The sequence below is a fragment of the Diospyros lotus genome, chromosome 1 (assembly GCF_014633365.1).
Source record: "Diospyros lotus cultivar Yz01 chromosome 1, ASM1463336v1, whole genome shotgun sequence".
Classification (NCBI taxonomy): domain Eukaryota; kingdom Viridiplantae; phylum Streptophyta; class Magnoliopsida; order Ericales; family Ebenaceae; genus Diospyros; species Diospyros lotus.
The window spans coordinates 40,093,849-40,160,501 of record NC_068338.1 but is presented as its reverse complement, the minus strand read 5'-3'; the positions used below and the strand labels follow the sequence as shown (position 1 = coordinate 40,160,501).

The following is a 66,653-nucleotide window of genomic DNA, read 5'->3' as shown; positions in this document are numbered from 1 at the left end:
ACAACCACTATCGGCCTCCTATCGCTGCTCGCATAGCACCACGGTCACCCTCCTCCCCCGCTGTCGCCCCCAGTCAATCACCCCCACCTAGTGGGTCCCCTAACCATTTTGCCCGTCGTCACCCCCATCCACAGTCACCTCCACCCGTCAGCCCCACTGTCGTCGTTCCCCCTCCCCCCACCAATTCGCCCCCCCCCCCCCCGAGCGAGTCGCACATACATTTATATATTTTTCTTTTTTCAACTTTAGTTTTTCTATTTTCTTTTTTTGTTTTTTATGTGATGGTGATGATGATGATTTGGTTGTGAAAATGGAAAATTTGTTACTTGAATGTTAATTTAGTCCATGAAAAATTAGTGATTTGGAGGAAAAAATCTACATGATTCAACCAGAAGAATTTGAAAAGAAAGGGAAAGAACACATGGTTTGTAAATTGAAGAAAAGCTTGTATGAATTGAATCAAGCTCTGAGAGAGTGGTATAAGAAATTTGACTCTTTCATGATGAGTCACAGATATACCAGAACTGACACAGATCATTGTGTGTATTTTAAAAGTTTTTCAGGGGGCAAATTCATTATTCTTCTACTATATGTAGATGATATGTTATTAGTAGGGCAGGACAAGAAGATGATTGGCAATTTGAAAAATAAGTTGTAAAAGTGCTTAACATGAAAGATTTAACAAGACAAATTCTAAGAATGCAAATTTTACAAGACCGAAAAGCTAAAAAGTTATGGTTGTCACAGGAAAAATTATGTGGAGCAGGTTCTAGAAAGATTCAACATGTAAAGTACTGAACCAATTAGCACACCATTAGCCAATCACTTTAAACTCAATAGAAAGAGTTGTCCCACCAGTTAAGAAGAAAATGAAGACATGACTAGGATTCTTTATTCCTCTATAGTTGGAAGTTTGATGTACACTATGGTTAGTACCTGTCCAGATATCGCTCACACTGTAGGAGTAGTTAGTAGTTTTCATTCCAACCTAGGTAGAGACCATTGAAAAGTTGTGAAGTGGATCTTGAGATATTCAGAGATAGTACAAAAATGTGCTTGTATTTTGGAGGGTCTGAACCAATTTTGAAGGGATATATAGATGCAGACATGGCAAATGACCTAGACAGTAGAAAATTTAATTCGAAATTCTTATTCACTTTTGTCGGAAGAGCTATATCATGGCAGTATAAATTGCAAAAGTGTGTTTCTTTATCTAAAACAGAGGCGAAATGTGTTCTCATGACTGAAGCAAGAAAATAAATGTTTTAGTTGACAAGATTCCTTCAACAATTGAGAATGAAACTGAAAAATACTATAATTTATTAACAGCCAGAGTGCTCTAAATTTGAGCAAGAACGTAATGTATTACTTGTGCGCAAAGCACATTGATGTAAGACACCATTGGCGACAATTAGTAGTGGAGGAACATTAATTCATAGTAGAAAAGATCCACACTAATAAAAACCCTACTGACATGATGACAAATGTTATAACTCAGGAGTAAGTGCCGGGCTGGTCGACATCGACTTCGTTTAATTGTTTCTATTACTATTCTCCTTACTCATAGGCTAAAGGGGAAGAATTATTAGAATCCAACATAAAGTAGGCAACCACCAAAATTATAGTAAGGGGTTTTTCACACTAAAGTGTTGGGATCTAACCTAATTGTGCCTAAATTTTCAAAATGTTAGGTAGCCACCAACTTAAACTTCAAGTATAAATATCTTTCATCTCTATAAGGTTTATGCATCTAAATTTGAGGATCTAAGAAGCAAGAACAAGTTTCAAAATAGAAGAGAGGCAAAAAAGCCAAAGATTTCAAAGTGAAGGTTTTTTAGAGCATGTCACTATATTTTTGTATCACTTGAAAGAGAGTAGAGTGTATGAGAATATTTATACTTATCCTTATTATAGTGGAATATTTTTTTAAGCTTGCTCCATAATTTTTTCCTCAATATTGTGATAGTTTTTCCATGTTAAAATTGTCTCTTACATTTTTGCTTGTATTTTATTACATGGTGAGAAAATATGATTTTAAGAAACTTCCACGATTTATCAAATCTCTGTCCAATTTTTCAAACAATTATGTCCGTGTGACATGCTAAGTGGCTTCCTCAATATTATTAGTAATTAGTTTTAAAAAAATTATCATTTTGCTAATATTATTTAAAAATTATAGACTTAATATACACGATGTCTCTTCAATAATTAAAAAATACAACGTTTAGTCTTTAATGTATAAAACTTGAAGATTTGATACATTAATTATTAAAAATTAATATTTTAACTTCTCATCGTGATAAAATGTTAATATGTATTAAGTTAAAATAATATTATATAAGTAAAAGCTCTTTAATATCTTAGCAACCTTAAGAGATATCTTCACATTATCCAAGAGAGTAATTGGCAATTAACATTCACTTGGATGTTTTCAAGACGAATTTGTGATGATTATTTATAGTAACAAGCTGGTGATGCCAGCGCAACGCTGTGCGCCAAATGTTGTGGCAAACAAAGATTGACATTGATTCATGACCCACCCGCCAATTGGTTGTGTTTAACGTGAGTGTGTATTATTATAATATTATTATTTATAGGTTAAGTAAATGAAAGTTACAAAGCAACATAAGCTAACAGTAAGGCCATCTCCAAAGCAGTTGAAATTGTTGGCCAAGTGAAAATATGGAGTCAACTATTGGAAATTCACTTTTAATGGTACTTCCAATACATTTTATTTTTTTGTTAAATATTTGTTGAGTTCTAAATCACTCTTGGAGAGCAAAAATCAAACTATTCGGCTTGTCATCTCTCTCCTCCACCCAATGACGGTAAATGTAAATTGAAATTTGTGAGAAAATGGCCGATGACAAAGACAAACACCTCCAGCAACGACGACAATGATGTCTTCTTCTTACACAAAATTAGTCGGGTTTGTGATTCAATATTTATTTTGTTTTTATTTTTGTATTGAATGATTGATATTTTGTGTATGATTATTGATTATGTATATGTATGTATGATTATTTTTCTTGTACCAAGAAAAATTGGTAGAAAAAATGAGAGATTTTTTTAAAATAAATAAAATAAAAAGTTTTAGCCGTGAAGGCTAGCCTCGCGACAAGGAGGGGCGCGAGACGATGCTGCCCGCAAGGGCCAGCTCGCGACAGCCGGCCGCAAGAATCAGCTTAGCGGCCAGCCTAGTCGCAAGCTGGCCACAAGGGCAACCTCGCAGCCAGGTTGGTCGCGAGGGCAGGCTCGCGACAGTCTGTCGCGAGCTGGCCAACCTTGCGGCCAGGCTAGCCACAAGGCAGGCTCGTTGTAGCCTGCCGCAAGCCAAGGCTGGCCGCAAGGGCTAGCCTCGCGGCCAAGCTGGCCGCGAGGGCTAGCTCGCAGCGATTTTGGTGGCAACCTCCCCTTTTTTTTATTTTTAACCCATTTAGCAACTGCCACGTGTCGACACCAGACACCCTTGAGAATCATGTCCCATAAATACCCAACAACAAGACATTAATGGGGACGACCAACTTCGGTAAAACTCTAGACACTTTAAATGCACTTTTATTATTTTTGTGAAGAGTCATTGGGATTCAGAATTGACTTTGGCATCGGAGGGTCTTCGCGGGGAAGATTCTCGCGAGTCTTTTAACCCATTTTCTCAGCATTAACAGGGTCAAATACTTGCGGCAAGCCTAGCGACGAAGGTAAAGTCTTGCGGCGAACCTAACGACCAAAGCCAAGTCTTATGGCGAACCTAGCGGCAAAGCTAGTGGCAAAACCTTGTGGCGAATCTTGTGGCAAAACTAGTGGCGAAACCTTGTGATGAAGTCTTGTAGCAAAAGCTAATGGCGAGAGCTGGCAAGAGCTAATGGCCAGAGATAGTGGCGAAGGCTTGCAGCAAAGGCTTGTGGCGAGAACTAGTGGCTAATCCTTGCGGCGAGCATCCTAGCAGCAATTCCCTTGAGGCGACATCTTTTACGGCAACCTAACTTCACCCGATACCAAGCTCGAGTGGACCCCACATCACAAATTTTAATTGTTGTATTTTGATAACAACAATTTTGTATATGTGTATTTAATTATTTTGTATATTAAGTATTCAAAAATAATCTAATGTTTTAATTAAATGAATTCGCAATCTAAAATATGACAAGTTATATAAATTAGAGATAAATGTGTTAAATATATTTATAATTTTTTTATACAAAATTATACATTAGTGAATTATCTCATTGTAGAGTCAAATCACATAAAATATGTAACATATTATAAAAATCTAATACCATTATATTTATTATTAAATTATCAAATAAATAATATATTTTTATAGTAATGAAAATTATAAGTAAAGTAAAATATATAGAATTAAAGTTTATTAATAAAAAAATAAAATAAAAAGTGAAATAAAAAAAGAATAAGGAGTAATTAGAGCACGCATGATTTTTGAAGTAAAATTAAAATATAAAATAAATTATTTATAATATAATAAAAAGTAAAATAAAAAAATAAATTAAAGATGGCCTAACATAACTGCTACAACACGTGAACGTGTGAAAGGGCATAATCATTTAGATTCATCCAAGTCGTAAAGAAGGACATAAATTTTAAGAGTGTTACCAATTCTTTATTTGATATATTATATGATGTTTGTTCACAAGTAGTAACAATAATATATTATTAGTAAATAGTTTGTTCACAAGGACAATAAATTTTAAGAGTGTTACCAATTCTTTATTTATTTCATCAAATATGTAATTTGTTTTGCATAATAATATAATATGCCTTGGTTGGAAAAATTGGGTAGATATTTGATAAATTGCATAAACTTCTCAAAATTATCTTTTCATACCACATAATAGAATACAAATAAAAATATAAGATTTAAAATGTTAACGTCAAAAAACCCTTATAATATTGAAAAAAAAATTACGAAGTGATCTCTAAAAAATATTATACTATAATAAGGATAATTACAAATATTCTTACACATTTTAGTCTCTTGAAAGTGATACAAAATATAGTGACACATTCTCAAAGACCCTCACTTTAAAATTTTTGACTTTTTTGCCTTTTCTCTACCTTGAAACTTGTTTTTACTTCTTGAATTCTTAAATTTGGATGCATAAACTTTATGAAGAAGGGGTATTTATACTTAGAATAATCGCCTTTGCGCTACTATCAATCATCGTGCTCTCGATTACGTTTAGAAAAATAAATCGTAGGTTGGATTTTTGGCCTTTACGCAAGATGATGATCAAATTCATAACGTACTGGATTGATACTGACATATTATTCATCTAATCGATTGACGTATGCTTTGAGGGTGCGGGGGAGGGAGTATTTATACTTGAAGGTTAAGTTGATGGTTACCTAACATTTTGACACAATTACGTTAAATCCCAACACTTCAATGTGGAAAAACTCTTTGGTGGCGGCCTAATTTAGACTAGATCCCAACAAGAGTCCCTTGCATGGCAAGTGACGAGAATAAAATGCATGCTCTTGTAGTAGAGCTTAAATACTACATTTTTAGTGTAGGTGTTTTTTTGATAAAACCTTTCTAAATCTGAGAAATAATATCTGTAAATTTATGAACCCACCCTGTTACAAGTTAGATGTCGTGCTTGCTTGCTTGCTTAGTGGCTCCCTCTGTGGGATTGTAAAAGTGGTCCATACAGATTGGGATTCGTAAAAAGTAATTTGGGATTTCGGTGTTAAATTAAAGCACGCACGGATTGAAAAACTGTTTATAAATTTTATGATTGACGATCATATGGGTATGGAAGTGAGTGGTTGGATAGCAACAAACACTTTATTTAAGCTGTCTTTTTAAAATCAACTTTTTAAATCTTTTTGGTTATAAAAAATTTAAATTAATAAAGAGTTAAAATAAAATATATTTAAAATTGTTAGTTTATATGTTTAGTGAAATGAAACTTATAAATGATCAGAAATTACGAAATGATCAAAACAGACTTATTGTTTATTTTAACAAATAAAATTATGTAAATGTAATATTGAGATCAAAAAATTTAACTACTTGTATTTTCTAACAAATTATAGCATTTATTATTTACTAATTGTCTAATAAACTTGATCATAAAAATGTTATATTTAAATTCCATTAATAGATATACATAAAGTTAAACATATATAACTATAAAAAATAAATAAATAAAAATAGCAAAACCCATTGGGTTTCGCCTGGACGAGCCCATTGACTTATGCAGGCAAACGGTGCGAGGGAAGAAGCTACGACGGCGAATCAACAGGAAGTGGTGGGGCAAAGGGCTGTTTCTCGACAGTGATGTGGCTTATCGTATTGATGGGCATTGGTTAAAAATACACAATCGATCACTTCCTTAGTCAATATCAATATTTTAGAACTAGTTCAAATGCAAAATTTTAAACAGCTCCGTGACAGCTTTTTAAAAATGCTGATGCAATAACACTCAAAGTTAGGCAGTGTAATCATAAATACCCAGTAGTGTTGAGGGTGTTTTGCTTACCGTTTGGACCGCTTATAAATTTTACTTTTAGCTTATAAGTTACACAATTTATTTAATTATGCGTTTAAACGTTGTTAAGCTTATAAATTGTTAATTATAAATTGTGTACATAACTTATAAATATAAAAACTTATAAGCCCTTAAAAAAAAGAGTGAGCCAAACAGCCTCTAAAAAATCTCAAAAGGCTCTGAGGCTCACTAAAAACACTATTATGGCACGCATAAAGTTCTGGGCTCATTGATATTTTTCATGAGCAAAAAGACGCTGAAAAAAAAACCACGACATAAAATAAACTAAATGGATCACAGAAAGAAAGGCCGAGCACGCAATTAAGAGAACAATCAGAATTTCCTATATATTTACATGCACTTAGGGGTCTTAACCACAATTCAGAAAAGCTTCTTCAAGATCATTAACTATTCAAGATTCAGCTGTATGACCTAACCACTAAATGTATGCATATATAAAATCTAACCACAAATGCAGCAGCAGCAACCTATCAGAGCAAGGTGCTGTTATTTCATCATTCATTAACTAAAAGCTACCTCTAAAACACCATTTTCTCCCAATTTAAAAACCCAACAAAAAAATTCTAAAGAAAAATGAACTCAAAATCTCTTCCAGAAAAATATACACAAATTGATTGGTTAGCTTTGGAAACCCTATGACAAGTCAAAAGATCCTTGTCCCTCACTTATTGCATAGAGTAGTTTCTTGTACATAATTTCCTGTTCAGAAAAAGACAAAGCAAATGTCAGCACATCAAAGGCTTCTTCATCAAAAGATGGCAAACAAAAAAAAAAAAAGCTAATTCCACTTTGTAGCAGTTTGCTGTCTCTTCTTTGTTTACCAAGTAGCAGGCAACAAAAACGCACTAGGGGAAAACAGAAAAAACACTTCATAAGCATCATAATTCATGAAGAAACTCAAGTGAGAACCTAGGGGCTGTGCAATTGTAGAAACTAGCCTCCTTTTTTACAAAATTATTCCACAAAACAAGGAAAAATTATAAAACCTGTTCAAATATATAAATCTTTCCCAAATAAGAAATGGAGATTTGGAAAACTGTTCTCTCAAAAGTTGAACTGAAATTGAAAACTCCTAAAATAAGTTTTCTATTTCTCCTTATTAATTTGGAGATTTGGGAAAAGTGATTTTCCATAAAAATTTCCCCAACTCTACTTCTCTAATACAAGTAACACAAAAGAAAAAACATCTCTCTCTCTTCTTTGAACATATGTTCTAATTTTGTACATTGGAAATTAGTTTTTTGTATTTTAAACATTTGAACGTGTTTTTTGAATTCTCTATGGAAAATGAAAACTAGAGATTTTATAGATAACTGGAATTCATTTTCCACAGTAAACCAGCCCCTTAGTTTTCCAAATACATTACCTTAGTAGAATATGGTGGAAGCTTGAGGTAATTGGCACATGTCATCACACTCGGCAAGTCTTCATCCACAGATTCTGGCAACCCAGTCATGTTGGCGGCAGTACTACCAGCTGAAGAAGAATGCTGCATCGAGACATGCCACGTGTAAAAGCCATTGGACTACAAGAATGACAACAAAACCAAGCAGAATCATTAATGCCCTAGATGAGCATATTACAGTTCCATACCTTTCTCACAATTGTCAATTTTGGATTCAGGACTGCTAGACCACCAGGTGGGAGCCTTGGTGCACCAGTAACAAACTGACAGAAAGCCCTCTGCTGCTCTGGGGTGAATTCTCCCATGATCTCAAGCAACTAAAAACACCACCACCACAAACCACATGCATAGTTTCAGAATCTGAATAAAGTAAATAAAGTTAACTTTCTAAGCCTGGATTAAGGATTCAAAACAGATATAAGTACATTAATGATTGCAGGGCTCTTGGCAGTGTATCCATGATCAAACTTTATATGATCCACAAGTGTCTCAGCCTGCAAAAATGCAATTTAACATCAATCTAGCAAGTTCAAGAAACACAGATCATAATTCTGATCACTTACAAGAAATCACACAAGAAATTTACCTTCCACAGCTCTCTACGACCACAAAGAAGGTGGTCCAATTCATGTGGAGAGAATATTTGTAGAGTTGAGATGTCAAAGACCTGGAAATTATAGAAAAGAAGTCTAAGTTTAAATGCCAACTAGATAAAAAGCATGCATATAACCAAAAAAGCGCACAAAGAAAAGGCCAAGGAATTCCACTGAAGGGGTGGGGGTTATAATTCTAACTCAAATATTCGAAGCCATCAATAAAAGTGGTGAAAGCCATTAGCTTAACTAGTTTATGATTTCAGTACTGCACAATAATAGTAAGATTATTGTATACACATTGACATTACAACAAGTACTGAGGAAGTTGCTAACTTGATTAAAGCCAGCTCTAAAAGCTTCCATTTGCCTGACAATTCCAGTCCTGACTGTAGCGTCGACCGCTAAGGATATATACTCCTCCAAGTTACTGATATCAACCTGAAAAGTTTAGCAACTTATAAATTGATTCATGAAATAGTAACACAACCCCAAAAAGAAAAGAGGACCCCTGACCATAAACACACACAAACACAATATATGCAAGGGGGAATTTGATGTACATTCTCTATGCCTGGTTTCAGAACATAATCTGGATAGCCAGGAAGGGTGAAATCCAAACAGAGATCTTCAATTGGATCCCCACGGAAATGTAAATTGGCAATTTCTTCACAGATGTGATTGCCCATTGATTGAAGATGCTGTCTCCGGTAAACAATGGCTTGGAACTCTAGCAATATCCTCCCAAGTTCAGCATCAATGGAAAGAATGTCATGCAAATCCAGCTCCTGCAATGAAAAGAGAAGGCAGAATTTATGCATCGAAAAATAGACTCAATTCGGAATTTTTGCATAGGAAAATGTGACAAATTTCAATATAAACAGAAACTAGTATATGATCAGCACACCTGACCAAGCACAAGCTTATAAAATGCGGTTGACATTGCAAGATCCAAAAGTCGCCCATCTTGAAGAGCTTTGGCCATCACACGACCAAGTAGCCGGAAATATTCAATAACTTTCAAAATTTTGCCACCATCAGAGGCGTCAGTATTAGGAGGCCAAGGACGAGGGAACAATCCAAGAGGAGCTTGGACAAGATCACTATCACAAGCAGACCCAAAAGCAGTGGAGTTACTGGGGTTCCTACTATTTTGTTCATCTCCGTCTACTTCCATAGAGGGTCTATCAAAGGAAGAGTTTGATCTCCACATTCCAAGTCCAACTTTTTGTAGATCATGACTTAGTAGGGTGTAGAACTCCAAAGTAGGGCCCAATCCAGTGCCAACTTCACCAAAATATTCTACTTCAAGCACAGCCTTTTGGCTCGAATACATCTCCATAACTTTTACAGCAGAATCCAGAATTCGATTTCGGGACACACGGACTTTCTGGCGCTGCAACCTCCCTACCCTAAGTTCTCTTTCACTGGTTGATCCTTGACCATCTGCACCTTGCTGCTGCTGAAGCCTGTATAAAGCACGTGACCACCCAAAAGCAGTAGAATAGAAGTACTGGCGCCGAGTCTCAAAAGGAAATAAGAATGAACATGCCTTTGTCAACTGGTAACACCATGATGGAAGACTCCCACTGCAAAGTGCAAGTGCATCCTGGATTTGCCGAGCCAACTTTGGAGTGAGCTTACTATTAACGAATTCCTCAGGAGAGACCCTGACAGCAGTGGCATTAAGCTCATCCATGTCTGAAATCTTCCCTTCAGCGTAACTGTCAGTCACTGCCTGGGCTCTCAATCGGGGTGCAAGTTGATTCAAACCCTCCAATACACGCAACAGAGCTAGTATGTTGTAAGTAGAATTACTTTTCTCAAGATCACAGGGAAGCTCACCTTGCAAAATACCATCAAGAAGTGGCGTTCGCTGCACAGGAGAATCACCATTGCAATTTGATATGGACCCCACCTTGGTAGATTTAAATGTAGTACTAGGATTAGCTGCTCCAGCCAAAGCCCTAACAGTCTGGCTATCTGCCTTTTGGTACATTATAACATAAATATCACCCCACAACCTACTCCCATCACTAGATACAAAGTCATGCCCAGTATACTTGTCCTCATCCTCCTCATCCAGCACAAGCTGGCGTTGGATAGCCTGGTAGATAGTCAACTGCCTATTAAGTTGCTTCCCACCAACAGAAAATATTAGTCTAGGAGGATCATTAGAGCCAAATAGAGGGCGCCCATGCCGATCTCTGCCTCCCCTGATACCTCTACCATTTGCAGATGCTAGGCCAGCCATGGCAGCAGCAGCAAAAGACATTGCACCCCTTGAACTAAAATAACTCCCACTCCTGAACTCTGAAGAATCCGATCCCCTAACTGTAGCAGCTCTGCTACTAGAACCAGAAGCTGGGTTTGTCTGGCTATCACTTGTTGCAGGGGCACCTTGACTATCCTCAGTAGGATCTCCTAATGTAACATCATGAACTCTCTCAGTCATACAAATGGGAAGAGAATCGTCTCTCAGTACCTGCAAATTGACAAGTAAGAATTTCTTCAGGAAATAGCCCTACGAATTCCCAGGAGAACTAATTTAGAATGTATAATTCATGTAGAAAGAATACATCTTCCAGATCACAACAGTTCAACATTTGAGACTCAAAAGTAGGTATTAATCCATATTACCAAGCATGAACCAAGTAATTCCAAGTTCCCCTTGTAATATAAACTACACTACTCCCGCACACCATTTCTCTCCTTCCCTATCATTCTATAGACTGCAAGGTCTGACAGGAACAACAATCATCTCAGTACCTGCAAATTGACAATCAAGAAATTTCTCCAGAAAATAGCCTAACTATTCCTAGGAGAACCGGCATACTGCCCAATTCATCTAGAAAGTACTCATCTTCCAGATCACAATGGTTCAACATTCGACCTTCAAGAGTACGTATTAATCCCTATTGCCAAACATGAAACAAGCAACTCCAGGTTCCCCTTGTAATATAAAGTACGTCATTCATATACACCATACCTCTTTCCTTATCATTCTATAGATTCCATGGTATGATACACCCAATGAATTGACACTACAATTTTTGGTCTCTTAATTTCACGTATCACTTCCATTCACACACTCATTAGTAACATATATGATTACCAGAAGATGATATTAACTGCCCATTATCCTCTAAAAGAGCAAGAACTAACAAAACATTATCTAAACTAAACCAACCAGTGATACAGTAAATAAAACTGTTCCAGCATCCCTCAAAATTCAGAGAGGTTGGAGAGGAAGATGACAAACCAAACATTTTGAGAAACATACATCATCATGGTCTTCTTCTTCTTCATCAGAAATATCATCATCTTCAATCACCAAGGCATCATCAATCTCAACAGGGGGTGTGTCCAGCTCTTCATCCTACACAATATGACATGGTAAGTTTATACAACAACACTAAGATAACAATAACAGTAGATAAAAAGTAAGATCTTTTGATAGTCATGAGTCTGCACAAGCTGTGCCTAACTGCAGCAAGAAGTCGGGACTGGCAATCAAACAGTGCAAATACTTCATTAAGTCTCATTTTATATGCTCAGTTAGTCTCATTTTATTCTCATTTTCAAAAACATAATTTTATGAGTAAGTCCATGCTATTAGCTTCAGAATAACAATATACAGCTGTTAAAACAATTAAAACAAAATTAATGGATATAATCTCTCTTAAAATGCATGGCTGGAAATGTCACACGTATAGATTTACTTTCAGCTCAACTCAACCCAATTAAACCTGTTCCCAGTCACTAAGGGCCAATTACATGTATCTTCTGCTCCATTCTGCTATATTGTGAGATTCAATATCAGTTAAACCAGAATGTCATATTTGCCTTTATTATAATAATCCAGTTAACTTTGGTCTATTCCCTCACTTCCCCTAACATTAGGTAGTTGACAACTATCATAAAATTTGTTGGATTAAATATCATGAATTCTAGACAAATGAAAGGCTAGAGGTCTAGAATTCATATAGCCGACCCCATCTAATGGGATTAAGGGTTTGTTTCATGCTACATCTATCATCTAGCAGACCCGTTTGTTCCTAAATTTCGCCTTCTCAGTTTTTCCACACATCCACCTGAGCAGCACCATCCCAAATATTTTTCATTTTACTAACACGTGATTTCTATAATTTGTCATACAAAATACCCTGAATCATTCCTTAATTTGGGTTATGATGCCTCAATTATGTTGGCCAGGCTATGCCCATGTAGTTCTTGCAATAAGCAAGTCATACAAAGCATTTGGGTAAAGAGTTCCTTTGACCAAGCTGTGCATGTGCTGCAAACCTGCAAGTGTCTAAAACTCCAATAAAGGGTTCCACTGAGGCAGCTGAATAGGTGCCATATCAATCCATAACATTTAGCCAATGGATAGGGCAACACGTACCACCTTTCTCAAATGAAGTTTGATCCTCAAGGAAGAGACTTTGGACATGTAGAAGCATGTTGGGCATAACAACAGCATGTGTTTTTACATACCTCCATGTGTGTGTGTGTGTTCCATCAATCAATAAATTATGATGTAATTATAATGCATCACATGTCAAGAAGCGTCCAATAAGTATGTGTCCTTTTTAAGTGTCCCATATGAGCATGACATCTAGCAGCATCCATGCTCCTTTGTGTAAGGATACATTTTGCCGCACTAGAAATTCATGTGCAATCCCCATCATCCAACATTACACAATTACACAATAGTCTCAGTAGGAAACTTCTCAAATCTTAAGAACACCCTCTGCAAAACAAGAAGTCTTAACTTTCAAATGATGATATTTCTTTCATCATATATTAACTCTACCTACTCCATGCCAAGCAACTTAATGAGTGGCATTCAACTATTCCAGCAAACAAAAAGAATCTGGAAATTGAATTGTTACTTCAGAGGAAGTTAACCACCAAAATCACTGTAAATATGTTCCTTTATACTCTCACTTTTTTCCACTTTATGTCTAATCTTGCAAATATAGTGATGCAGAAATGATTAAGCTATTTTTGGAAGCATCAACAACCAAAGTAGAAGAAAGAGGAATTCTGAGCTTAATTGTCAACTGGACAGAGTTTCACAAGGTGAATTACACTGACACGATTGAATCAACACTTCTCACCACCATTGAAACCATGTATAACACATTTTGTATTGAAGGACATTGGCACTGTACCTCAGAACTTGAGTCCCCATCCAGAGACTTCATTTGTGCATCTTTGTCCATGGTTGCTTTTCTACGTGCAGCACTTCTTGTTTGAGGTCCCCTTGCCTCTTGAGCAGGCTTCAAAACTGCCTTACCCTTCCCCTTTGATGAGCTAGCACTTTTATCATGTGGTAATTCCTTCTTGGCTGGATCTCCAATATTAACAGATGATCTGGATCTAGTAGAATGACGACGTGTAGTCAAAGCAGGAGTATAAGATGATGGTGATGGAGCAACAGCTGCAGTAGGCGTAGTGCCAGACTCAGAGTTCCCTGCAGATGCTGAAGGCTTCTGCCCAGACTCACTTCTTTGTATCCGGGGCCAAAGGAAATCTTCTACAGCTGCTAAACTTGCTAATGGATCAATTAATACAACATTGGAAGAGTAATCACGGAGTGACTTTTCTCCTTGGGCTCTGCAAAGACGCAACTTAAATGGCTGGGACAATGCACTCAGACCAGAAGAGAGACGTGCATTTCCCCCAGATGACCGGGAAGTCTGCCTTAAGACCACGGGAAAGCGCTCTAAGGAGGACAAAGCATTTTGAAGCTTCTGAACCAAGATACTCATGGGAGTTGCAGTAATTCCATTAGTACTGGAAGGGAGAGCAACAGTGATGAAAGCTTTGTACCTCCTGATTGCTTGCTGTCGAAGCTTGGGAAGGTTAGCTTCTGAAATTCTCTCCTTGGAGAAGTGACCACAAGAAAAGTAGTTCAGCAAAGCATCCACAACTCCACTTCCAATGAACTCAAAAGTGGACACACCATCTCCCTTGCTCAGTTCATCAAGCATCTCAGATATCACCATAACCAAGTTCTCCTCTTTACCCATAGAAATATCAGCAAAGCGAGACCCAGAAGCTTTAGACTTCCCCTTTGATTTAGTCTTCTGATCATCAATACCAGCATTCAACTTCTTGCAGAGGTTTTTTAAATGTAGAATATCATCTGTAACTCCAGCTTCAGTGCCCCCAGGATCTGGAGCAAAGTATTTATCTTTGAAAACTTTGGCGCGTGCACTGACAGCCACAAAAACATTTGAGTTGCCAGTGGGATTTTCAATGGAGTTTGGAGGTGAACCAAAAAGTGGGACTGCATTTTTTGAATCTTCAGCAGAGTATAAATCAGCATTCAGATTTCCACCTCGTCGCTGACATCGTCTACGTGAGCTTCCCGATACAGAATCATTATCCTTCTCACTTGAGGATGGCTGCGAAGGGGCAGCATCAGAAGGCCCTCCCAAAATAAGTGCATCTATTGCATGAACCACACCTTCCCTCACAAACATCTTGGAGAAAGTCTCAGGAAGCTTTTCCATTAGAATCTCAGCTATTTGTAGAGCTGGAATCAAGACTCGCGGATCTTTCCATGCGAAAACTCCAGCTAAGAAACTTCATACCAAAAAAAAAAACAAGAATCAGTATCTAAAGATTTAAGCATGTTAATAAACACATATAGATATACATATTGCACAAAGAATATATAAAAAATGTAGTACCTCGATATGTTTGTCACACTTATTAAACTCTGGATCATGTTTGCACTGCTGAAGTACATCAATTTTCCAATAACTGTGAGACATTTACGCCGGACAGGCCCATTCACACTGGATCCATATATCTGTTTGACAAAATTGCCACTTAATACAGGGACTCAGAATGTAACAAACCAAATTCTTAAGAAAACCAACCTGAATTAGAACTGGAAGAAGGTTCATTGCAAATTGCTGCAGAAGTTCAGGCTGGTCAGTTAATAACTTCTCCCGAGCTGATACATCACTTATGCTTACATTTGCATCATCTTGGTCATCAGAACTGCTGACAGGATACTTTCCCAGAGGAGACCCATTAATAAATTGAATATTATTGCTGTCCAGAAGAGATATGGTTCCTTGGGGCAGTGGAGGAAGCAGCTCATTTGCAAGGTTCACAATCTCGAAAATCTAAACAATAGAATGACATGACTCAAATTTTTAATTAGGTGCAACTAGGTTCGGAATATCACAAGAGAATTTATTAAAATCTAAGTGAGGAACCAAAAAAAGGATAGGGATGTGTAGATAATTCAAAAAATCAGAAAGTTGGATTGTAAATCCAAAAAGTACAATAAATATATTACAAAGACCTAGAATTACAAGTAGCTCCATATTCTGATTGGAATATACGTCAATGGTTAACTAACATTTTGTCCTTTTAGTAATATAGATGTGCCAAACTAAATTGTTAGCCCCAAGATTTTATAATTGATTTTGGTGATGGAAAAAATGTATAAATGTTTTACTGGAGGATTTTCAAAAGATTTCAGGCATCTGCTCTAGGTTCATGTCATCAGATGAAGACTTATGATGGGGAGTTATTCAAGTTTTGCATTGAGTGGCTGGAAAGATTAGAAGGACTCAGACTTCCTATTGAGGATTATATGAGGCAGTGGCAATTAGGAAATATAGTCTAGTTGTATGTTTAATTAGTGAGAGGTAGATATGGAATTGTCCCGTGTTTTTAATCCCTTGTAACTCATGCCCTTGTGTCTATAAATAAGAGGCGTGGGGTAAACTGCCGGAGACCCATATGATTGATCATTTCATTGCTGTGCCCGAGGCTATATTGTGAGAGAAAGCTAGAGAAGATAGACTTGTAATCTCATAGTGAGAGTTGTCGTGCATCAAGTGGGAAGGGCTTGTGTGAGTGTCAAAGTCTTGTACTGATTTCATCAAGAATCTTAGTGGATTGCTCTCTGACCGAAGGCTGGATGTAGGGTCACATTTGTGATCTGAACCAGGATAATCGCTGGTGTTCTTGTGGTTTGCATGTTCTGTCTCTATTTCAATTTTGTTTCTATCTTATTTTCTGTTTGTGGTGTGAATCAAGAAGTGTGTGTGTGTGTGTGTTATATTGGGCCTAAAATTAGTGTTCCAGTGTTCCCAGTTTTAACAAATTGGTATCAGAGCCAGTTCATTGTTTCAAGAAAAGACCAAGATCCTTAGAAATCAATAGATATACCTGCAGGAATGGCTTCTACAGCCTCTGCCACATGGTATGATATTGAGAAATTCGATGGCCAAAACAATTTTGGACTTTGGAAAATAAAGATGAGGGCACTATTAGGAAATCTGAGACTGGAAGAGGCTCTCGAAGGAGAGTCCAAAATGCCAAAGGCCTATTCAGAAGATAAGAAGAAGGAAATAGGAAAGAAAGCCTTCAATACCCTAATCCTAAGTCTAGGAGACAAGGTCCTGCAAGAGGTTTCTAAGATGCAAATTGCTGCAGAATTTTGGTTGAAATTAGAGTCTATATATGACTAAGTCCCTCTCTAGTAGATTGTATTTGAAGGCTAAATTCTCTACTTTCAAGATGCAAGAAAGGCAGAAACTTCAAGATCATATTGACAATTTTAATAAGCTATGTCTTGATTTAGAAAACATAGATGTGAAATATGATGATGAAGACAACGCTCTAGTTCTATTGCATTCATTACCTAGATCCTATGAAACCTTCATGGACATTTTAAAACATGCTAGGGACACATTGACTCTTGATGATGTTATTGGAGCATTGAATTCCAAAGAATTGCAACAGAAGATAGATGAAAAGAATTCAGTAAGTGAGGTACTTGCTGTGAAAATCAAATCAGATAGAAGAGACCCTAGAAATAGAGGTAGGTCTCGCTTAAAATCTAGAAATGGTAGGAAATCCATCAAATGCTACCATTGTCATGAAGAAAAGCATATTAAGAAGCATTGCCCTAAGAGAAAGAAAGAATTTGTAGACAAATCAAACTCTGAAATCTCATCCTCCATTTGTGAGTTTGACTATGATAGTGCTGATGCACTAGTGGTATCTAGCAAGGATGATAGGGAAGTTTGGGTGCTTGACTCGGGTTGTTCATTCCATATGACACCCCATAAAGAATGGTTGCAAAACTACAAAGACATTGGGGGTGGTAGGGTCCTTTTAGGAAATAACCATGCATGATGGAATAGTTAAAACCCTAACTGCTGTAAGATATGTTCCTGAATTAAAAAGGAACCTAATTTCCCTTGGAGAATTGGACAAGAATGGCTATCCTATAGGGGGGATGGTGGAGTTCTAAAGGTGTCAAGAGGTTTACTTGTTTGCATGAAGGCTGTTCTTCAGAATGGCATATATGTGCTGCAGGCTTCCACATTGTGTGGTGATGCAGCCACAGGAGAAGCTAAGACATATGAGCAGTCTAAGTTGTGGCACTTTAGGATGGCCCATATCAGTGAACAGGGCCTTAAAGAACTATCCAATCAAGGAATTTTAGGTGCTGAAAAATTTAAAGCATCAGATAAGTGTGAAACTTGTATTTTAGGAAAGTCTATAAAAGTCAAATTCCCTAAGAAAGCCACCCATTCATCGAAAGCCCCAATAGATTATGTACATTCAAACCTATGGGGCCCTAGTCAGTCCTAAACTCATGGAGGGGCAAGATATTTCTTATCCATTATAGATGATTACTCTAGGATGGTTTGGGTTTATCTTTTGAAATCAAAAGACCAAACTTTTGAGGCTTTTTAGAACATGGAAAATCATGATAGAGAATCAGATGGGTAGGAAAATTAAGATCATTAGAACAGATAATGGTCTAGAGTTTTGCAATAAAGATTTCTCCCTAATGTGTAGTGAAAGTGGCATCCTTAGGCACCTTTCAGCCCCTGGAAACCCTAGACAGAATGGCTTAGCCAAGAGGATGAATAGAACCCTGCTTGAGAGGGTGAGATGCATGTTGATACATGCTATGTTGCCCAAGTCTTTTTGGGGATAAGCTGTAAATACAGCTGCATATGTAATAAATAGGTCTCCATCGGCAGCTATAGGGTTTAAAACACCCTATGAAATGTGGAATGGCCATAAGCCAAGCCTTGACCATATAAAGGTGTTTGGTTGTATAGCCTATGTCCATGCCCATGTAAAGCAAGGCAAATTAGAGCCTAGGGCCAAACGATGCCTATTTATTGGCTATCCATCAGGGGTTAAGGGATACAATCTATGGAGTTTGAAAGAAGGTATGCCAAGAACTATAGTGAGTAGGGATGTATCATTCAATGAGAATTCTTTCTTGAAAGAAGATAAGATAGAGGATGGGAAAGAAAAGGCAAAAGCAGCTGTTGAAATTAATCAGAAACAGCAAGATCATGATGCTGCCAGTGGCAGTCATGATGCCCATGATGCTGCAAGTGGCAGTCATGATACCTATGATGCTGCTTATGACAGTCCTATGGACTTGGCAGCACACCAGCATAGTGCTGGTGCAAGATCCTCTAGCTTAGATAGCTTCCAGCAATCAGATGATGCTGATACCTCAAGCTATGATGGAGACCAGCACATTGACAGTGCTGGTTCATCAAGTTCAGGAAGTAACCCTAGTATAGATAGGTATAATGTGGCTAGAGATAGGCAAAGGAGTGTGGTAAGACCTCCATTGAGGTATGGGTTCTCCGATTTAGTGGCATATGCACTGTATAGTGTATTAGAAGTAGCTGGAGAAGAGCCTCTCACTTATGAAGAGGCTGTAAGATCTAAGGATTCAAAGAAATGGCTAGCTGCCATGGAATCCGATATGGAATCACTTAGAAAGAATAAAATTTGGACCTTGGTTGATAGACCCTTAGGCAAAAGGGTGGTAGGCTGTAAATGGTTGTTTAAAATTAAGGAAGGGGCAGGAATTGAGTCAAAACCTAAGTATAAGGCTAGGATAGTAGCAAGGGGTTTCACCCAAATAGAAGGGGTGGACTTTAATGAAGTGTTCTCACAAGTTGTGAGACACACTTCGATTAGGATTTTACTTGCTATGTCTGCCCACTTAGACCTAAGCCTAGAGCAAATAGATGTGACCACTACTTTCCTCCATGGCCAACTAGAAGAGGATATTCTAATAGGGCAGCCTAGAGGGTTTGAGATTAGGGGAAAGGAGGAGCAAGTATGCTTGCTGAAAAAATTCTTATTTGGATTTAAACTGTAACACCCCGTCTTGTCGGGCGTGCCACTATAAGGGATTCACCGGGATTTTTGTTTTTCGTACATAAGCTCAACACACGCAATGTTTCAAAGAACAATCTTCACATGCTCACAAAAGTCCCAGAACACCAGTCTTGCCTATTTAACCATCAAGATCAATAGACCTAAGTTAAACAAGACATAACATTACGCAGCGGAAATAACAGAACTTAATAGCATAGATTACTACAACCGTTCATACAATTGTCTTCAAATCAAATAAAGATTACGTGACTTTAAAAACGAATTTAGCATCTATCATGCTTGTACTCCATCAACTCTAACTGACCACGTCTTCGCCCCTACTGCAACCCTCGTCTGGAACGTTTGAAAGTTCAAGGGGCATAACCTAGATTAGATGCCAAATCATCTAAGTAATGGCACAAAAACAATTTATAGAATGTATGTATGATCATGAGTATGGCATATACTAAACAACACATACGTCAACCTTGAGAAATCTCTCTAGCATACTCAATCTCCTGAGTGCATATCGGCGATCACCCATGGAAAATCCATTCCACATCATTCGATTGAGATTGACCTTGCCGCGGCATACTTAATCTCCGGGGTGCACACTAACGTCACCCGAGGAAAACCCCTTCCTCATCACGGTTGAGATTAACATTGCCCCATTCTCAAGGAGACCCCATTCCATCCCAATGGACAATTACAATGACATGAATCAAATATATCAATGCCACGAAAACCACTTGCCATGCATTTTCATAAACATACCCAGTTAATGCATCATGTAATAAACTCAATATGCACATTATGCTTGGAAAATTGAAACAATTTGGCAAAACAGTTCCATGGAATGTCTCCGGGTTTGGTGGGTAAAACCACACACTAACCAATCCCGTTCACATGGAATAACCTAAGGTTTGGAGGGTAAAACCACTTACTAACCAATCATAAGCCAAAACATTTATAATAAACTAAAACCAAGTGCAGGATCAAATCACTCACCTTAACTTAGCCTCACAGGCTTCCTCGAAACGCATGCTTTTGACCTCGAAATGAATGTTCAAATAATTTCCTGGCTTCAGCATGCTCTTCTAGCCCAAATTAATTCTTAGAATTTTCTAAAATTTTTTGGAAGTTTTTCCCTATTTTTCTCCATTTTTCCTTCATTTTCTTCTTTTTTTTCATTCTTCTTCCTTCTCTGCTTCTCTAGCGCACGAATAGCCTCGCGGCCACCCCCGCACGCGCCAGCTGCTGTCGCCCTTGCTGGCCTCACCGACCTCCCCCAACCTTATCGATCGCCATCACACGCCCCTACAACCATCATCGTGGCTACTCTGGCCGCCGCTGTTGCTGTCCAGCCACAACAGCTTGCGGCTATGGGTACCGCTTGCTGTTGTGGCCCATTCCGGCTGCATCCAACCACCAGTATCGGCTCCTAGCTCCCTCTCAATCTCTTAGCCATTTGCTTGCTACCTTCAGTTCCTTCTGCTGCCATGGTTGCGCCTAGTTTGCTGCCATTTCCATTTCCTCCTTTCTTCTTTCATTTGCTCCCAAATGCTCCCCTATTTATAGGAAACCCACCGCCTCAAACCTGCCATGGCCACCACTCTTTGAAGCAAACTTAGCCACTAAGCTTGCAGAATCTCAATATGGAAGTTTACAAAAGCTGGCCACCTTGCACACACGTGTACACACACACACACATATATATATATAATACATTATGGTGAGAGAAATCACACATTTAAACCCCTAATTTCATCTTGGCTAATTCTCTAATTACAATTATACCCTCAAATATCAAATTAATTTGCATTACGATATTGAAAATGCAAAATTAATAACTCACGGCTTACTTGATAACAGTGTTCGAAAATTCGGCCTAGGCGACTGCTTAGGCGTTGGGCGGCCACTGGTCGCGGCGATTTAGGGCTGCTCGGCAGCACTATGCGCCAGGCTCGACTAATCGGGCTGCGGCGACGCCTAACCGCCTGGGCGGCCGCCTGGGTCGCGTGCGACCTGGGCCACCTAGGTCGTGTGCATCCTGAGCCAACCTTATTTCCCCCTCCCTTTCTCTATTTCCCCTTTCCCTTTCTCTCTCTGGTCGTTCATCGCGGCTCCTCTCTCCCTCTCTCGCCTTCGATCTCTCTTGGTCATTCGTCGCCGCCATCGATCTCTTCTCTTGGTCTTGCTCTCTCGTTGCCGCCGACCTCACCTGTTGGTCGTTCTCTCTCGTCGCCACCAATCTCATCTGTTGGCTGTCATCTCTCATCGTCGATCTCGTCTTGCTGCGGTATGTACCCATCATTCCATCTTCCTCCACCAACGCAAGCTTGCGTTGCTGCTTGTTGCAGCAGCAAGCAGCAACGCAAAGCCGCCCGCTGCAGCAAGCTTGCGTTGCTACTTGCTGCTTGTTGAAGCAAGCAGCAGCAGTTGATCTATTTCATTAGATGTCTTTGACTCTTTTTAATTAAATTTCAATGTCAATTATTCAATACTCAGGGAAAAAAAAGAAAACAGGAAGTGAAATGAATGATTCGGATAGGACTGGAAGTACGGGAGCATCGTCCGAGGCCTCCTCAATTCTTAAAAGGAAGTCAAATGATGTTGGATGGGAGTATGAAATGTTAATTGATCCGAAAAATATGGATAAAATTAAATGTAAGTTGTGGTAAAATTATGTTTGGAGGTGTTTACAGAGTAAAAGAACACATTGGCCACATTTCTGGAAATGTTTGTGCATGTCCAAAATCTTTTCCGACTGATCACGCAAAATGTAAGAATGCTATTGACGAGGCAAAGAATAAGAGGAAAAATAAGGAGGAGGAGGAAGATTTGATGAGATCAACTGTTAATATCTCTGAAAGAGTGGAAGGGGATGATGAAGATGAATTGCAAGAGTTAGGTAGCAGAAAAACATCCCATACTCTTGGCCCTATGGATAAGTTTGCTAGCTCCATCAGCTCTAAAACTTGTTTGAGTGCGAGAATGACCCAAAGGCAACAAACTATTAGTGAAGCACTATTTAAAGAGAGAACACAGTCTGTTTGTGAATATTGTGCTAGATGGGTGTATGAAGCTGGTATACCTTTCAATGCTATTGACAATGATAGCTTCAAATTGTTTGTTGAGGTGGTTGGTCAATTTGGGCCGGGCTTCAAACCTCCCAGTCAATACCAATTGAAGGAACCGCTATTAAAGGGGGAAGTTAACAGAACAAAAGAGTTATTGAAGAAGCATGAAGAAGAGTGGGCACGAAATGGGTGCTCCATCATGACAGATGCTTGGACAGATAGAAAAAGGAGGAGCATCATGAACACATGTGTTAATTCTAATGCAGGTACTGCTTTCCTTTCTTCCAGAGAGTCTTCAGATGAAGCACATACAAGTGAACTTATCTTTTGAGTATGTAGATAAGTGCATTGAGCAAGTTGGGCCACAAAATGTCATCCAAGTAGTAACCAACAATGCTGCCAACAATATGGGAGCGGCAAAATTATTGAAGGTGAAGAGGTCAAATATCTTTTGGACCTCATGTGCTACTCACACCATCAATTTGATGCTTGAAAGTATTGGAAAACTGCCGAAGTAAAAGAAAGTCATTGATCAGGCCAAGAGTTTCACAATCTTCATTTATGCACACCATAAGACCTTGTCCTTAATGAGGTTATTTACGAAGAAGAGGGATATAGTGAGACCAGGAGTCACTAGATTCGCTTCTGCTTTCTTGACTTTGCAGAGTTTGATGGAGAAAAAGGCCCAACTTAGGGCGATGTTTACCAACTCTGAATGGGCAAATGGTCAAAGATTGTTAAAGGGAAAGCAACCTATGCTACTGTGATGAGCATTGCTTTTTGGAATGGTGTGACTATATGCCTTAAGGTTTTTGCACCTTTGGTGAAGGTGCTTCGAATTGTTGATGGGGATAGAAAGCTTTCTATGGGCTTTTTATGTGGAGAGATTAAGCAAGCAAAGGAAGATATTAAAGAGGCCTTAAATAATCTTGAAAAGAACTATAAGTTTATTATGGAGATTATTGAAGCAAGGTGAAAGATAGGCTAGATAGTCCACTACATTTTGCAGCTTACCTTTTGAATCCCTACTATTTTTTCAAGGATATGGATATACAACTTGATAATGAAGTGATGGATGGGCTTTTTAACTGTGTGGAGATGTTTTTTCATTATGATTGTGAATTGCAAGGCCATGTTATAAATGTTGAGTTGCCAAAATATACTCGTAAAGATGGAGCTTTTGGAAAATCGTGGGCAACTCAAGGGTGTGCAAAAAATGATGACAATTATAATCCAGGTATAAAATTCCTTTAATCCTTTCTATTGTGTATTAGTGTATAAATTAAATTTGTTTACTTTATACTTGTTTGACCTATGTAATTACATGGTGGATGACTTATGGAAATCAAACTCCAAACTTGCAACGAATGGTGAGAAAGATTCTCTCATTAACCACTAGTTCATTCGGTTGTGAAAGAAATTGGAGCACTTTTGAAGGGGTTAGTGTATATATGAATTATATTTATTTACTATCAATTAGTTATCCTTATTCAGTTATCATTTATATTGATATTGCTTTTATTTTATTTATGTAGATACATACGAAGAAAAGAAATAGACTAGACGTGAATCGATTGAACAATCTAATCTATGTTCAATTTAATGCGAAATTGATGAACAAGCACAAAAGGGAGAAGGAAAGGAATGTTGATGTGCTACTTGCTAGTGATGCTAATAATGCACAAGGATGGATCGTTGATGGAGAAGATGACGAAGAAGTTGAGCCTGGTACGGGGCTCACTTGGGAAGTGGTTGGTGAAGCATCGGGAGCAAACGAGATGCTTCAAGCTCGAAGAAGTTCTAGGATGAGAGAGCTTCATGAAGATGATTTTCAATCAAAAGAAGAAGATGAGCAAGAAATCAATGAATTTGATTTTGAGTCCGATGAAGATTGTGTATTGGAAGAATATGGAGAGGAAGAAGACCAATTAGATAGTTAGACTTAGATTCTTCGGATATGGTTTATGTTGTATTATTGATGCTTCTACCTTCTTGAACTTATAACTAATATAATAGTTTATTTTCTGAGTCTTAATTCCATTATTTCACTTGTCTTTTCAACTTTATTTACCTAAAAATAATATCAAATTACATCAAAAGGTTTTTAGAAAAAAAAAATATCATTTTTCCTAGTCGCCGCCTAGGCTCGACCAGCGCCTAGCGCGTTTTTAAACACTACTCGATAAGGACGATTTTGCCCCCGTGTCCTTACCAGGCTATTGTCTCATCCCGAAACCACCTCAGGGTTGATTCTTACGTAAAATCAAAGTCCTCTCAAGGTTCCGTTGACTTCCCGGAGGTCCCCTACAACAATTCGATTTTTCAGCCTGAATCACAACTGTACCGAAAACTGTCTCTGATCTAACTGTTTTCAGTGTCATAAATCACGTCTCGGAACACTAGTTAATATACCTTATCATTTTTCTTAGATATTTATGCTCCAGGGCACTCCCTGCAGTTGATTCGGTACTGATAACTGTAAAAGATTATACGTAAGTCCCAAATCTTTTGAAAATTTCACCTATGACCCAAGTTAAAATTACTCTTGAGTCCTTTGAAAATTTTTGGGTATTACATAAACAGTCTCCTAGGTAGTGGTACAAGAAATTTGATACATTCATGATTAGCCAATGGTTCAAGAGGAGTGATTTCAATTGTTGTGTTTATTTTAGACATCTCTCATCTAAGATCTCCATATATCTCCTCCTTTATGTGAATGGCATATTGATTGCAAGTCAATCACATGTGGAAGTTCAAAGTTTAAAGCTGAAGTTAAAATCAGCCTTTGAAATGAAGGAGTTAGGAGAGGCTAGGAAAATTTTAGGGATTGAAATCTCTAGGAATAGGCAGCAAAGGAAGATCCAGCTATCTCAAAAGTCCTATCTTGAGAAGCTGATTAGAAAGTTTCACATGCTTGAAGCAAAGGAAGTAAATGTTCCTTTGCTAAGCATTTTAAATTGTCCCACATGCAATCACCTAGTGATGAAGAGAGCATAAGAGAGATGAATAAGATTCCTTATTCAAGTGTTGTAGGCAGTCTTATGTATTGTACGGAGTGTACAAGGCCGGAATTAGCCCATGTCATGAGTGTTACAAGTAGGTTCATGGCTGATCCGGGAAAAGACCATTGGACAGCCGTTAAGTGGATATTTAGGCACCTAAAAGGATCAATCAATATGACATTAGTTTATGGTGGAACTAGTATAGATGAAGAACCTAACATTCTAGGGTTCACTAATACTGATTATGCAGCAGATATAGATAAAAAAAATATCCTCTATAGGATATGTGTTTTGAGTTATGGAACTCAATCATTAGCTGGAAAACAAATTTACAATTTGTGGTGACTCTTTCTACCATAGAAGCTGAGTATATAGCTGTTACATAAGCTATAAAAGAGATCTTATGGTTGAGAGGTATAGTAGGTGAACTCCTAGGGAAGGATCTCAAGGCTACCCTAATGTGTGATAGCCAAAGTGCTATACAATTAGCTAAAAATCAAGCTCACCATGAGAGAACAAAGCATATTGATGTGAGGTACCATTTTATTAGAGAGATACTTGAAAGAAATGAAGTAAGTCTAATTAAGGTGGTTGGGGTGAAGAAAATGCAGCCAATATATTCACAAAGGCAGTTCCTATGTCTAAGTTACACCATTGTTTAAGACTCTTGCAGGTTATATTATGTAAATGATCAGTTTTATGCAGGTCCAAATGATGAGCAGCTTGATGAGATCGGGTTCCAAGCAGCAACTCAAGCAAAATGGTGGAGAATTGTTATTCAAGTTTTGCATTGAGTGGCTGGAAAGATTAGAAGGACTCAGACTTCCTATTGAGGATTATATGCGGCAGTGGCAATTAGGAAATATAGTCTAGTTGTATGTTTAATTAGTGAGGGGTAGATATGGGATTGTCCCGTGTTTTTAATCCCTTGTAACTCACACCCTTGTGTCTATAAATAAGAGGCCAGGTAAACTACCAGAGACCCATATGATTGATCATTTTATTGTTGTGCACGAGGTTGTATTGTGAGAGAAAGCTAGAGAAGATAGACTTGTAGTCTCATGGTGAGAGTTCTCGTGCATCAAGTGGGAAGGGCTTGTGCAAGTGTCAAAGTCTTGTACTGATTTCATCAAGAATCTTAGTGGATTGCTCTTTGACCGAAGGCTGGATGTAGGGTCACATTTGTGATCTAAAGTAGGATAATCGCTAGTGTTCTTGTGGTTTGCATGTTCTGTCTCTATTTCAATTCTGTTTCTATCTTGGCGTGAATCAAGAAGTGTGTGTGTGTTATATTGGGCCTAAAATTAGTGTTCCAGTGCTCCCAGTTTTAACATGAGGGAAACATCATTAGTTTAATTGGCTCTATCCAACTTATTTAAGGGATACTGTACTTAACTGTTAACAAATTTTCATCTATAAACATTTGCATTAGAGTTGATAAACTTTTATTTCTTATTATGACTGACTTATGAAAATCAATTGGGGAACATAGTAAGCAAGAAGTTTTAACTGATTTTTGGGTCAAATTAAAAGCTAGAGAAGTTAGTGATGGTAGGGCTATTTGGAAGAATAGTTGAGGTGCTTGGCAAATAAAATATCCATGGAACTCGTGCGCACTGTTCTTTACTCATTACCCCTTTCCATTCCCTCAGATTGTTGCACAAGAAAGTACAATTCACCGAATTGCACACTTGCATTACACTTGATTTGAGTAGGCAAATCTATATATTAAATCTGAGATGTCCTTACTCTTCACAGCATATACATTCTCTCAATGCTTTTCATATAAATTATTTTTGAGTTAATTTTTTTAGAATCATCCAAATTCAGCACCCTCTTGGGTTGCCACTAGGTGGGCCAACATTATTAACTTAAAAGTTACATGAACTATCTATGCAACTAAACATAAAAAATGTACAGAAGCCATGTCTCCTAATACACTCCAATTACATGCAGCCAACAGAGGGTTAATGCTCCAGCCAGAATATTCTCTTTACCTTGTCAAAATATAGTAACCACCGATTGGCTGAAACTCCAAATACATGTTACACCTATCAAAAAACCTATGCTACCTTTATTCAGTTTCCTGGGTTAAAGTGCCAATATGCACAAGTACTGGATTGTCTAGTTCTCATCTACAAGGACATGAGGTTATGGCCCTTATGGGTAGTTCTAGTTCCACATTTTTAGATAGGGTAAATTACATCAAAAAAAGGGGAAAATTTTTGCCTTTGTTTCAATTTTATAACAAGCTTTCAATTTTTGAAGTGAACCGAACTTTGTGTTCAGTTTCAATGTTATAATACTGTAATTACATTTTTATGTATATATATATATATGCACCAGACAAATATATTAATCCTCTCCAAGTCAGGCATTAATCCCCTCCATGTTATCATCCATTTCAGCATTTAATGACAACCAAATGGAGGGTCAATGTTCAATATATTATTGAAAAATTAGAGACTTCATTATAAAATTGGAACTAAACAAAAAGTTTGGTATACTAATGAAAATTTTTAAAGTTTGTTATAAAACTGAAAGTTTGAAACAAAGCAAAAAAAAAAAAAAAAACAGCATTTTTTGTACAATTTACTCTTTTAAATACTATTTATTATTAAATATGAAACCTAATAGCATACAACTTGCTGTACAAAAAATAGAAGAGAGAGAGTTATGCAGGTACCTTCATAACCAATTATTTTACCTTAAACACATTTATTGAATAGATCATATCAAACACAGATCCCATATTTTAACTCAAAACTAACATAATGTGCAACACAGGTACTTCAAAAGTACATTACAGTAAATGTAATACAGCAAACAAGATAATTCATATAAATGCATCTATTACCTAAATTGACACAATTCAAAGAATCTCAGTTTCAAATTTTACTTACCCAAAAAAAGAATCTCAGTTTCCAGAAAAGAATAAAACAGATGTAGTGAGTACCTGGTCCGGTGGTCTATTTAATGCAGCAGAAGCAGAAGCGCTAGCAACAAGGCCAGAACCTGATAGTATGTCCTTCAGAATACCACTGATCCCTAGTAGTAGTAAAGTTTTGGCTCCCAGAGGAGACCCACTTGCACAAGTGGAAAGCAGTCGTATTAATCCCTGCATGGTTTTTAGTCAAAATTGGAGCCTCACATATGTGGGTATGTTAAGCAGTTGTTTGGCCACCAAATGGGTGAGTAACTCAGCATATTATAAGGCCAAGCTACAGCTTGGTCGAGTTATGACCATGCAGTGGCTTGGTCAGATGGGAAGTATCTAAAAAATTAATGAACCGCTAAAGCAAGACGTGGGGTATTTAAAAAAATTAACGAACCGCTGGAGCAAGACGCGGGTTTCTCCAGCATGGAAGTGGCAATTAATGCCATGTGAGTATGTGTTTGTGCACATTTGTATAAGTAGAAACATTTAACTTGAAGATGGAAACAAGAATTGAACTACCGTGTAGGTAGGTGTGCTAAGGGATGCCTGACCACCTCCTGAATTGCTTGCGGAAATGAGTGTGGCTGCTTGTGTAACAAGCCCATGATTGCATAATTCATCCAGCTTATCTGGAGATGATGCGAATGCCTCAGCAATTCTAGTCAAGCAGACAGAAGCATGTTCTAACACCTACAAACAACAAAAGCAGGCAGAGAACAGATGAACAACATCACAGGAGAAGATAAATCTTCGACAAACCAACCCATGCAGTTTCCTTTGATTGTGAAGATGACCAGACCTTTGCATCATGATATTGAAGAAGGTTTGTCAACAAAGGAACAGCTTCCATCACAAAGTCAGCTGCATCTGAAGGAAGTTTCTTACAAATATTTGCAGCAGTAGCCAATGCTACCCGCTGAAAAAGAGTTAAAAGGCTATGATTCAGAAAAGCTTAAAATTGAGTAACTCGGAATACATCACTTAATTAACTGAAAGGTTAAAAAGACTCAACAAGGGAGCTACCTGGACTCCTGTGGAGAAGAAGTCAAGATATGAAAGCACTGCCATTAATGCACCAGCCCTTAGACAAGCAGTCGGGTGCTCCTGAGAGATCTTCTTTAGTGCTTGAAGGGACTGTTGAGATTAAAACACACACACAAAAAGAAAACATAATTATCATAAGGCACACCGTTGAAAGAGTTAGCTTTGCCAGTTTCTACAAACTTCCACATGAATTATACAGGGTATATGAGAAATGCTATCTAAAATTTTGCATTTGTATCATTGCTAAAGTGAATTACTGCAACTCTCCACTATGGGATCACTCAATTTTCCTATTAATCCTCTCCCTTACCTTCCTTTCCAGTCATTATCTTACCTGTTCAGCCAAGTCCATGTACTCAATTGTCAGTAGTCTAGCAACCAAGCATGAAACTGCACCATAATGGACAACCGCAGCACAAGAAGACGGAAGCACATCGCATAAAAAGGTCAGCGCTCTGGCCGCAAGAAGCATGATATCGGGATTGCTCTCATGGTTAAGCAGCCCAACAAGAATGGGCACAAAAGAATCCACAGAAAAGGAACTCAGAGACTCCTCAGTCCCAATGCACAACATATCACAGAGCTGCGTCAAAGCCTCAACTTGTCGCCCCTCTTCTCCATCGGCGCGCAAGCCCGATAAAATCTTCTTGAGCCGCCCACTCTGGTGCGAAGACGAAGCACCCATTGCTGAAGACGGTAGTAAATCATCCAACCCTGCTCCCAGTTTCCGAAGAAGCCCTTGAAGTGCACTGCTCGCAGAAGTCAAATTCTGGTGCAACATTCCAACACCATCTTCACTGTCATTATCATCATCGTCATCTTCTCCTCCGCCGCCGCCGCCAGCACTGTCTATGTTCAACCCGAAACTCCTCTCGGTGTCCCTGTCTCTATCCCTAACCCTAACTTCATGCTCTTTCTCCTTGCCCTTGTCGGAGTTATCCTTATCCGAAACCTGATTTTGATGCTTTCCGCGCCGGCCACCGGACTCGCGGCGAGCGGCCGACCCGGACGATTCATTCGTCGAGTCCATCGGAGTTGAGGAGTCTTGAGACCGAGTAACGCGTCGGGAACGGGTGGAGATCGAGGATGCAGCAGCGGTGCTAGTAGCCCGCACTGAAGATGAAGACCCGGCGGCCGCAGCGGTGGACGCGGATAGACGACGTCGCTTGGTGGAACGGGTGGTGGGACCGGAGGATGAAGAAGAAGGGGCTGATGAGTTGGCCTCCGCCCGTTTCCGGCTCCGAGTTTCCATACAAATGCTCAAAACCACGAACCGACTCGCCGACAGACGGCGATCAAGCGATTCCCGATTGGGAATTCCTTATCATCGTCTACGCCAACCCTAATTCCCAAATTCAATCAGCTCGCAATCCCCCAAAATCGCAAACCCTAACAGAAAACCAAATTAAGCCCCAAGTTTTAACCTAGTAATAGAGAATTGTGACGAATTGGTTCAGGAAATCTGGTCTTTATGGGTCTATGAATAACTATAGATATATGTACCGAAAGAGCGAGCGAGGGCGCACGCGCGTGCGAGACACACACACACACACACAGAGAGAGAGAGAGAGAGAGATGTGCAGGGGTTGGGGAAATGAAAACCCTAATTTGGGTCGGGAGAGACAATGGAGAAATGGTGTGTGCTGAAGGTGTGTTTTGCTTATATATGTATCGATCTGATCGAGCAGAGGGGGAGGGGTGCGAATTGGATCATCGCGGTGGGGTGAATTTTCTCTTATTTTGATCTCTATTAATAAATTGCAATTTGCAACGTGAAAGAAAAAGGACAAATCTTTCTCTCTGCGCTTTTGCCGTTTGGGCCGGGCCTGGGCTTGGGTTGGCACCTGGCTCTCGCTGCTTTCACACCCCTTTTGCTTTTTCATGGCATCGAACTACTTTTCTTTTCTTTTTTTAAGATTCTATTATTTAAAATTTAATAAAAATTACTAAAATTCAAGAAACTGGAATTTGAGATCTTGGCTCAACAATATTATTATCTATCTATCACTAAACTATAATAATTTCATTATTACAAAAGCACATCTTCGCTCTCCTCCATTCCTACTCTTTTATGTAATTTTTATCTTAAATAATAACTTAAGTGTTCAAAAAGGTAGCAGATTCATAAGTAAAAATAAGATTCAATCATAACGTTACAAAATAATTAAGAATATTTTTATGGCTAAACAGTCTTAATTATAAAGTATTTTTTTATAATAATTTAATTGTTAACAATACTTTTTCATGAGTCTGAAAATATTAAATAAAAAAAACATTAAACTATTCCATTGAAGTTTAATAATCCTCAAGCAATAAATTAGTATATAAAAAATGAAATATATTCACGATGACGGGCTTAGAGAGCCCTTTAATGATCCCACCCAGCATCAGCCCGAAAAAGATCCAGCCCATGTTCGGCCCAATGGACGGTCCAGGCCTTCCCAAGCCCATAAATCAGATGTAAATTCCTGAGCGGGTTTCGTCTGGTAATGGAAGCTTCTGTCGTCTCAATGAGTTGGGTCATGTTTGGAAGAAATCAAGTGATGGAAGTGAGTGGAAACAAAACAAGTGAAATAGAATGAAAATCGTTTTTGCTCCTTTGTTTGGGAGAGAAATGAATAAATAATAGTGAAAAATATTTTTTATTATTTAAAAGAGCAATGAAAAAAGATAAAATAAAAATTATACCCTAAAATTAAATAGACTGAATTTGTCATAAATTCATCAAATGGGGTAAAAATTATCATTTCTTGTTTCATTTCATTCTATCAATTTCACTCCACAACCCTCTCCCCAAAGTAACGCACCTTCAGAGAAAAATTGTCACTTCAAAATTCAATGAAGTTTTAAAAGGTTTGATTTAAAGTGAAAATGAACTTCCAAAGCAATGAAATTTTTATTTTTTAATTTTTTTTTTGTTTGCTCAATTTTGGTTAGTTAGAGACAGAAGACACCAAAAGCTTAATTAGCATGGAATTGGCCACCAAAAAGATGGGGTCTAATAAGGAGGGCTAAATCACATGGCCGGGGTGGGGGGACAGCCAAACAGGTAGGTGAAAGCGTACCTAATGAGCACGTGATGTCCACAAGCCGCTGACTCGGATGTCTCTCTCTGTTGGCCTTTTCGGCTTTTCCAACCCTGTCCTTCTTTTTAGTTACCAACCCAACCCCTGCGGCGTTGCTTACCCACCCATTCATTTTTTTTTATTTTACAAAAACAAGTTCCGTGACCCTAACTCGATTTTTCTAAAATTATTTCCGGAAAAAAAAAAACATTTTCACAAATTAAATCCTTCATTCCGTACAAGTAAGGCACCTCAGTAACCCAAAAAAAAAAAAGTAAAAATTAAAAGTCGTATTAAGTGATGTAAGTCTTCAATAGTGGAGCGTGAATCGAGGCGGATCTGCATTGATTATTGGTAAATCTGACGCAGTATCAGTAAGATTAATGGAAGGATACCAAAGCAAAGTTGGAAATGAAGATGGGGCCAGTGTCGGAAAAGGACAGGGAGAAAAGGTGGGGAGGTAGGTAAAATAGACGCATGAACTTGGGCACAAGTGGGCTTCCTCATCTCCCTCCTATGTATGCATATTTCTCCCTAAAAATCATCAAAAACAAGTTGCTGCTAGAAGTAATGAACCGTGATTCATGGGCATGGGCACAAGTTGCTTTCCAACTTGTTATCAGCCAGAGAGAGAGAGAGAGAGAGATACGTGTGGTGGCGGGCAAGAAGTAGTCTGCAATTTGGGAGGGATATTAAAGGCGAAGAAAAAAACTAAAGTTATTTTTTGTACCTAATTTTTGAATTAAAAAATACTTTTTATTATATTTATTAAATTTTTCTGATAATTCTTAAAAAAAATCATATAACTTTTTATCTTAAATCTCACAAATTAAAAAAAATAACTCATATGTTTTTCAATTCATTTCAAAATGTTTAACAAATAGTCTAATAAAAATTTTAGAATACTTCTCATTTTTTTTAATAATTCTATATTTTGATCCTAAAAGTATTTTTAATTTTATTTTGATATAAACCTATTTTGATCGTTTTAACAAAAAGCTACCTAAGAAGATTAATAAACATAATTGTAAGGTATGTGAATGAAACAAAAAAAATAAAATAAAAGAAGATTAAAATATACTCCTTGTGTGTGTTTTCTAAAATTTAGCTTTGATATCTAATGTCAAATTGAAAATTTTTAATTATTTTTTGGTAATTAAGATTAAATAGCTCGTAATTGAGGGTGAAGAGACTCAAATTCAAAATTCCAAAGTCATTACCACTTAATTTTAGGTTACAAGAAATTTGAAATCCTAAAACTTATCAACATTTATCTTTAGGTTACAATTCCAGAGATACTTAAAATTATATAGACCATCTCTTGGCAGTCTTTTTCTTTGGGTTACATTGTTTGCATGTATTGTTTCATCATGTCCAATTTGCAAACAGCGCTCATAACCATTATGTATGTATGATATAATTAATAATTTTATTTAAAATTCATATAATCGGACAATACTATGGTTGAACACTCTAGTAAAGCTTAGCTTGCACCTACCTGATGGTTACCCATGGCCATGGATGCCCTCTATCTTCAACTTATTTTACTTTATGTGACGATGCCAATGTCATCAAACAGAGGTTACCGTCCCGTCCCTCAAACTGTCTCACCAACTCTCATCTAGAAGCTCACTGTCCTTTCTCTCCCCCCCCCCCCCCCCCTCACTCTCTATCAGAGCCAAAAGCGTATAAAGCTCCATACCAGGGACTCTCAGGGGCCGGGCTTGATGCTCAATTAAGCAAAAGCACACCCGAAACTGTGCTTCAATGGGAAGGTCTCCTTGCTGCGAGAAAGCTCACACTAACAAAGGAGCATGGACCAAAGAAGAAGACGATCGCCTCATCGCTTACATCCGAGCTCACGGCGAGGGCTGCTGGCGCTCCCTCCCCAAGGCCGCGGGCCTTCTCCGCTGCGGCAAGAGCTGCCGCCTCCGCTGGATCAATTACCTCCGACCTGATCTCAAGCGCGGTAACTTCACCGACGAAGAAGACGAGCTCATCATCAAACTCCACAGCCTCCTTGGTAACAAGTAACTCCTCAACTTATATATAATTCATATATCCCTGTATATCTTCGAGTCCAAACACAAATTTCATATGGAATCATTAATCTGTGATGTCATTATTGTTGCAGATGGTCTCTGATAGCCGGAAGATTACCAGGAAGAACGGATAACGAGATCAAGAATTACTGGAACACGCATATAAGAAGAAAGCTGCTGAACCGCGGCATCGATCCGGTAACCCACAGACCGATGAACGAGCCGGCGGCAATGGAAGTGAAAGCCATATCGTTTGCAACTGCGGATGCTAGGGAAGAACAGAAAGTCTCAGCTGCGGACTTGAACCTGGAGCTGAGAATTAGCGCTCCACACGAACAGAAAACTGAGCCAGGAACTGGGAATAACGCTTCTCTTTGTTTCTCGTGCCGTTTGGGGATTCAAAACAGCAAGGATTGCAGCTGTAGCAGAGGTACTGGTGGAATCAACATTGGTTATGATTTCTTAGAGTTGAAAACTGGTGTACTGGATTTCAGAAGCTTGGAGAGGGATGAAATGAATTGTTGAAATGCTGTGATCAATTATATGTAGCAACAAGGAGAGAGACAGAGTAAAATTGATGTAGGTTATTTTATCTCTCCACAATCTCTCTCTTCTTTGTATGATTATCGGGATCGATCGAATATCATAATTAGATCCAATTCCGGTCCATGGTTACAGCTTAATTGATCATTTGGATATTCAATTTCATCCCGGACCATATATTTCTCGTTGCTTCTCCTGGTATGATTACTGTTGCTTCAATTGATAGCATGAAAACACTAACAGAATAACTCCATTTCTTCTTATTCTGTTTCTGTTTTCTTCATTACTTCATCATTTGGAATTTGGGGATTCTTTTTAAGAGGGTTGGTCCATCCATGGGTTCACATGTCTGTGTATGATTTGTGTGTGTATAATTTGTAAATTATTATACTTATTCAACGAGTTTATAAATGATAATAGACTATTACATGTCTTGTATGAATTTTATAATTGCAGGTCGATTAACAAAATCAATGGTATTGTTTGGAAGGATATTGGATTGTGTGCTATAAAGTAGGGGTGGTTAGTGGATAAGCAGCGAGAGGATGAGAAGAAAGGGAGAAGAATAGGTGGGTAAGACATCGATTCCGCCATAAAAGGCATTAAAAGCTACATGGAATGCGTGATGGAACTAACAACCGTCCAGCCTACCCACCCTCCTCTCCACCAAACTAAGCCATTATTGCCTCATCCATGAACCAACCAAACAGAACCAACCCTGTCCAACCCAACTCATTGCAAATTAATGCAAGCCTAACCTACAGGAGGACGGAGGACCCATAAAAATACTACCCCCCAAAAAAAAAAAAAATTGATTATTTATAAAAATGTTGTAAACACGTAATTCTTGATAATAATAATAATAATAATAATAGAGAGATGTAAAATAATATTATTCTAAAAACCTAGACATGGGTTTGGTTGGTGATATTGAAAGGGATGGATGCATCATGCAGGAGGGAGAAAGCAACCCCTCATCCAGGTCAACCCACCTGTCTTTTTCCTTATGCCCAACTTTGCATCACTTTATCTCCTATTAACAACTAAAATAAAGTTCCTTTTTCTTCTAGGATACGAAGTCTTCACTCTAATTTTAAGAAAGGCAATTAACCAAATTCAGACGAAATACACCTATTTGATATTTCTAATTGTATTCTTTCTTCTTTTTTTTTATGTTCGTTTTCATTAAGAATATATTCAGTCTCTTATCTTTGATTCTATCATATAATAAATATTCAATAGGGTTTCATCTGGATATGATGATTTTTATCAAAAATTTGAAATTCCTAATATTTATTGTTTGTATATACATTGGTTTAGTTAAAAATATTTAGATTTAGAATTATATTTACCCTAAACTCAAAAAATATAAGAATTCAAAATGACATGGCTGTAAAAAAAAAAAAAGAATTTAAAATGACATATTGGTGAATAACATATCTCTTTCAGGAGTTTCAAATTCTTCTTTATTTTCTTGATCTAAATTCAAATAATTTTCAAAAAGAATAATGGTCAAATGACCCTAATCAAACTGGACATGCAATAGAGATATCATTCAATCTATTTAACTAGGTCTAATATTAAACATATTTGAACTTAAATTTGATTACATGTAAATATGTTAATTTTGACCCATTAAGACTCTAAACTATTTAAAATTATACACAATATATACTCATTTATTTTATCGTTTATGCCCATCATGTCAAAGAAAATTTTAAATATACACCTACTACTTGATCTGCACTTAATTTTTTTCTAATTAAGTTAAGAAGAATATGATATGAGCTTGATTGATCCATAGGTCATAAACATCATGAATGAATGAATGAATGAATTTTTAGTCATGATCGGTTCATTTTAGAATAATTGTAGATATACATAGACAATTCTGGTTGAATTGATTAGGGTAGGTGACACATGAACTAAAATGCAACCAAGGCACGTGAAATTAAGGGCATGCCATATCACTTCATGTTGGTACTTTTCTTTTTAGAAAAAAAAAAAAAAAAGTTTCAAAGGATTAAGTATAATCCAAGAGGATTGAGTTATAAATGGAGTACAACAATAATTAAACATTATTGGACTTTGAAGTTCTTAATCAGAGAAGATTTTAAGAAAAAATCTTTCACATGACAGGAATTAAACATTGTAATTGAAGTTCCTAAAATCTTTTAAGTTGCTAGTTACCGCTAAATCAGAATTTTATTAATAAATTAAAATTGACATTAACAAATCACCTGAAATTATACTCTTCCATTCCATTGCCAATCTTTCCACATTATTCAATCAAATTTTAAGAGAAAGTTTGGGAAATCTCCCAAACTAATCATAATGCGACACATGACATGGGCGTATTAATTAGTTGCATCATTGTCCCGAAATAATGCTCACCCCTACCTAATAAATAATAATAATAATAATATAATTACACAAGATCAGTAGCAAGCCCATTTTGACGCTTATATTTGAAACTTCTAATGGGCACCAGCATACGGTCAATGTTCAGTTCAGGACTGGGTTTAGTTGAGATTCTTGAGAACAAACACTGACCAAATTTTCCATTGGCTAAATAAAGCTAGAATCCGTTTGAAACCTGACTGAGATCGAAAAATCAAGTCATATTGATTCCTTCTTTTATGTCCATCCAACACCCTTTTCATATCAATCGAAACTATGAGTCCATCTCTTGTCTCTTACGCCATTGTTTACAAACCAAGAATCTTGGAGTTGGAGCATTGAAGAAACTTCACGCACGCCTACTGAGAACCGGCTTCCTCTTCCTCTCCCATGGCCTCCACACCGACCTCATCTTCATGTATACTACATGCCTTGAGAGAAACCAGCTTCAAACTCTCACCAAGTTTCTGGCCTGCATCAACCCCACGAGCCCATTACCATTTAACGCATTGATCTCAGATTTTCGTCGAAAAGGGTGGCCTTTTCTTGCTCTCCACACCTTCGCCTTCATGCACGCAAGCGGCGTTCCGGTTGACACGTACGCGTTGTGCAGCTCGTTAACGGCTTCCTCTGCCGCGAAAGCCGCCGGGTTTGGCAAACAGTTGCATGCCCTTGTGATGAGATTAGGCTGGGCGTCCAGCGTGTTTGTGGGGAGCGCTCTGCTTGATCTACACTCGAAATTGTTGCTCATCAAGGATGCAGCAGCACTGTTCGACGAAATGCCTGTAAGAAATACAGTTTGTGCCAATGTTCTTTTGTCAGGCTACGCCGAGGCCAAATTGTGGGTTAAGGTACTTGAATTTGTTCGGAAGATGCCCGGGCTACACTTGGGCTGTGATAACTTCACGTTATTGGCTACTCTGCGGGCGTGTGCCGGATTGCCTGCTATCAAAATGGGGGAGCAAGTGCACGCCAAAATCATTAGAACAGTTCCTAATGTGGGAGATGATGTATTTCTGCAGAGTTCATTGATTGAAATGTATGGAAACTGTGGTCTAGTACAGAAAGCTGGGCAGGTCTTTGGCATGGCTGGCTTCAGACAAGAGGGAGAAAGGAAGAGGGATGTTGTTCTATGGACTTCAATGCTCAGTGTCCATGGAAGAAATGGGCATTTTAAAGAAGTGATTCGATTATACAAAGAGATGCTCATGGAGGGGATTGCCCCAGATGGGGTGGCATTTGTGGCCGTCATCTCAGCTTGTGGCCATACTGGCCAAGTGAATCTTGGGATCCAGTATTTTGAATCTATGGTCTGTGATTTTGGATTGAATCCCAGCCCAGAACACTATGGCTGCCTCATTCATTTGCTTTGTAGAGCTGGTGAGATGGACAAGGCATGGAGGCTTGTGAATGAGATGTCACAGAAAGCACATGGCAGTTGCTCTGTTTCCATGTGGGGAGCCCTGCTTGGTGCCTGCAGTGAATGTGGGAATGTTGATTTGGCCAAACTGGCTGCTCACAGGGCTCTGGATTTGGATCCTCATAATGTGGGGATTTATGTTTTGCTATCAAATGTGTACGCAAAATATGGCATGTGGGATGAGATTGGGCAGTTGAGGAAGCTCATGAAAGAAAGAGGGCTGGAGAAAGATGTTGGGCTGAGTTGGATAGAGCTTACAAGGTGAATTGGAGGTCAAGCCTGTAGGGTTGCTAGCCGTAATAAACTTGAGAACTAACTTATGCAAAAATCTACTGGGAAGAACTATGCTCCTGCCATAGAAATAAGTTGATGAAATATTACAAGAGCCTTGAAGCCACATTCACCACATGAGTCATAACAACAACTTTAAAACTATAGTGGAATCGTCAATCAAGCAAGAACATAGAATAAATGGTAAGTTTCATTTTGACCTTTGCGGGCTTTAGTCATTTTATCGATATTCATGTGATTTTTTTTATTTTTTTTTTTGCTTTTTTGGTGGCTATTGTTGGAAAATCTGGTATATTTATATGTCTAAAGTGATAAATGGATGAATGAGAAATTGATTGAAAAATTATTTTTGGGATATGTATAATATAATATATAATTTGTATTATTATAAAAATAAAATAAAAAAGAGAAGAAAAAACAAAGGAGTGCACTATACGCATGTGAGAAATGGTGGTTGCTGATTGCGTCCTGTGCAAGGACACTGTGCGCATGTGAAGGCGTGGGGCGGCTAAATTTCAATTATGAGAGATACTATGCAAGGTACTATTTTAATATAATATAATATAAAATATATTATATTATATTATATTATATTTATATACAAGGAGATAGAAGCACCGACTTATGTAACATTCCATTTTTTTAGATCTGTTATAATTTAGGATAATTTTAGGAAAAAAATTTTATTTAAAACTACGATTAAATTATATAATTATTTTTATCTATCTCAAAATTTTTATACATTTATTTTGAAAAAGAATTATCATAAACATTAAATGCAGAACCTAGAATTTAATCTAATATTTTAACATTATTCACAAATAAGGTTGTACATAATCATTAACCATAAATGAGATTATACATTATCATTTTTCAAAATATTCAGAATTCAAAATAACATAATTTAAATACATGAACTATATAACATACATTTAATTCATTGTGCATTTTGTTATGTATCATTTCATGCCTTATTCATCCTAGTTTCTACTACAATCTCCATATGAAACGTTTGAATATTTTTGAGGCAAAACCTAAGTTAAATGATGAATTATCTAAGTAAGGGAACAAAATATTTAATGCACGTGTATAAATGCAATGCACATAACATTATTACTCCCATGTTTAGGTCGACCGCACCTAAGTGTTGCCCGTTATTTTTACAGTCTCCTTACTAGATTGAGGTGTATGGGTGCACCCTTAGAAAAGCAATGGTGCCAGTCCCTAATCTCAAACCCATGCAACGTATAACCGTAAATTTCATCGTGAATGTATGTACATTTCATCATAGTATGTAAATGCAAATCTACATGGCGTATTCACAACAAAGCATGACAATATAATAAGACTATTTACATAAAATCGGGTTTTGAATTGAACCACTTACCTTCTCAAACTTATCAGGATACCTCGATATTCGCATCTTGCTTCGAAATAGATACATCGTCTTGATTTACGTGCTAATCTCAAAATTTGCACAAGTCACTTCAACTTAAGTCTCAAAGCACCCTAATCGTCATATTTATTTAAATAAGTATTAAAACCTATTTTTTCATAATTTCTTGCATTTTCTTTATTTTTCTCTCTATTTCTTTCTATTTTCCCTCAATAAATCCAAACTAAATATTTTCTCAAATATTTCACTATAATAATTCATAAAATAACATTCATGAATTTCTATAATCTTATAGGAAATATTACTCACCTTGAAGGTTTATCTCTGGAAGTTACGGTTTCACAGCAAACGGCCTAAGTTTTTATAAAAAAAAACACGAGTTTCAATAAACCTAACCTCCAAAAATTTTACATAGGGTTGAAGGGAATTAAATATGGGTCATAACTAAAAAATTTCGATGAAAATAGGCCCCACATATGCCTTCACGCGTCCTTTAAAGGTGGCCCACATGCCTTCATGCACAGGAGTGACAACATTGCATCATTTTTGTATTTTGGCTATATCTCTCTCATTTTAACTCCGATTCGACTCCCGTTTAAATCTACAAGTCCCTCTTTTCCCTCTCTACAGAAATATTAAAAAAAATTGGGCTTACCTTGCATTTTTTATGACTATTTGGGACAAATTCTGATGAAAACCCGAAACTCCGACGAGGCTCGTTCTTCTTCGCTTCTCCTCTGATTCCTTTCCTTCTTCTTGCAGAATTTTCTCCTTCTCTTAAGAACAAACTGTTCACCTTAGAATTTCTCAAGCCTCAAACTCTCTTGGAATGATTTGAGAACAACCCATGGTCCTTATTTATAGATTTCTCGAACCAATCACATATCGCCACTTGTCCCTTGATAAGCTTCAGACTCCGAAGACTCAAAGTTAGAATTGAATGTTGCTTAAAATCCAAAACCATATTGGATTGAGTTTTGAAATCCAAAACTATAATTGAATGAATTTTGAAATCCAAAGCTAATACTTCAAGCTTATTCCAAATGTCATTTTGACTCTTATTTCAAGTTCTCAAGTTTTGATATTTCACCACATGAACACCTGATTTCATCATTATTTCGTTTGAAAAATTCTTTAATTACAATTACACATTCAAACATCAAATTAATTTGCATTACGATACTGAAAATCTAAAATTAATAATTATAAGCTTACTCGATAAAGACAATTTCTTCCATGCGCCCTTATCGGACCTTTGTTTCGTCTCGAAACCACCCCAAGGTTTATCATTATGAAAAATCAGAGCCTTCTCAATGTTTCGTTGACTTCCCAGAAGCCCCCTATAATGATTCGAATTTTTTTCAGCTTGAATCGAAGTTGTATTTTAGCTGTACCGAAAATTGTCTTAGTTTTAATTTCTTTTTAATATCATAAATCCTATCTCGGGATACTCGTCGAGACCATATCTGTTTTCTTAGGCAATTACACTCCGGAACATTTCCTGCAGTCGATTCGATACTTATAACTGTAAGAAATTATACTTAAGTTCTTAATCTTTTGATAATTTCATCTATGGCCCACGTTAAAATTTACTCTTAAACCCTTTAAAAAATTTGGGATATTACCCCCCACACCTCCACCATTTCTTCCCTTAGCTTCTTTCTCATTTATTCTTCTGTTTCTTCTTCTTCTTACTTTGGAAATAATATAACTCAGAAGTAATAGCAAAATTATTTCCAAAAATAAAATTCTCACTCTTTCAGATTTGATAGTGTTCAATTGGTATTCCAGTTCATTGTTAGGTTTTGAAATTTGTGCTAACTTCACAACCTGTAAACCATTGTACTCCGAAAAACAGATACCAATGAATTTTTAGCATTTTCAGTGAGGTGATGAATTTGTTTTAAATGAACTATGTGTCACACATGTTTTGGTTTTTCAATCCCTACACTGATTTGGTTTATTTTCATAATTATTGAGCATTTATTTTCCTTTGCACTATATTGTATTAATATTTTTATACTATTGTTTAAATAAAATACAATGTTTTTATTTTATTATATTGTTTTGTGTTTTGTCTAACAATCTGGAAATAGATTTACTCATTGAATTTTTTATCTGCGATGGCTACCCCTATGAATTTTTATGGAACCTCTAATAACATGACACAAGAATCTGTCTTTGTAGTCTAGATGCCTATTACTATGCCCATGGGCTATGACGAAAAGTTTAAGAAAATCCATGAATTAAATTTCAAGAGGTGGCAACAAAAGATGTTGTTTCACCTCACTACCTTGAATTTTGCGAGATTCTTGATTGAGAATGCATCTAAATTAAATGAGGGTGAAATATATATGCTAGTAATCAACACAGTTGATACATGAATACATTATGATTTCTTATGCAGAAAATATGTTTTAAATAATTTGTATGATTCATTATATAACATATACATTGCAATAAAAATTGCTAAGGAGCTATGGGAGTCCTTAGGGCGGAAATATAAATATAAGGATCCTAGAACGAAGAAATTCATAATCAGTCGATTTCATGATTTAAAAATGATGGATTCCAATACTGTAGTCAGTCAAATGCAAGAACTTCAAGTAATCTTATATGAAAGTCATGCAAAGTGGATGATCCTAAGTGAATCCTTCCAAGTGGTTGTTGTTATTAAGAAGTTGTCTTCTGGTTGGAGGGACTTCAAGAACTATCTTAAGCATAAGTGAAAGAAAATGAACCTTGAAGAGTTGATTGTTAGACTTTGAATTGAAGAAAACGACATAGGAAAAATGGACGAGATCATCTTTTCAAATAATTGAAATAAATATCGAACCCCTTTATTTAATTAATAATAATGTGTACGATTTAAAATTTGTACAAACAAGATGTGGTGTATAAGTATTTTATTATTTTTGTTGATGATAGCACGAAATATTATTATGCATATTTACTTAAAAGTAAGGATGAACCTTTAGAGAAATTTATTCTCTATAAAAATGAAGTTGAAAATCAACTTAACAAGAAAATTAAGGTGTTGAGAAGTGATCAAGGTGGCGAGTAGGAAATAGTTCCAATATGTTATATTAATCACCCTAGACTAGATACGACATAGTTACCGAGTTCTGTGAGTTTAATCAGTTCATGACTTTCACTCGATCGGGATATCAATAGTGGAGGGACTATAGTGCACAGTAATCGAGAGCCCTAATGGGTTTACAAGAAGTTTTAACTTCATTACCATTAAGATTGTCTTGAGTCTTCCATATAGGATACTCAGGATTTTTTGAGATGTTTTTGAGATTTGGATAAAGAAATTTATATAAAACAATCCGAGAGTTTTATAGTTCTAGGACAAGAGAAGAAAATTTGTAAATTGGTAAAATCATTGTATGGTTTAAAACAAATGCCATTACTTAGGCAGGAAAAATTTGATAATGTAATGATAACTAATGGGTTTAAAATCAATAAGTGTGACAAATGTGTCTATATTAAAGACACATGAAATGTCTATGTTGTTTTGTGTCTTTCCATGGATGATATACTCATTGTTGGTAGTGATGATATGATAGGAAAATCTACTAAAAATATGTTGAATTCAAAGTTTAATATGAAAGATATGGGACTTGCAGATGTGATTTTAGGAGTTAAAATCACATAAGTATCAAATGGTCTCAATTTAAATCAATCATATTACATGGACAAATTTTTGGAGAAATTCAACAATAATAGTTTTGGTGTGGCTAGAACACTATTAGACATTAGTCTTCATATATCTAAGAATAGATATGAGAGTATTTGTGACGCCCTGGCCCCACTACTGGGTGCCACCATAACACACAATACAACATCGACCTGCTCTGAATGACGGTTATGCCCCTACCAATATAAGGTATTAAAATAATATGGGCACCCTGGGTGGGGTCTAGGCTTTGAAGCCTTCGATCGATCGAGAACTCGGGTGTAAAAATGCATAGGCAGCAAAAATTCACCCGAGTTCCATACCTGATTAGGCCCTTAGAGTATAAATCTAATATCAAATAAACAAATACCAATATGTATGATAAAATCCCAACAGCCTAACATATTTATAGATTTCTCAGATTCCGGCTGTAGCTGATCAGTACAAGTTCCCTACACCTACTGGGTTTACTCATAGTGGAAACCTTAACTTGATTTCAGTCCACTTTTGGTTAAACCATAACCGTCACTCATAATTAACACATAGGATATATTACATTATTAACATAGGGGGTTAACACACATTCTCACTATCAACGGTCACTGTCAATTGACGGCTCATCTATCAACACCGCCTTTCCCTACTCAGACCCCGAGCCACCTGTTGGGTTAGTAAGAAAAATATAGGGGTGAGTCCAGAGACTCAGTAAGGATAATATGAGTTGCAGTAAATTAAAATGCATGACAATCATAGAATAATGTGAAGTGTATTATGCATGCAGGCCTATCCACCTCACCCTGAATCAGATTTTGGTGGCCCCACTGATTTCATTTAGGACCCCATCTCGAGACTCACACAGCCTAAATCTATACCCCCATGCCTAGTCACTTCTCACATAATCTGATACAAGCCATACCAAAATAAATTTACACACAAGTCATATTAAATCTTACCGCGCATTAACCACCTGCTTCGCATCGGTTTCACGTCCCAATTTCCTATACAATTATAAAATAAAATAATTTAATTAAATACACAATTAATTTTGTTCAGTTCAATTAATTTAGTTTTGTTACTCTAATTTCTATTAATTTAGATGATTTTATAAGTTTAGTTTAATTAATTTAGATGATTGCACACCCTTACTCATACCTACCCTCTGTAGAGTGCGGTTTTGTTCACCCCTTTAACGGGGTGACTATCACCCTCACTATTTTTATGAGGGTGAAAAATAACGAAACGACATGAAATAATATTTGATTATCATTCCATTATTTTTTACCCTCACAAAAATAGTGAGGTGATGATATCTAGTTAAAGGGCGAACAAAATCACTTCCCCCTACATGTCAACGTCAGACACAGGACTCATCGTTGCCGCTATTTGGAAAACAAAAATCTATTTGCTTTCTTGTCATCTTCTGTCCAAACAGTAGAGATGGTGCAGATTTTAAAGTTCATTCTTTATTTTGAGAAAAAAAAATGACAAAATTATAATTTATCTCCTAAAAATGAAAAATGGGGTATTTTTTATATTAATAATAATTATATGTCATAAAATATATTATTAATTACAGTTATATAATTGTCTTTATTTAGCATAAATAATATGATAAATTATTGAGGACAAAAAAACATTGACATGCTCGCCATATCAAAAATAAATATCATGGACTTCTCTTGCATTTAAGTCGTTACTTAAATTGATTTTTTTTTTATATTTAAACTCTCTTATATTTTTTCATAATTAATTTTTCTACATCGACAACCCTATTTTTGTCTTCTCCCATAATGATGTCAATTCTATTTTATTTCTTGCTTTCTCCCCTTCTCTGCAAGGTTTGATCAAATTTTCAATTTGCAACTTTGCGTTCCTGCAAATAAAGGACTCTAAAAAGGCTATTTGATTAAATAACTTACAAATTGATCGAATGTTTTGACCACATATCAAATCCACAACGACGGCGACCAATGATGAACCTTCAAATTTGCTCCTTGGTCAACAACGATGAGAGATAGCAACCTTTTGATGGTTATCACAATTTTTTACGATAGTGATAAGGGTGTATTCTTTTATCTTTTTATTTGTTTTCTTTGGATTCTTCAATCAAAGCGATCCTAAAAGAGCTTTAGAGCCAGCCAACTTGGTTTTTTCATGGATTCCAGAGAGGAACCTATTAGTAGTGGCTAGCAAATGATAACCAACCATTATCAATTGTTTTTTACTAAATTTTTTAATTCTCAATAATTAATTACATAAGATATAAAAATTGAAAAAAAGAGATAAATGGGGGGTGTTTTTAGACTAGTACTAGTATTTATGAAAGATTAACCGTAGTAGTTATTGATGGTAGAGGAAAAGTGATGTATAATAAGTCATAAATAAAAAATAATTATAAGTGTTTTAATATATTAAGAATATTTGTATGTTATTGTACCAAATTTCAAGAGTAATATAATAATAGCCTAAATGATGGTTCAAGAGGCTGGGATTTACAGCGGAGAAGGAAATTTCCAGTTCTAAACTTATGGTAGTTCCGACAGTGATGGTGATCACGAAAACCCAGTCTTATCACAGTGCACCACGAATTCACTGAACCGAGGAGTAGCATATTTCGGTCGCTCGATCCGGCGGAGGCCCCACGATGGGCCTTGAGGTCTGGGCAACCCCACAGCGCGTATCTGGAGGCCGTCACAGCGGATTCGATCATCTTCAAAACCCTAACACCCCAACAAACCGTACTCTCCGTCTCTGGTACGATCGATTACCTCGTTTCCTTCTGATTTCACTTTGGTCGAACGTAGTTGTCATCAGCCTCAGGAATTTGCAGAATGCCTCAAAGCTCATCGGCAAAAAAGCACGGTATAGAGCAGCCGGACGGTAGTGGGCCGACCCCGAAGTCTCAGCGGACGAAAATGATGAAATCTACCGCGGAAGACACGGAGAAGAAGGTATTCGAAGTTTGAATTCTAATTTTAACAGTTACACATTACGCATGTCACGGATTGCGCAAGCCACGAACGCGGAGAACTGGTTTTGTCTCTATGTATTAATTTCTGATTTTTTTTTTTTTTTTATTGTGGTTCTGTCTAGAGCTTGAAGAAACAACTAAAAGATGTTGAGATTAGCGTGCCAATAGTGTACGGTACCGTTGCATTTTGGCTCGGTAAAAAGGCAAGCGAGTAAGTGTTTTGGAACCGTATGCCTTGCCAAATTGTCTTCTATCTGTTTAAGAAAATGCCCGTTTGAGTCTGTCATTGTTTGATGAAGTTCAGTCTCATGCACTTTTGTGTTTGTCTTCTATTTGTCTCGAATACATGCCCAATTTGAGTCTGTCAATGTTTGATTAGGTTCCAGTCTCATAAATGGACTGTTTATGTTCGTGGAGCAACAAATGAGGATCTTGGTGTAGTGATAAAGCGTGCTGTCTTCCAGCTGCATGCCAGTTTCAATAATCCAACTAGGGTTGTGGAGTCCCCACCATTCGAATTGTCAGAGTCTGGATGGGGGGAATTTGAGATTGCCATTACTCTTCATTTCCAACATGATGTTTGTGAAAAGCCGCTGCACTTGTAAGTTGCTTTGCCCAGTACTTGGCTTTAGTTGGAATGGAACTTGCATGCAATTCTTCAACTAAATATTATATCAACTATCTGGTCTGAAATTTTCACCGTGAATGAGTTCTGCTTGAACTAGTCTTCTGGTTCGGAAATGTGGTTGAAATTCTGAGACTTACAAAATGGAATGTTAAAACTATTAAAATATTATATTCTTAAATATGAAAGTGGAGGGGGATAATCAAGAAAAGAAACTCAAAGGGGCCATAAGATGAACAAAACAGCCATCTAATGGATTTAATGCTGTCCAAAATTTCAATACAAGTTTAGTTTACTTAGGAAATTAAAAACAGTGGGGCCATAAGATAAATGAAACATGCATCTAAAACAGTTGATATTGTCTAAAATTTTGATTCAGGTTTTATTGAGTTTAATTTTACTTCAAAATTCAAATAGCAGTTGGAGAATGGCATAATGCATGAAGTCAATCTTGATTAATTTTAAGAGAGGGAGGAACGCGTTAATTGCATTCGGATGGTTCGTTCATGATGCATTCTTTTGATGGGGACATACATGACAGTTTTATATTGTAAAATATTCACTTTTTATTTACTTTAGAAGTTATAAAATAGAAAAATTAGATTATATTAAAAACATTTCTATGTAGATAATCAAAGTGAAAACTACAAAAGAATATACAATAATAACAATAATGTGACTCTTTGTGGACTTTCTTGGATTAAAAATTCATAACTTTCACTTTGTCTCTCTGTGTTGTCCTCTGATACTGCAACTTATGGCAGCACTTGTTTTATACCATTTGCAGATTTCACCATTTGAAGTTGTATCCAGAGGACGAATCAGGTCCCATGTCCATTAAGAAGCCTGTAGTGGTGGAATCATATGACGAGATTGTTTTCACTGAACCCTCGGAGGGCTTTTTTGCCCGTGTTCAGAATCATCCAGCTGTAATTGTGCCTAGGCTACCTCCCGGTTTTAGTTTACCTCCTCCAGGTCAGACTTTTTACCTACTTCAATGTCTTTGAACTTCACTCATTATCTGTGCTTAAGTCACAAAGGGCATATGTTTTTCTGCAGTACCAATTGAAGATCTAGATAAAAGGAAGAGAGGTGACACTAAAGATAATGCCCTAAGTCAGTGGTTCACAAATTTCTCCGAAGCCGATGAGCTATTAAAGCTTGCTGCAGCTCGTCAGCAGGTCATGCTATAATTCCAATTTCTTTCTCAATACTGGGAAATCATGAATATTTATTGTTATTCTCGCAATCAATGGGGGCCTGTACATGTGTACATGTTACATTTTGGTATTACGCAACTGATCTGTGGTGATATCCAATCAACAGGCTTCCTGCTTTGCAACTATGGGCCTTAATAACTGCATCATGACCCTAAAAATATAAAAGTTTCTGGGAATATTTAGTCATGTTAGGGTTGTCTTGGTTTGGGGAGAGCAGTGTCCATACATGGTTTCTATATTGTTCCCTTTTTCCAAGCAGAATGTTCAGAACTATTTTACATGCCTAGAAACTATCCATGCTCTTGGTTATGGTATATATCAGCTAACACTTGTATCTATGTCAGTATTTTTCCTTTTACCCTTTACATCTGATAAATTGTGAAGAAAGTAATTTATGTGATGCAGCATAAATGAAAAATAGATCTTTAAGTCCTTGCCAATCATTTGCATATTGCATTGTGAGTTTGTCTTTATTCAGATATCTAATGACCTGTGACCTAAGAAGCACACACACTTTTAACCAGGCAACAAACTTGGCAGCCATGGGGCCAAAAAGCTTTCTAATATATTTATTAAATTTTCAAGAACTAGACGCCGTTTGACCACTTAGCACATGTCCATCATGACATGTACTTGTTCATTGCCTAGAATTGGATAGAGCGCATAAAAGGAAACAACCTAATTTTTTGTAATAATTATTTTGATATAAATGAGCAGATACATTTACTTCATGTAATGTAAGCATATACATTATCCTCTGTATGTTTGTGCCTTTTCATACCCTAATCTTTTAAACGTTGGTATGCCTTCATGTTATATCATTGTTCAATGTCCAACCCCATGCTTTTTAGCCAGTGACTTTTCACTAATGAAATGCAATAGCCCAGCCTCCAACCTGCATACAAATTTGCATGCCCATGCAAGTGCCTATGGGTGCACATGTGCACACACACATGAGATCTTGCTGCCAGTTTGTCTTTTGCCTTAGAACCTTGTGTGGCATATGCTTTATGCTTATTGTAGGGAACTTATTTTTTTTTTCCTTTAAATAGAATCTAAAAGATTGGAAGGCATAAGTGTCTTTTGATTTTCTTCAGGCTATCTATTCTGTCTTAGTAGGAGAAGACATAATTAGATGCAGGGAAATTGTTCCAATGCTGGCTATTTCCGGGGTGATATTATTTTATCAAACTATGGTTGGTAGTAGAGGAGCAAATCTTCAAAAAACAACAATGATAACAATATATCAAGCCTTAACCTCACTGAGTGTGGTCGGCTTAGGGCAATTCTTAGTCAAAGAAATTTGCTCTACCATCAAATTTGGCCCTTTTGTACACGTGTCGTGCATGGTACAATCCTAAGCATTAACTACCTTGTCAAAAGGGATGGTCTTTTTGCCAATTGGTGGTGTTTTTGTTAATTTGCAGTGTCTTTGCAATAAATAATATGGAGTTCAATTATCTCCTATTTTGTTGTGCTTTCATTTAGGAGATTTGAGCATTTATTCTCATAATATTTGGGATGTTCTCAATTTTCCCAGGCTCAGTTACAGAATTTTCGTATGGTAGGTAGATGGACCAGCAGGGAAGGTTAGGATTGTTACTCCATTGTCTTTTGCCTGATTTTTTAAGAAAGGTATGGGAGAATATTTAGTGAAGTGAGCAATGTTTTCTGAGCTTGAAGAGCATTTTGTATAGGTGGCCTTTTTTTTTTTTTTTTAATCATGAAGCCCACTTTTTGGATTTGATAGCTACTGTGGAGTTATATATGAGTATTTCTATTTAGGTGCTTTTTTTTCCCTCCCTTGGTAAATAGTGTTTTTTTTTTTTTTGGGGGGGGGGGGGGGGGGGGGGGCGCAGATTGATTGTGTTCCTTGAAGATAAAATGTGTGAGATACGATTAAGATGATTTGATTATGTGAGAAGAAAACTAATAGAGGGTTTTGTGAGGAGAATGGATGGAATGGAACACATACCTGGAAAAAGAGACAGCATGGCCAAGAAAAACATGACGTGTCACTTAGGTATTATATTAGTTATAAGAACCCTACAAAAGATATGATCATAGATAGAAATGATTGGCGAGTTAGGGTTAATGTAGCCGACCCCACATAGTGGGATAAATGTTTGGTATGTTGTTGTTCCCTTCTTTTGTTCTGGGGCTGCATCCTCTGGGTGCCTTTTCTGTACATGGTTTTGTCTCTATGGGCATTTGACTACAATTAAATATACTTGTAAAAGAAAAAAAAACAAAAAGACATTGCAATCATCTAGATCTTGGTGTAGTTGAATACTGAAGTTAACAAATTTTGGCATAACACATGTAACAAACATGAGCAACTAATGTGGATTCACAGATATTTTTATATTAACCACTATTTGTGGAACCAATACACATGAACCATGTAATATTCTGCTCCACCTTTCCTGCAAGGGAACCATGTAAGAGATTATGAACTGATCAAGAGATTTATTACATGAACCATGTAATATTCTTCTTCACCTTTTCCTTGTGGGCTATGTAAGAGATTGATTCACAATATTTGACCATTTCCCTGTTTTATTTAGGAGGTCAAAGATCTTTTATTGTCTTGGCACATATTGTTTCCCTCACTTTTATTAATGCACACTTCTCTTGTGTTTGCTGATTTTTTTTTCCTGAAATACTACAATCTAAAAATTTATTTAAAAAAAATATTACAGCTTTCAAAATATTTATGAAAATGCTACCAATTTTTTTCTCAAGTTAGCATATGTAGTGAATCAGTGCCAGCTAGCCAGATCAAACTCACTCTGGAGTGGAGCAAGTTTCATGCGACTAAAATGGTTTCACCTAGCTATGAGTGCCAGTTAGCATATGAGTTACTTGCTCCTTGCTGGAGCAAGTTTCACCTAGCTAGCTGGCACTGATTCAATGAACATGCTAACTTGAAAGAATTTGTAGCATTTTTATAAATAGTCTGAAATCTGTAATTTTTTAAATCTGTTTTAAGTTATAGCATTTTTATAAAAAACTCTTTGTGTTTATGTACTACTTGCTCATGTAAGAGGAGGGTTTCTTGGGAGGGAGTTTACACAAAATTGATACCATTTTTTGGGAGCAAATTACATAAAAGTTACTGAATTTTAACTGAGCATAAATTCTGTAACAAATTTTAAAAATTTATTAATTCTATATCAATTTCATAACATTGTTAGACAAAACTAATGTCGTCAATGTTCGGTTGACTGAGTGTTTCTATTGGTCTACTGAACAGCTCCAGATTATTTGTTTTACGTGTTTGTCTATTCTTAACCATCAAAATTATTTTCTTACGTATTTAGGCCTAGTGTGTTTTACTTACACACACACACACATGCATATACATACACATGTATTCAATAGGTATATTTCCTTCATTGTCGCTCATTAATACGTAAACCAAAAAATATAATCATAATTAAGAAAGGAATTAAACGAGAAAGGAGATGAACAATTAAAAGTAAAATATATGCGCTTGGTTTGATGTTGGAATTAGATGGGTGAACTTACTGGTGGTAGAAGATCTCCATCACCATGGATTGTAAGAAGTGAAGATCCAATTCAAGTTCTTGGAACTCAGTAAAGCCGTGGACCCAAAAACCAAAATCAATGGCAGTGTAATCGCAGAAGCATTATGAATATATGTGTACCTATTGTGTATGATGTATATGTATATATGTGTATTTGTATGTACGTAAGTAAAACACTCGGATCCTAAATACATAAGCAAATAATTCTAATGTTTGAAAATAGGCCAAATAAATAAAAAAAAACCAAATTATTGATGCACACTTGAAAGTTTGGATGCAGAATTGATATTTTTTAAAGTTTGTTATTACCCAGGTCAAAGTTATGTGATTTTTTGGTAATTTGTCCCTCCCCCTTCGGGCAAATTGATTCAACAACTTAAGATTCTACATTGATCACCCTCATTTCCCATTTCCACAAACATCTTACATCATTGTAGATGTACATCAACACTAAGAATGAATCTTGAAATCCTAAAATGCTACTAAGAATGAATATCAACCAGGGAAAAAATCTTTGTTTGTCCAGTCAATAATCAATCTTGATAGTTGCTTTGAAACAAAATGAAATGCTTGTATAAGGTGTCAAGAAAACCTATTTAGGAAAAGAAAACACGTAAAATTAGATCATAAAAACTAATTAGGAAATATAATCAAATTATCAATATTCTAATTTCCTATCTAAGCCTTATATATTTTTCCCAAAAATAAGAGTAACTTTCTTAAAAATTCCAAATCCCTAGATTTTGGTTCTTCATCATTCTTTCCTAGCTAAATAAAATCAACTCCTGGGAGTTGGACTACAAGAGTCGAAACTCAACTATAACAACCAAGTAACATTTGAATTCGGATGACCTTTCCGACTTACTAGTAATCTCAATATCAAACACAACTCTAAGGACATCCTTGTATTGTGGAAGAGACAAAGATCTAGGAGTTTAATGATCTAATATGCAAGAAAGAAGGCTCAAGTTAGCTTTGATAAGATGATAAATCTTTGGGTAAAATTTAGGCTGCACCCCCTATGGTTTAGTGAAAATATAGGTGACATTTTTTGTGTTTTTGGAAATGTCAGGGACCTGTCATGCTATTAAAAAATTAGATAAATGGACTATTTTATCCTTGATTTTTAAGCTGTCTCTCTCTCTCTCTCTCAAAACATTCTCTGTTCTCTCTTGCATAAAATATATTATGTAATTATAAAAAATATACATATACACTAAAATATATATTTTCTAAAATATAAATATAGACAAAATATATTGAGGGTAACATTGACCGTAAAGCCTCTTGACTTTAGATCTTTGGATACCTCATGAATTTTATTTTTCTCCAAATTGTTTTCTGGACACATCTTACTAATAGTATTAAGTAAATTAATTGTACACCTCTAAACTTTGGGTGTTTTGCTCCAACACTGCCTGAATTTTATTTTTCACTGAATCAGTTGTTGAGCTTTCTTGAAATGGCCCTAAGCTTCCCCTAAATTTCCTGACTTACTTTTATTGTACTCATTTTTTTTTTTTTTGAATTTTTAGAAAAAGTTTTGTATAATTTGATTGTTGCTGTGGGATAATTTTCTTCATTGATTTTTTCATTTCCTAGATTAGCTGTTCCCATACTGCTAGGGATACTATACCTTTACTATGGGGTTGATAATGCATTTTTGACGTCTACTATTGCCTGATTGTGTATTTCTTGAAAATGCTGTTCTAAGTTTTTACTGGATGCATAAATTGAATATTCATTTTGTTTGACTGTAATATATGCAAGCTTTACATTTTTTAGCTGATACATATTGTTTTATGATTTGCTGCATGCGGAAACAGAATTTTTGACTTTCTGAATATTAGGTGCAAGCCCATATTGCTAGGCTCAGAAGGCATTTGAGTTTGATTGAAGGGCAGCATCAACAATTGAAAACTTCCCCTGACCTGTGAAAGTACACTGTCTCTCTCATATAACGAAATTTTACTTGTTAGATGATTTTATGGAAAAATCTGCATGGGTGTAACAGGAGTAGAAATGTAGTGATTTGTTTACTGAAGGGGTTCTATGTTCAACTTTTTTTCCTTACATATCTCCATTATTGTAATTCTTTCTGAAGAGCTTACTGACTGATGTTTTATCTATACCAAACAAGAGGAGAGGGGAATCTAAAACAAATTGATTTTAGTTTATTTAAGATTTGAGCCTACTGTATATATGAATGGTTTGCTGGAGCTACTAAATAAATATATTTTAGAGGGGTGAGCCTTGATAATAACGGTAAGGTTGCTCCTTTGCATTGGAAGGTCATGGATTCGAGTTGTGAAAACAATCTCTTGGAAAGCAAGGATAAGGCTGCGCACAACAACAACCCTTATGACTCTTAACAAAGTTGGGGGCCTCAAACACTAGGGATGCCCTTTATCTGCGTTTGAAAACATGGGCAGAAATTCTTAGGCATTAATGGCCTTATAAAAGATATAGTCATAGTTAGAGATGATTGACCAATAGAAATCTGTATGGCTAACCTCACTTAACAGAATTAAGGCTTGCTGTTATTATTGTTGTAACTTGTAACATGTTTCGAAGAAACAGTGGTTTGTGTTGGACAAGCATGATTAGCCCCCATAACAATACTACTGTATACTATGTCTGCATAGCCTTTAGTATGTTTTGTTTCTCTGGGTAAACATCGCAGATAGTTGCACTAAAATTTGCTTTTATTTCTTCATGCTGATTAGTTTAAAGGAATATTGAAGTTTAACAGTCTCCAGATGTTGGAGTTTGTTGATTTTTTACCTTGTTGGATGTTCCTGAAAATGAGCACCTGTCTTGTGCAAGTAACAAAGTTGTACAGTAGATTTTAGTGCTAAACATGGACCATATTACTACTATTAAGTTGAACTAGTATCACCTGCATGGTCGGTAAAAGTAAATGAATCATCTTCAACTTTGCACAATGTATCTTCGCTATCTAGGCTTCTTATCCTGAAGGTTGTCTTGATGATATGTGTTTAGCACTGTTATTTAATCTTGAAGTTGCTAATTAAGCAATGCATTTCTTACTACTAATGTTAATATACTGAGCATTACATATGTTTTGAGTTTGAATTTGGTTGACCATCAGGATTTTTGTTATGCCCGTGGTGAGACCACCACCAGTAAATCTCATCTTTACTTACTAGTAATTCTTTTTTATTAGCCTTTTAATGCTTCATAGCAACTGATGATCCCACCTTTGTGAATTTTGACCCAGCTCAAGTTTGTTAAGAACCCGTTCCTCTTGTGTTTGGTTCTCCGGATACGATAAGAGTTGAATAGCATTCAAATTTTGGGTTAAGTTAATGCGCCTTGTTTGGCTTCCAGACCCAAACCGTCTACTGCATTATTCGGGTGGCCTTGCAATGAGGATATCTTTTCAGCTAATAAATTTATGTGATGGTGTTTGTGAGTATACTGGATGTAGCAGCTCAATTTATGCATAATCTGTGAAATTTGTTGTATTATAAAATGGCAGTTGGAGTTTCCCTCTTAATGTGCTAATGCTATGTCATCATTTGTTCTGTGAATTTTCATGTGTTCCTTTGGGAATTCTCATGTCATGTTTGAAGGCCTTTGAAAAAGTCCAATAGTAGAAATAACTCAAACATCTTGCATTTATGGAACAATACTTTTATCTTTTCATTTTTGAAACTTTCAACTATTGCATTGAAAGTTTATATCAAACTTCATTTGCATGCATTATAATGATGAGATTTGCACATTTTAATTAATTTTTGTGTGTTTCTAATTATGTACTTCATGAAATTTGAGCATTTAATTAGTGACGTTTTTATGTTACTTTAATATTTTTTAAATGTTATTTTAGTTAGTATTGATCATATAACTAGAATAGTTGTGAATAGTGATATTTAATTTATTATATTTTATGAACGAATCACTGACACAGCAGTTTGACCCTTCGAACCAATAAACTAAATCCGACTGATTCTGGATTAATTACGATGACAACAATTTTTTCGACCTGAGTAATGTCTTTTTCTGTATCATTCTCGGGGGTTCTGATTTAATAATCACTGGTTACAGTATGAACTATCTGTAGCCCTTTTTTCTGGTTTTTTCACGATGAAATGGCTGCTGAATCTCACCTGTCTTGGACTGTTTATGGTGATTTCATCTTTACATATTTTGAGGGTACGTTCGGCGACCATTTTCCTCGCCGCCCACCGGATTATTAGCCATTTTGGTTTAGAAATATTATTTGAACATTTAAGAATGATAATCTTGTATTAGTGTATTATATTATGTGTTTTATTATTACACATGTATAATATACTGATGCAGTAAAGTTACACTAAATGTCACTGTTAAGTGTTAAAATAGTCATTACCATCAGTAGGTCCCTTGTGATTCATGCTTTTGTACTGTCTCAAGCATTGGAATGTGCATATTTTGAGATCTCCATGAGTTAAGACAGCTCAAGACAGAAGTGTTGCTACGCACAATTTGAGAAAATTAGGGTGACATGCATGGGAGGTGCATGTCATTATCTAATTAATTATATATACATATATGGTTTGAGGGATACCAGTAAGTTTACCCGTAATAACTGGTTGCACTGGGTAAAAATTTTAGTAGGGATTTGATTGGTAATATCGTGAGTCTCTTTCAATTATACACGTAGTATATATATGTTGGACAACTTACTAAACTACAATTGCAGAGTGAAGCCATTTAGAGGGGATTTAAACCTGAGACAGTTTTTCTAGTTTATTATCTTAGGTAATACCATTTCCTTTAATCTCTCGAACAAGAAAAAGTATTTGATCGTTATTTTTCATGTCCATAATTTTCTATTCCCCCCCCCCCCCCCCAAAAAAAAAAACAAAAAAAACGAAGCCTCTTAAGCGATGGTTGGATAAGTAGAGCGTGGGTAGGTAGTTGGACTTGATGTCAGCTGGGAGTAGTAGTTGCAATGTTGGGCTCAGCAGTAAGCAAGAGTAACATGGTATCGGTGGTGTTCCCTACACTGGAATTTGAGGGTGCAAGGGGTCACCGTCATCACTCAACAAAATAATAATAAAAGCCAAATTAAATAGAATTGCGGCGGCGACATGCATCGGCGGTGGGACTAGTGCCTTCCCCACATCTCTTTTCACAAACAATGCATGCATGGGGCCAGCCCATCTCCTCCCTCTTTCTTTATTTCTTTTTAGTCTAACTTATTCATGCTGTTAATCCACATCCAATTAGTTATACCAAGATTGATCGAATTTGACCCAAGCCAAGTTGGTATATTTTAAGGTTAGCTTTGATCAGGAGTATATATATGAATCCATATTTATAGAGGGAAGTCTTAATACATAGCAAAATAGGAAGGAAGGTTTAGTTGCACATAAATACAAACATCTTTTTTTTTTTTTTTTATGAAAAGCCTCGTAGATTGAAATGAGTTTTTACAGGTTAGAATTATGGGGTTTGGGATTATTGAGCCGGGCACGCGAGAGAGAGAGAGAGAGAGAGAGAGAGAGCATTTATTGGGCACATGTCCGGCTACGAAAGGTTTGGGTTTTGTAGTGAGGTGAGGGGAGGGGAGGTTTGCAGTGTTGTGAGAGTAAAAACAAAAGGAAAAGACAGATATGCCGGCCGGACATGGCCGTATCAAGGCATTTAAATCTTGTAGCTTCCTTTTCTCAACCTTAGAACATGCACCCAGTAGCACCATATATGCTTTCTTCTCCACACTAAATAATCTGAGATCGATGGCATTCGACATTCATTATTGCTAGCTGGCTGTGATGGGGTAGTAGAAATGTGGGTTGAGCCTTTTAAATAGCGACGTGGTTGCACGATGTTTGTGATCCGGATGATGATGTTGTACACACAGTTTTTTTATTTTTTATTTTTAAATATAAAAAGTCAGATCGTAATACATACATATATATATATATATATGAAAATAAGATAAATTTGAATTGCTAATGATGCTGTGGGCGCCTGTGAAATGGCAGGCTGAGGTGAGGAGGCTGTGTTGGAAAGTAGCACACTGTGGGTGTGGGTGTGAAGTTTGGTTTTTTGTGTGATTCTTCTTAATTTCGTCAGACTGAGCTCTTGAAGTTGAAGAGAAAACCCAATTAGAAGAAGAGGAGAGATTGATTAAGATACGAGGAGGAGGAAGAACAAGATTAAAATTTGAATGAAAATGTTGAGCTAATTATTTGTATATTATTTTAAAGGAATGCATGAAAGAGAGATATGGGATGTGTTTGCGTTGGAAATAATGAGAGAGAGCAGCACTCAGCACTCAGCACTCAGCACTCAGCAGAGAAGAAAAGTAGGAGGAGGACTGACTCAGTAGTCAAAGCAAAGCAAAGCAGTTGCAGCAAGTGCACATGGCTTCTGAGTTAAAAAATTTCAACTTCTACCTGACACACTCACTCACTCGCCTTTCACTTCCAATCACAAGATCAAACAAACAAAACACTACACACTGTACCCTTCACTGTACGGTTAATTCACCCCGTGATCCACTCTCGTGCTCGTATATATATGTTACTCAAATCTATTTAAATTTGAATAATACATTATATATACATATATATTATGTTAATAATAAATTGTGATTTCACATTAATATAATAATAATATAATATTATAGTATTTTTAATTTTAAATAAATACAATATAAAAACATTGTCTTGAAAGTATTTTTTATATTTTATAAATTTGGAAAGAATTGGCTTTAAAGGCGGGTCCCATGTTGTCTTATGGAGGCCCAACAGTGGAGGGGTAGCTTAACGGGTTTGGGCCCCACTTTGCCCTTCCACATTACATACACTCAAAACAGACCCCCCGGGCAACTCCCCTTGCCACCACCACATACACCCCCACATGTGCCTATCACACTCTTCCTCTCTAATTTCTCCATAAATAGATAGATACCCCCTCCCCCATCAAACTCACACCACCACCACTACCAGCCAGTACCACCTCCATTTTCTTCTTCTTCTTCTTCAAACTACTCTCTCTCTCTCTCTCTCTCTCTCTCTCTTCAGTTCCTTATTCCTTCTTAAAGTCGTAAATACATTCACCGAAAATGGCCATTAGAAAATCAAGCAAACTTCCACAAGCTCCAATCCTGAAGCAAATTCTGAAACGCTGCTCCAGCTTAGGGAAGAAGCAGGGGTACGACGGCGACGGAGACGGCCTCCCCATGGACGTCCCGAAAGGCCACTTCCCAGTCTACGTGGGAGAGAACCGAAGGCGATACGTGGTCCCCATCTCCTTCTTGAGTCACCCGGAGTTCCAGTTCCTCCTCCAACGCGCCGAAGAAGAGTTCGGCTTCCACCACGATATGGGCCTCACTATTCCCTGCGAAGAAGTGGTTTTCCGCTCCCTAACCTCCATGCTCCGGTAGCTGCTATTTTATTTTATTTATTTAATTAATCCATCCATCCATCCCCAAGGAAGCAAGATGGGTAAAGATAAAGAAATTAGGAGTTCTACAGTTTTGCTGTTGCAGCCGCCGCTGTTGCTGCTGCTGCTCCTCTCCTTGTCTTTTTTTTCTAACGTCTTTCTTCTTTAATTTTTCAACCCTTTTTGGGTCTACCTTTTTCTGGTTCATGACTCTGATCCACACCCACGAGAATTTTGTGGGGTTCCATCTGTATAGCTAGGGTTTTTGTATTTTGGTCACGGAGGTGTGCATTTACTTACACCCGCTATTACTACTCTCAAACTTCTTGTTAAGCATGGCTCATGTTGCCCCCTCTTCTCTCTCTCTCTCTCTCTCTCTCTCCTTTTTAGTTAAGTAAGATTATTACATCGCTCAATTAAGATTTAAGCATCTTGACATCAAATATTAGGCATTTTCTTTATGTTTCTTTTGCTAGAAAAGGATATATGTGTGCATATAAAATTTTCATAGAAAATGGACTAATAAAGTGAAGTGAAGTACCAAGAAAAAAAGTAATTAAGTAAAAAGTATATATATATTTACGAAGTTTAGATAAGGATGCCATTTTTTCCGAAGAGAATATGCCCATGGACTATCCTCGTTTCAAACTCAAACCACCAGTAAGGATCACGCCTGCAGCTGCATTTTTCAAAGGAAAGTAGTGAACTTCTAGAATCTGAATACACAAACAATTATGAAATTAAACTAATAGTTTGACAATGATATTTATAACTAATCATTTTAATAAATATTTTATTTTTAACAAATACTTGTTAATAGTCACATCAGTTAATATAAAATTTGTGTTCGTCGCCGGCGTTTAAGTCCTAGCGTCTCTGCGTACCGTGTCAGCTGTTGTCCATAAGGTTTTACATTTATGAGACCTAGAGATCGATATTATGTGTAAGTAAGGGACAAATTAAGATCTGTTAATTCACTAACATATATCCAATCAAAAAAATAAAAATAAAACACTAATATACTATATATATATACACACACATACATATTAAAACAAAGAAAAACATGAAGGTACGTACGTAGTAGCAGTTTTACTCCTTTAATTAAAGTGCTTTAGGGTTTCATCATGAACAATTTATTACCTTATTAATAGACCAAGCTAGCAATCCCCTAGCTAGATTATGCAAAGTTATATATATATTTTTTTAAATTATGCTCCATTACTGGCGTCTTCAACCACCCTACTCTTAGAGCTACATGGATGTGTTCATGTTGAACAAGTCCAAACTCCATTTCAGATGAACCCGAACTGATTCCTTTACAAATTTCATCATCTTTTGATGTCTCGAGTGCCCTCTGGTACGTACGTAGCTGGTCCTGCCTCTTGCTACTAATAAAAGCTTTGGTTTGGCTCGTTCTATTTCAGCCACAAAACCCTTCCTGATACAACACTTTCATATGGTTGTCCCCCCAAAGCCATATCTTCTCCATTTAATTACTTCTATTGCCCTTTCTCCAATAGAGAGTGCCTTGCAGCATCCGTATCCTTTATTTAATGGGGACGATAGACGGAGAACAAAATACATTACTTGGCCTGCAGTACGCACAAATATGAATATGATTAGTCATTAGGAAGGAAGGAGAGATGATGGGTGCGTCCAAGGAACTTGAATTTCCACTAAATTTTTCACATAATCATAATGTATTTTTAGAAAGGTCAAGTGAAGAAGCAGATCTAACCACTTGTGGTTTAGGAAGGACAAAGTATGTATATATATGTTGGCTACAACTACAAGCATCCTTCATGAGATCTGTGAGTGTGGTTTGTCGGACTCAATGTCGGCTACTTAATTTCTCTCCTTTTCAAGCTCTTTTTTTTTTTTTTTTTTAGAAATTTATATTCATCATAATTTACTTCATGATCAAGAGATCGATGTTTTCCTTTTCAATATATGGTCATAATTATAAGGAAAAATCCGAAACCATTTAAGCGAGGGATCTTTGAATTCACCAACATCCCTACCCTGCACATGTATATATATATATATATATGATTTCAATTCCATACCTTCTTCCTATGTTGGACAACACACATTGTCCCACTGGCGAGTCTAAAGTACCGATCGGTACTGCCCGCTGTACATCCTCTGCAAACACCCCCCCCCCCCCCCCCCATCCTTCCTTCCCAGAAAATTAATGTGTGGACCCCTTTCTTTGATTAAGGTTTTAAATATTATTAATATTGGGGTCGTTGCTTTCAATTTCAACCAATTGGTTTAAACATTGTTACTTTTAAGTTATAATAATTAATGAGAGCATATTATATATATCTCAAGACAAATGCTCATTGATGGCATACAAACAATTAAAAATGTTGTAAAATAATGTGATTAATTAATTGATAATCATATGTTATATAAAAAAAAGTGTTATCAAATTGACCCATACGTACGTAGTATCTGATGTATTGTACCATAAAAGTTTCGTTTTTTCAGAAATATTATGTATTGATTTAATTTTTTTTTTCTAATATGAAAAGGACATAGGAAGCTTCATTCGGCTATGAGTAAATTTGGTGGACAGTTTGAAGATCTAATTTTGGGGGGTCCCTTTGCATTGGTCCTAGTGTTGGTGATTGCATGCCGCATGCGACTGGTACCTCAAGATTGCCCTAAACTTGAGGGATACCCAGACGTACAAAACCATGTGCCTGTCTTTTCCAGTCTACCTATATATTACCTCAATCTTTATCTGAGTGTATATTATTGCATGTCTCTGATAGCAACTCATCACAAATATCATTATTATTATTATTTTAGAAGCACCAACCTAACGTGTTAATGTGCATGTGTGCGCTTGTACCCAAAAAAAGTTTAAATTTAGGGGGTCAAAAGGAGTCCCTATAATTTCTTTTCACCAAATTTTAACTCTAGAAGTTTTATCATGTATATTTGAAATGCTACCAATTTTATTTTACAAGAGGATATCTACATATATAGAGATACTGTCAAATGATGTGGTGGTGATACTTTTATGATGATTATAAGATCGTTTTATATGGTAGGTAGGTATTTTATTCTATATGGTATTTTTAGTTATTACTCAAATTATTTTGAATAGAAGTTTTCTTAATTTATATAATTTTTGATGATTACCAATATGATATGCTTTGGCTCTCGCTTTAATTCATGGGATAAGATTTGTACACTTGGATGCACACACAGATGGCCAACTTGGTTGCTCGTAAATAGTAGCATTAATTAATGTGTTATCTCATGCTAATTAGCTTGTGATTCTATATATCTTTCTTGCCCCCCGGCCCACAATATTTTGGATAAAGGTTTAAGGAAACTAAGAATATTTCTTATATATAGAAGCTAGTGTTTTATCAAAATGGTGTGATACATGTCTACAATTAAATTAAATTAAATTATTTTTTTTAAAGAGCATGACGATAATATTATCAACTAGACAATTAATTTGGCCAGAGATCGTTGTGACATGCATCTTAAGAAATGAGTAGCTAGCTAGCTAGCTAGCTAGGAAGGCACAATTAATATAAATAATGCTTACTACTCTAGCTAGCTAGAAGAATGAAAATGGGAAGTAAAAAGTCATAAATATAAATAATCAATTTTGCAGGTAGAGGGAGGGAGGGAGGGAGGACGTGAAAATGAAAGGCATTATGTAATTAGTGGTGGGGGCTGCATGGAGGACTTTTGGAAAACAAGCAGCGGAAAAGGGGAACACTCACCATCAACTTTGCTGGAAAGTTTGTTGCCCCCCGACATTGCGATCATCAACTAATCCAAATGACAAGAAATAAATAAGCTGATCAGCTTTAGAGGATTGTACATTTTCTGCTATTACTAAGCTAATTCAGGATAAGGCTTGTTGTACGTACATTTGAGCCCCCACAGGCCACAGGCAGGCCACAGGCCACAAACCACAAACATTATTATTATTATTATTATTATTGCTTTTTTGCTTTTTCCTTTAAAGTAAAGATATGATAAATGAATGAATGAAGATATGGATCATCGCTTTGAATATTGAAATTGAATGGATGCTCTTTCTTCCTTTTTTTTTTTTTGCCCAACGCACCTCTCGTTACTCATTTGCGTTGCCCCCACTTCTCGCCTTCTTTTATATATTCTCGATATATATATTAGAGAGAGTGTCGTTGCTTAATTAGGACAATAAATAAAACAAATTATACCATTCTTTACAACTAATCAATTTATATAGCCTAATTTTTAAAACCAAGCGACTGATAATCTTCACTGATGGCATATCATGACATTGTTAATTGGGAATATTACAATAATAAAAAATACAAAAAATAAGTATAAAATTTAAAATGAAACAACAACAATAACAAATAAGAAAATTTTGTAAAATGTTTGAAACACAATAAAATTCGCTTTCCAAAAAGTAAAATTTGTCCTCCCTCTACTTTTAAGTTTGTCGTGAGGATTTATCAAATTGTTTTAGTGGATATGGCAAGTTTTTTTTTTTTTTTTAATTTTATTTCTGTACTCAGTAAAAAGTGAATAAATCAAGGCAAAAACATGTGTTTTAAATGTATTCTACTTATCTCTAATTTTCAGAATTATCTGAATATATATAGACGATATAGTTAAAAATTTTGAAAGGAAACACCTTTTCAAGATTTGACTATTTAAGAGTTGGTTAATTTATTTTTGAACAACTTAAATTTCTAACAATTCTCTGCTTGTTCAAATATAAATTAAGACTCTAATTGAAAAAGATTAAAAGATGTTTATGTATAAAATAATGTATCTTCCTATTTGAATATTATTGCACAAAATGAAATTGAAATCCCAAGTAGCATGAAAGCTTTGGACAAGTTATTCTTTATAAATTTATCATTGTCACTATGCACATAAAAATTGCATCCTTTTTTCAACTCAATCACTTGTTCAGCACTATTAATTAAGACCATGTGCTATCCATTTTCATGAACTTTCATGAGAATAACTCTAAAATTTTCAATTGAACTGACACCATTCCGAAACTCATATATGTAGGTGAAGTTTTTTCAGTGTTTTTGTCACATTATATACACTTGTTTTTAAAACTGAACCTTATTAAGAGTATAAAAACATACTCAACCCTCAAAATTGTAATAAATACTTATCTCACGTTTTTAGGTCAATTTTTAATTTTTTAAGTATTAACATCCACTTATCAATGGCTAGTTGTTACACTTTGACTAAAAAAATTACTCATTTCATAACATTGGGTAGGATTGCCATCATTGGTAGATTTAATTTAGGAGTTTCAATCCAATCATTCTCAATTTCACTAAATCTTTTATAAGAGGCTTAGATGATTTTTTTTTTTTTATGTTTCAGTTTTGAATTATTTTTAATTTTGTATTTTGAGATTGCTAAAAATGCATTCTTGTTATTTATAGTATTTTTTGCATTTTAAAATTTTGAGCTGTGTTTATGATGAAAACAATCAAAATGACTTTTTATTGTTTTGAGTTTTTTTTTATAATTTTTTTTATTATTTTTAAGAATATAAAAATAAACACGTTTTTATTGTTTTAAAAAATTAAAAGAACCTTGAAAATAACAAAAAAAAAAAAAAACACGGACTTAGTGAACTGATTGTCCAAGTTCCTAGACAACTTTACAAATATGAGAGAAATTATTCCATCTTTGATTAATTTCCTCACATAATCATATCCAAAACTTATGTGTCTTAACTTCTCATTATATATATCACTATATGCTTAGGTTAAAATAGTTTGATTATCACAATGAATAGAGATTGAACTCATATTTTTCAACGTTAATGAAATTTCTAAAAGAAGATGTCTTAACCACTCACTTCTTTAATTTTAAGTAACTAAATTTATTCAATACTTTCTCAAATGCAATGAGATTGATTCAATGCATATCCCCCACTATTTCTTTTTATCTTGATACCCAAAATGGTATCAACGTGTCCAAGATATTTTATTTTGAATGTGGAATATAGAAACATTTTTGTTTGTATTATTATTTTCATCATAAGAATTTTTATTCTTATCTCTCATCCTCGATTCTTTCTCGATTCAAAAGTGTTTTTGTAATTCCCCCAACGAAAAATTCTTGGAATCATAGAGAAGCTTCTTCCTATATAGCCTTTTCAGGAAGATGACAATTTTGCTATAATTGCCCCCAACTTGAAAAACTTTCAGGAATTTCAATTTCCTCAGCCTTCAATTGATTAACTAATGCTTATAA

General features: G+C 36.3%; 5 protein-coding genes across 12 annotated transcripts; 4 read left to right on the top strand and 1 right to left on the bottom strand.

Moving 5' to 3' along the window:
• Nucleotides 1-6,836: 6,836 nt before the first annotated feature.
• On the bottom strand, nt 6,837-31,514 carry LOC127796601 (E3 ubiquitin-protein ligase UPL3-like). Its single transcript, XM_052328825.1, has 17 exons — nt 30,120-31,514; nt 29,765-29,875; nt 29,541-29,657; nt 29,261-29,431; nt 28,760-28,921; nt 15,431-15,682; nt 15,239-15,360; nt 13,712-15,131; nt 11,818-11,913; nt 9,442-11,019; nt 9,098-9,322; nt 8,871-8,975; nt 8,528-8,608; nt 8,367-8,435; nt 8,130-8,258; nt 7,903-8,025; nt 6,837-7,235 (listed from the first exon to the last, which is right to left on the bottom strand). Exons 1-17 carry the CDS (start codon nt 31,035-31,037, stop codon nt 7,170-7,172), a joined length of 5,745 nt encoding a protein of 1,914 aa, XP_052184785.1. The 5' UTR covers nt 31,038-31,514; the 3' UTR covers nt 6,837-7,169.
• Nucleotides 31,515-34,498: 2,984 nt separating this feature from the next.
• LOC127795712 (MYB-like transcription factor 4) lies at nt 34,499-35,838 on the top strand. The gene is made up of 2 exons (XM_052327571.1): nt 34,499-34,880; nt 34,985-35,838. Exons 1-2 carry the CDS (start codon nt 34,618-34,620, stop codon nt 35,415-35,417), a joined length of 696 nt encoding a protein of 231 aa, XP_052183531.1. The 5' UTR covers nt 34,499-34,617; the 3' UTR covers nt 35,418-35,838.
• A 1,948-nt stretch (nt 35,839-37,786) lies between these two features.
• On the top strand, nt 37,787-39,652 carry LOC127798055 (pentatricopeptide repeat-containing protein At3g12770-like). The gene has a single exon (XM_052331355.1). The coding sequence runs from the start codon at nt 38,075-38,077 to the stop codon at nt 39,518-39,520; it is 1,446 nt and encodes a 481-aa protein (XP_052187315.1). The 5' UTR covers nt 37,787-38,074; the 3' UTR covers nt 39,521-39,652.
• A 7,453-nt stretch (nt 39,653-47,105) lies between these two features.
• On the top strand, nt 47,106-56,545 carry LOC127808563 (transcription initiation factor TFIID subunit 14b-like). Of its 8 annotated transcripts, none has more exons than XM_052347151.1 (8): nt 47,106-47,378; nt 47,455-47,575; nt 47,718-47,806; nt 47,975-48,196; nt 49,008-49,195; nt 49,280-49,401; nt 50,981-51,075; nt 54,842-55,163. In XM_052347151.1, the coding sequence occupies exons 2-7, from the start codon at nt 47,456-47,458 to the stop codon at nt 51,032-51,034; spliced, it is 795 nt and encodes a 264-aa protein (XP_052203111.1). In that variant the 5' UTR covers nt 47,106-47,378; nt 47,455; the 3' UTR covers nt 51,035-51,075; nt 54,842-55,163. The 8 variants fall into 8 exon arrangements, with proteins under 8 accessions (XP_052203111.1, XP_052203108.1, XP_052203115.1 ...); XM_052347148.1 differs by having other exon boundaries at nt 54,818-55,163; XM_052347143.1 differs by lacking the exon at nt 50,981-51,075 and adding an exon at nt 56,233-56,545 and having other exon boundaries at nt 47,107-47,378; nt 54,842-54,930.
• Nucleotides 56,546-59,856: 3,311 nt separating this feature from the next.
• LOC127795359 (protein SMALL AUXIN UP-REGULATED RNA 12-like) lies at nt 59,857-60,745 on the top strand. The gene has a single exon (XM_052326982.1). The coding sequence runs from the start codon at nt 60,073-60,075 to the stop codon at nt 60,391-60,393; it is 321 nt and encodes a 106-aa protein (XP_052182942.1). The 5' UTR covers nt 59,857-60,072; the 3' UTR covers nt 60,394-60,745.
• The last annotated feature ends 5,908 nt before the right edge of the window (nt 60,746-66,653 follow it).

Excerpts from the sequence above, each read along its gene's own strand:
- LOC127796601 (XM_052328825.1), bottom strand. The coding sequence starts at position 31,037 with ATGGAAACTCGGAGCCGGAAACGGGCGGAGGCCAACTCATCAGCCCCT. Across the intron at positions 29,658-29,764 it reads TCTTCTCCACAGGAGTCCAG|CGGGTAGCATTGGCTACTGC; the intron begins GTAGCTCCCTTG and ends ACTCTTTTTCAG. Across the intron at positions 8,609-8,870 it reads TTAGAGCTGGCTTTAATCAA|GTCTTTGACATCTCAACTCT; the intron begins GTTAGCAACTTC and ends TATAATTTCCAG.
- LOC127795712 (XM_052327571.1), top strand. The coding sequence starts at position 34,618 with ATGGGAAGGTCTCCTTGCTGCGAGAAAGCTCACACTAACAAAGGAGCA. Across the intron at positions 34,881-34,984 it reads CACAGCCTCCTTGGTAACAA|ATGGTCTCTGATAGCCGGAA; the intron begins GTAACTCCTCAA and ends TTATTGTTGCAG.
- LOC127798055 (XM_052331355.1), top strand. The coding sequence starts at position 38,075 with ATGTCCATCCAACACCCTTTTCATATCAATCGAAACTATGAGTCCATC.
- LOC127808563 (XM_052347143.1), top strand. The coding sequence starts at position 47,456 with ATGCCTCAAAGCTCATCGGCAAAAAAGCACGGTATAGAGCAGCCGGAC. Across the intron at positions 47,576-47,717 it reads CGGAAGACACGGAGAAGAAG|AGCTTGAAGAAACAACTAAA; the intron begins GTATTCGAAGTT and ends GGTTCTGTCTAG. Across the intron at positions 47,807-47,974 it reads CTCGGTAAAAAGGCAAGCGA|GTTCCAGTCTCATAAATGGA; the intron begins GTAAGTGTTTTG and ends ATGTTTGATTAG.
- LOC127795359 (XM_052326982.1), top strand. The coding sequence starts at position 60,073 with ATGGCCATTAGAAAATCAAGCAAACTTCCACAAGCTCCAATCCTGAAG.